At 32.6% G+C, this 72089-nt stretch overlaps 4 protein-coding genes across 6 annotated transcripts; all 4 read left to right on the top strand.

Moving 5' to 3' along the window:
* The first annotated feature begins 19846 nt into the window (after positions 1 to 19846).
* Positions 19847 to 22545, top strand: LOC7466058 (histidine-containing phosphotransfer protein 5). Its single transcript, XM_002323530.3, has 6 exons — positions 19847 to 20015; positions 20260 to 20390; positions 20545 to 20613; positions 20879 to 20950; positions 21806 to 21878; positions 22168 to 22545. The coding sequence occupies exons 1-6, from the start codon at positions 19953 to 19955 to the stop codon at positions 22216 to 22218; spliced, it is 459 nt and encodes a 152-aa protein (XP_002323566.1). The 5' UTR covers positions 19847 to 19952; the 3' UTR covers positions 22219 to 22545.
* Positions 22546 to 33622: 11077 nt separating this feature from the next.
* Positions 33623 to 35326, top strand: LOC7466057 (aquaporin PIP1-2). The gene is made up of 4 exons (XM_002323529.4): positions 33623 to 34176; positions 34288 to 34583; positions 34673 to 34813; positions 34905 to 35326. The coding sequence occupies exons 1-4, from the start codon at positions 33843 to 33845 to the stop codon at positions 34995 to 34997; spliced, it is 864 nt and encodes a 287-aa protein (XP_002323565.3). The 5' UTR covers positions 33623 to 33842; the 3' UTR covers positions 34998 to 35326.
* A 6842-nt stretch (positions 35327 to 42168) lies between these two features.
* LOC7466056 (CMP-sialic acid transporter 4) lies at positions 42169 to 48312 on the top strand. 3 transcript variants are annotated; one of them, XM_052447737.1, is made up of 16 exons: positions 42169 to 42370; positions 42430 to 42481; positions 42658 to 42721; positions 42808 to 42919; positions 43001 to 43080; positions 43353 to 43428; positions 43527 to 43627; positions 43799 to 43870; positions 44382 to 44430; positions 44529 to 44570; positions 44828 to 44949; positions 45123 to 45182; positions 45908 to 45956; positions 46493 to 46587; positions 46827 to 46914; positions 47995 to 48312. In XM_052447737.1, the coding sequence occupies exons 1-15, from the start codon at positions 42344 to 42346 to the stop codon at positions 46876 to 46878; spliced, it is 1053 nt and encodes a 350-aa protein (XP_052303697.1). In that variant the 5' UTR covers positions 42169 to 42343; the 3' UTR covers positions 46879 to 46914; positions 47995 to 48312. The 3 variants fall into 3 exon arrangements, with proteins under 3 accessions (XP_052303697.1, XP_052303696.1, XP_052303695.1); XM_052447736.1 differs by lacking the exon at positions 47995 to 48312 and adding an exon at positions 47226 to 47669; XM_052447735.1 differs by lacking the exon at positions 47995 to 48312 and having other exon boundaries at positions 46827 to 47178.
* A 4934-nt stretch (positions 48313 to 53246) lies between these two features.
* LOC112324466 (glycerol-3-phosphate 2-O-acyltransferase 6) lies at positions 53247 to 56423 on the top strand. The gene is made up of 2 exons (XM_024587225.2): positions 53247 to 54003; positions 55333 to 56423. The coding sequence occupies exons 1-2, from the start codon at positions 53380 to 53382 to the stop codon at positions 56209 to 56211; spliced, it is 1503 nt and encodes a 500-aa protein (XP_024442993.1). The 5' UTR covers positions 53247 to 53379; the 3' UTR covers positions 56212 to 56423.
* The last annotated feature ends 15666 nt before the right edge of the window (positions 56424 to 72089 follow it).

Raw genomic sequence — 72089 nt, 5'->3', positions numbered from 1 at the left:
ATGTGCTCATATTGACAAAGACTGAACAAGAGAAACTTGAGGAACAGCTGAATTTGTGTTTCGTAGGACCTCCCATGTTATTCACTGCCACTGCTAGTTTACTGCTTTGGCTTGTTCATGATTTTTCCATTGGCCTGGCTCGTGAAAAAACCAAAAAAAAAAAAAAACAAACGAAGTTTCAAGCCATGCATATGGTTTATTGAGAGCCCATCTGGTCAAATGCATTAATCATCTTGAAGAAGAATGAAACCATCATATTAAAAAAAAAAACTTATAATTTGGGCATTTTTAAGAGCTCCATGAATCACATAAAGCAATCTTATTATAATAAGATTGCTTGAAACATTAACAAAAATATATATATTTTATAACATATAAAACATTAACAAAAAATAATGAAGTGATTAAAGTACATGATTTTAGAAAGAGATACGAAGTTACAAGTTATGATTATTTTTTTATTTTATTGATTTTTGGAGTGATTTTTCTTTTAGTGATTTTGTGGTGTTTGGAGTTATTAGGTAATTTATATAGGGTTTTATGAGTTTTTGATGTATTTTTAGATAAAAATAACTAAATTTTTTTTTTAAGGCAAAAACCCCTCTTCTTGATTCTTTAGCTACTACAATAATAGCTGGATTTAGATAACAGCCCAATAAACAATAAGTTCTCAACATTATATAAAAACTAGCCGAGGCAAAAACAAATAGATAAATAAATCCTAAGCAGACTTGAGTTTTTTTATTAAGTTGAATCACATTGACATGATATTTTTTTAATTTAAATTTAAGAATTTTTAAGAAAAAATTAATTAGTTTATAATAAATGTATATTAAATTAATTAAAAAATATTTTAAATACTATTTAATTTTTATTTTGTTTACGAATAAAAGTATAACAATTTTTTTATAATATTAATAATATTTTTATAGCTCATCATTAATTTTTTTTTAATTTTATTTGTTGCTTTTCTAATAGCTTATATTTGTATTGTCATTTAATTAAAGAAAAATTATTTTAGTAAAAATAATGTTATTATGCCTAACTAGATTCGTGACTCGAGGTAAGAATTTAACAGATTTCATCAAGTTGACTCAAGTAATTAAAAATATAAACTCCATACTTTAAAAAAATAATTTCATATACAGTAAATTTCAAGTTTATAATTTTACTTTCAAATAAAAAATACAATAATAACTTTTTCACATATTTTTTACCTTAAAAAAAGTGTCCGAAAATCAAAGTTTCAACCTTTGTCCACGCTAAAAACTGCAAAAAGGAGCCCCTATTGTTCCATGTATTAACGAACTTGAACAATGATGGATCCATCGTATTAAATATAAATATAAATATAAATATAATATTGTAGCCATTTTCAAGAGCCCCGTGAAGCTCATAATCATTTCTCAACTGCCCTGCGACCTCTCAACCAATGTTACTAAAAATGACTTATGACAATGACTGGATTAAGCTACAAAAACAGAGTTGTTGGTTAAACCAATAAATTACTAACTGACCATAGTTTTGTCGAAAACTAGTGATCTAAATAATATAATCTGATATCAATTGAATTGTTTGTAAATCACTGATTATGTTATTATTAAAAAAAAGTTTAACATAGAAATGTAAAAATTAAATGAATATATTAATTGCATTTCTAGAATTTAGATGATAGAATGTTTATAATTCTAAACATGAATAAGCATGCTCGAATAAAATTGAATAAACAATATTTAAATTAAATTATTAAGAACGCTTACTTGTTAAAGTATATATAATTTGATTTAGATGAAGATATGTTATTATTAAAGATTAATCATTTATCTTTAAGGTTTTATAACTAATCCCATGACACGACATAAACAAAATGATTAGAATCAATCTTATAAGATTCCAACAACAAAGTCTTGATTAGTTGCACTATAATCAAGCTCCATAAACTCTAGGTAATATGATTCAAAATTTATCTATAATATAATAGAACCTAAACTTTAAAGTAGAAGAGAAAATAAAGGAAAAACTAAAGTATAAACTGGAGAAAATTAATATGAAAACTTTGATTACTAGAATTCATTTATGTCATTTGTCTATCTTAATTACTTGTCATAAAAAAAACTAGCCTCACAAGTTTTTGCTTTAATATAATGTTTTTTTTACTTAAATAAATGAAAAATCAATTTAAGAAAGAAGACTGTTTAAAATTGTTTATTTATGGACTAGAAAAAAAATATTTATGGACCTAAAAATTATTCATGTGTTGGTCAAAAAATAATCTTTATGAGTCTAAAATTATTTTAGAGAAAACTCATAATTCAAGGCTTAAGCCCAATCAAACTTGCTTAACCTCGAAGTCCATTTCACTTAAGGTTTCTTTCTTTTAAAAACTTGAAAGTTTATTTTTTATTATTTTTTTACTTTTTATTTAATAAGCTATAAGAAAATATTGTATTTCTTATGATAAATAAAGGGTTTTAGTTTAACAAATATACCATTCAAGGGTTATTTGAGATTAATTTATCATTTATCCATAATTTTTAATCATGTTAAAGAGCTTTTGTTGGAGAATTGATTTTAACAAAAGGACCTCATTTTTAATTTGACATCAATTTTTTTCATTAACCACATTTATAAATGATAAAACTATTTTTAACGGGCTTAAAAAACTCTTATGACCCTCTTTCCTTGGGCACGCTCAAGGGAATGAGCATGCCCTGAGTGGAGGCTTGACAATGTGCCAAGTCGTAAGCATGCTAGGCTCAGTAGTTTGCCAAGCCCTGGCACACCCAAGGGAATGACTATCCTTTTTTTTGTAGTGTGTCAAGCATCGGGCACATTGGGTCTAGTGCTAGACAGATCTAGACATGATTGGGTTTGGTAGTGTGTCAATCCCTGACATGCTATGTCTGGTGTCAGCAGTGTGTCAAGCCTCAGGCATGCTAAACTCAGTAATATGCCAAGCCCTTGGCACACCCAAGAGAATGATTATTCTTCTTTGGGCATGCCTTAAGGAATGATCATCCTCCCTTGACATGCCCAAGGGAATGAGGTAATGTGGATTTGGAATACATGTCAGACTCAAGACACTTGGACTTGACAGTCAACCATGCCCAAAACTACGTGGGTCTGACAAACATGTAAGATCCAAGGAACTTAAACTTGACAGTTAGCTAAGTCCAAGGTAACAACCATTATTTGTTGGGCATGGCCAAAGAAACGATCATCTTCCCTTGGCACGTCTAAGAGAATGAGGTAATGTGGATTTGGAAAACATGTCAGATCTAAGGCACTTAGAAAACGTTTGGGAATGCGGTTCCCAAAAAATTCAAATTTGTTTTTTTTTACTAAAAATTAATATTTTTTGTATGTTTTGGATTGTTTTAATGCGCTGATCTCAAAAATAATTTTTTAAAATAAAAAAACATCATTTTGATGCATTTCAGCACAAAAAACACTTTGAAAAAGACCTGCAACCACACTCTCAAACAGGCCCTTAGACCTGACAATAAGTCAAGTCCAAGATAACGACCATCTTTCCTTGGCACGTCCAAAGCAACGACCATCCCCTATTGGATCTAACCTCGGGGAAGAACTCAGCTTCCATGGACTTACTTACATTTGAGGTCTTGGACCTTAATCTCCCTACACATTTTAAGTATATAAAAGTCCTCCAAGAACCCACCATATTCTCATCAAATACTAATATAGATGTAAGAGATATTTATCCCTCATTAAATGCTATCAGTGTAAGATTACTCATTTTAGGTGTATAAAAGTTCTCCAATGACCCACCATATTCCCATCAAACATTAATATAGATGTAAGGGATATTTATCTCACATTAAACACTATCAGGGTAAGATTACACTTCAAACTCTTCTCTTCACAAAAAGACAAGACTCATGAACTATAAATACACCATGAGACAAATGAGACCTTCAGAATAAAAATTCACAATCTGTATTCCCTTCTACATATATATTTTCAAAGCATCTCTTTCTATAATATTCTTGTATTTTTTTTTCTCTTTAAAAGATACTTATTTAAGTATCGGAAAGTCTCCACCTCCACCTTAGTTTACCAAGCAGGTACTAGCCACAAGTGACCTTGGTTTACCAAGAACCAAGTATAAGTTATCAACTACCTTGGCTAGAGAGAATATATGAGATTGCTAAAATCAATTGATTAATTGATTATTCAACTCATGAGTCATATTCCTAGGCTAGTTGAATTTTTAACACTTCATCAATAAATAAATCAGTTAATGATATAAATAAATCAATATATATATATATATATATATATATATATATATATATATATATATATATTGGATTAAGCCTCCTAATTATTCTTAATTGTCTCAAGTGGACAATATTAATGCCATTGGGAGGATTATTATTATTAAACTCAATTCGAGCTAGTTGAAAATTTGATATTCGAGCTAGTTGAAAATTTGATATCTGACTATTTGACCTATCCTAATTGATGTTATGAATCGGATTTCCAAAGGATATTATTAGACTTGAGAAATGAGAACATTTGAACCAGTTTTTCATATATATATATATATATATATATATAGGGTAATGTACAAAGTAATTGTGGAGATTACAACATAAGAGTATATCTATAATATTTTTTATATGTGTACATTCTATAATATGCCCCCTCAAGTTGAGGGTAGAGAATCAACCCAAAGCTTGAAACGAAGCAGTAGGAAGTAGCCTAGTAAAGACATCGACAAGTTGATAATGAGAGGAAATAAATGAATCTAAATCTTCTTCTTTGCAACTCTATCTCAGACAAAATGATAATCAACCTCAACATGTTTTGTGCGAGCATAAAAAACAGGGTTTGCAGATAAATAAGTGGCACCAAGGTTATCACACCAAATGATAGGAGTAGAAACAGAAAGAATCTGAAGATCTGTTAATAAATACTAAAGCCAGATAACCTCAGCAGTGCCATCGGTTAAGGCTTTGTACTCAGCTTCAGTAGAGGAGCGAGCAATTGTATGTTGCTTACTTGATTTCCATGAAATTAGCGTTTGACCAAAGAATACAAGTAATATGTAGGCCACGTGTTAACATATCCTTAAGATAATGTAAAATGCATTTAATGGCAGCCCAATGAGAATTTGTAAGAGCATGCATAAACTTACAAACTCTATTAACAACAAAGGAAATATATGGCCTCGTAAAAGTGAGATATTGAAGAGCACCCACAATTTGATGAAAGTGTGTAGCATTAGAAAACAAATGATCGGGCAATATGATAGTTTTAAATGTAGAGATAGGAGTATCAACAAGTTTGCAAGATGTCATACCAGCCCAAGTGAGGATGTCAAATCAAGACAACGATAACCAAGATAGGATGAGCTATATCATAAGAACACACATGGAGAGGAACGAAAATCCAATTTGTGAGCATGGTATGGACACAAAAAAAGGAAAACAAAGACACCCAAAAGTACACAGAAAATTATAATCAGGAGTACGATGAAACAGACACTCAAATGAAGACGTATTTTGGAAAACAAGAGTAGGCATGCGATTAATAAGATATACCGATGATTCAAAAACATAGTTCCAAAATCGTAATGGTGCACTATATTGACCTAAAAGGATGAGGTCAGTTTCGACAATATGTCGATGACGACGCTCAACAGTGCTATTTTGTTCATGAGTATGAGGACAGATTAACCGATGATTAATACCAATGGTCTAAGAGATTTTATTTGACTTATGATATTCACCACCCCAATCAGTTTGAACAGATTTAATTTTAAGTGAAAATTGACGCTCAACAAGTGTTTGAAAACAATGAAAGATGGAAAACACATAAGATTTAGAAACAAGCGGATAATACCATATATGTTTGGTATGTGCATTGATAAATATAACAAAGTAATGGAAGCCATCAAAAGAAAACATAGGGGCAGGACCTCAAACATCACTAAATATTAAATCAAGTGGGGTGGTAGTTTTGTGACCCGTAGGTCGCAACGACAGACGCGACGACTTGCCTAATTGACAAGTTTGACACAAAGCAAGAGAACGTCTAGAAGTACATCCGATTTTATTGTCGAAAACTAAAAAATTTAAAATACAAGGGGTTAGATGACCCAAACGATGATGTCATAGATCGGCAGTCGCGGAGATGCAAGGAAACCAAAAAGCTTGAGGAATTGACGTGGAAAAAGACTCGGAGAAGACATAAAGACCATCATTACTCTGACCGGAAAGGAGAACTTCATTGGTGATGAGATCCTTGACATAAAACATAGAAGTGTGAAATTCAAAATAAACATGATTATCACGACATAATTTCTGAATAGATAACAACGGTTTGGTAATATGAAGCACATGAAGAACATTAGATAATGTAAAAATGTGTTTTGGGGAACGTAATGTAGTATGTCCAATATGTGATATGTCAAGACTCTTACCGTCACCAACATGCAAATGATCATTACCAAGATAGGTTACAAAATCGACCAGAGTTGCAAGATCATGTGTGATGTGTTGATTCGCGCCGTTGTCGGGGAACCAAGTCGCAGCAGAAACATTCCCAACAGCAAGGTGAGCAGAGGGTTGTTGGGTACTGCTGCGAAATTGGGAACAATAGGGAGTTGTGTGACTGAAATTGGAGCATAATTGGCAGCAGACATGCTGCTATCCAGACCACTGGCCAACCCCTATGTTGTGCTTGTTCTGCTGCCAATTGTTTGGCCTCCAGTCGGCTGTAGATTGGCTCCTGTTCTGGTTATTGTAGCGGTTGTTGTTGGGACACCATTTGCCATGAGAACACCCCTTGTTACGACTGAAATTTAAGCTGTGATGAGACATAACAAGATGAGCAGAGGGCTGTGGTGTTGGTAGTGGTGGTGGCTGCGGCAGCAGAGATGAAGACAACATAAAAAGAGTGACATCATGGAATGAAGGGAGTTCTTGTGCAAAAATTCATGGGTAAGAAAGTAGTTGTGAAGATCAGCATACGACAGCGGTTCTACCTTGGTTATAAAACTTGTTACCAAGTGTTTGAACTCACCACTAAGGCCACAAAACATATATAAATTGAAGTCTTCAAGGGACATGGGGTGACCAGCAATAACCAATTCGTCAAATAACAATTTGGCTTGCTGCATGCATACTAACCAATGAGTCACCTTGCCGAAGATTTTGAAAGGAACCATGGAGTTGCATGATGCGAGAATTAGACGGAGACGCAAGAGCTTTCTCAAGAGTGCGACAAACACAATATTGCGAGGTATGACAATCTACCACGAGATGCAACACATTTACGGAGAGAGAGGAGAGTAATACACTCAAAATAAGTTGATCATATTGCTTCCAACGAAAAAAAAAGAGGGTTGATTGTAGAGGAAGAACCAGCAGAACTGTCAAAAACATGAGATGAATGACACGACACTGAGTCGTCAATAAAGTGAAAAACACCTTGACCAAGGAGATAGGGCTTTATCTGCATTCACCAATAGAGATAATTTATGTTCATAAGTTTCAATGAAACAACTTGGTGGGTGTTTGATAGAGCAACGATAACTGGAGTTTGTGTTCTCATAATATGTAGAGGAACGACAAAAACTTGCAAGGAGTCGTCATTGACGTGTTCTGCAAGTGAAGGCTATTGTTGTGGAGGAAGGACACCACCGACAACAGCTTGTAGATGGCTGGCCGGCTGGGCTGCACCACCGGTGGTGAGGGAGAAGTCGGCGGCAGCAGCAGTAGAGTCCATTTAGGAGAGGAAAAGAGAAGGTCAGCTGCAAGGGGGAGAGGGAGAGAAGAGTTCTGATGGTAGAAGGCTCTGATACCAAGTTGAGAATAATTAGGAGGCTTAACTTATTTGTTAGATAACTTTATATGTGTGTGTGTGTGTGTGTGGAGGGCAATGTATAATAATAATGATGGAGATTACAACATAAGAGTATGCCTATAATATTTTCTATAAAGGTATATTCTATAATTCAGACCATATGTTTAATCTTTAATAAAATCAGATTTTGTAAGATAATAAATAAATAAATAAAATGAGATCTTGTTTCTCTCCATGGATCAGTATCCTTTTAGGGATTTAAACGAATCTTATCATCTTGCCATTCGCGACGTCAAACTTGAAGAAATGTGGATTCCTCATAATAAATAGTAAACATACATTCAATTAATCTGGACATTCTTAAGAGCTACATGGATCATGTGGAGGGTGAGCCTCCTGTGTCACGAACATTAAAGCAATGGCATATAATTATGTCAAAGATTGATTGGATTAATTCTCGGATTTTCTCATAATCTAAGATTAAACGAGGTACGTAAGGCTTAAACTCGATTTGGTTCAGATATTATATGATTCTGTTTTGACTGCTAGAGCTGAACCTGGTACAAAACAAGTCTCGATCCCTTACCAAAACTAGCGTTGTCTTTCCATTGGAATCTCCATAATCTGCACCCAGTTCATGGGATCCAATGAACTTATTATCTAATCATTATAATCAAGTCGACTTGTCTCCTCAGATTATATGAACCATCGAAATTGTGGTATCTTTTGACTTATGGATACCCTTTTGTTTTCTGATTACTTGTTTGTATTAATTTTGGGAGGGAAGGGGGGCTGGGCGATTTTTGCAGAAAGGAGCTTTAAGTCTAGACAGTGAAGATGCTTCACACGCTATAAAAGCTAGGGAAAAAAGATGGTCCAACAACAGTAGACAAAGTGTGCGCTTGCTTTGATTTTTAAACAATTGGGTAGCTAGCAAAGTCAGATTTTCTTGTATCTTAAGAAATTAACAAATCCAAAATTCATGATTGTTGTTGGAGCTTTTGGACAATATATACAGAGTTGAGAGTTGAAATATCTGGTAGCAAAAAGAGAGTGAAAAAAGAATATTGGAAAATACTTTCTTCTCCTTTACACGTGAGTCGCCCTTTTCCCTTTACCCTCTTTTTTTTTTTTTTTCATGCTGATCTATTAAAGTTGGATATATGTGACTTTATTGTAGCAAGCAATATGAGACTTTGCAAGTGCCTGGTTATAAAAGTGGAGCTTTTGTGCCTTGCATCCTTCAATCTTTTTCAGGTAAATTACTAAAACTTCCCTGAAGTTTGGTCTGATCTACATTCGCATCCTTGTGTTTTTTTTTTACTAAACCAAACAGTTTTAACTGAGTGCTCATTTCAATATATATATAAGAAAACGAAGGGGTGTAGTAAATGTTGAGTAGGCTAAACATTAGGGAGGAATTAGTAACTAAATAGGAAATTTATGTGTAGGTATTTCAGCCATTTTATTCTAAGTGAATGGCTCATAGAATTAGTGACTTGATGGTTAGGGATGAAAATGATTGATTTAGAAAAGATAGGGAAGTTAAGGTGTTAACCCATTAATTAATATTTGGAGCTGCATTTAAACCACAAGTTTACAAATTTTTAAAATTTTATTTTTGTTTAAAATTATTTTTTTTAGTATTTAGATCGTTTTAATGTGTTGATATAAAAAATAATTAAAAAAAAACATTAAAAAAAACAATCTTTACCGACACTGAACTAAACACCATCAAGCCTAACGGAGGTTTGGGCAATCAACCCATTTATTTCCAACAAAACATGGCATGTGAGTTTGAACGAGGAAGAAACAGGAAAGATTAAAGAAAAAACCAAAGCTGATGGCAAATCCTTTTCTAGTTTTTGAAGTCCATGGTTTGGGATTTTAAAGAATGATGAACACATAGTAGAATTCAGAAAATAGAGCTAGTGCATGCCAAAAGTATCATTGAAGTTTTTGCATCAATCCAATCCAAGTTTTTTTCATTTTCTTTCCACTAGCTTTTGCCTCCTTTTTCCCCTATGACACGAATGGATTGGATAGATTGTGGCAGACATCAAGAAGCCCACACGAAGTGGCATTCAAGATTTTCATAAGAAAAAAGGGAAGAAGAAGATGAGATTCCTAGCAAAGTCAACATAGAAGAATTCCTTAGTGGATTCTCCCACTGGAATTGCATTTCTTTTACAATTTTGGATTGCATTTAGGATCAAACGTTCAATTATATACTTTTGAATAAAAACTGAGAAGAATTAGATTAGCATTTGTAACTTCATAGGTAAGAGACACGCAATTCTGTAGATTCTTGCAATCCACCGATGAAAGTATATTTCTATCACAAACTTTTACCACAAAGTGATTAATGCTGACGCACCATTGTATTATATATATATATATATATATATATATATATATATATATATATATATATATATATATATATATATGTTTGGGAACGTGGTAACGGTTGTTTTTTAAAATACTTTTTGTTAAAAAATGCATTAAAATAATATTTTTTTATTTTTTAAAAATTTATTTTTGACATCAATAAATCACAATAATCTAGAAATATATATAAAAAATAAATTTTAGTAAACCTCTCAGCTTGAACTGGACTCCCGAGGGCTAAGGCTGTGTTTGGAAACGCGGTGCAAACCACGTTCCCTCAAATTTTGATTTATTTTTGCTTAAAATGAAATTTTTATATATTTTCATATCATTTTGATAGGATGATATCAAAAATAATTTTTAAAAAATAAAAAAAATTATTTTAATATATTTTTAAATAAAAAATATTTTAAACCATCACGTTTCACAATTCCAAATAAATCCTAAGTGACAACTGACCAGGGTTGCATACTATTTAATTTCTTATGCATTGCGATAGCAAGTTAAAAAGAAAAGAAGATGATGATTAAATCTGCGCAGCCCAGCCCAATCCAAGAATACTGTCTAGTCTACACTCTTGAAAATGTGATTAAATCTGCCAATCCAATTATTCATTTAAACTCTTGTTAAATTTGCAGTCGAAACTTGAGATAGAATGAACTTAGCCTGCAGTAGCACAGCCCAATCCAGAATTCTGTCTTGACCCAAGAAACCATGAATTACCAGATAATAGACCTAGGAGTTAGAAATAACAGTATAAGAGGCATTGAAAAAAAAGCTCGAGATCACTAGTTACAATGGACTGACGATATTGTTAGGTGTTGGAAAAGAAGAAGAAGTGAAACATCATGAAAGCAGAGAAAAAGGTTCACTTTGACACCAAAAAGTCATTAGAAATAAAAAAAGTGAAAAAAAAATAAAATATTTAGGGCTCCAATACTATTATAGGATACAAGAATGAATAAAAACAATATCTCATGTAAAAAAAAAATTGTGAATGTCTCGTATTTATAGCTATCAAACCTATGCTTATAAGATAAATAAATACAAATCTTAAATTTCATAAATCACCTACAATTAATGTAAGATTACAATAGCGAATATGAAAACTAATTATAATCCAATATTATTTAAGAAAGAAAATTATAAAATTACACAAAATTAGGACACAAATTTTTTGTTTGATATTTATAACATTTTATATTCAAGAAAAAAAAAGGATAGTCGAATTGAATCTAAATGGATAAAAAAAAAAGAGGGAAAGGAATTAAAATCACATAACAAGATATATTATAAAAAGTGACATTTAAATGTGAGTTATTAATGAAAAACAATATAATTCAAACTTTGTTCTTCATTATTAACTTAAAACAAAAATGATGATAACCAACAAACATCGTTAAATGATCCATTACAAGTGTTGATTTGGTCAATTATAAGGTTAATAAAAAAAATTAGAAAGAACTTAATGGGTTTATTCAAGATATTTAGGTCAAGTCAAGGTTCAAGATTACAACAATGAATGATCAGGCTTTAATTAATGTGATCCATGCAAAAAAAAAATAGATATTTTATTGGACTTAAACATGCGGCAAAGCTTGGAAGCAAAGGGGGTAAGCAAAAATCATTATTTCCATATGTTTTTGGAGATCCTACAAGGCAAGGATTTTTTTATTGGGAATGGAAATTAGAGGCAGCAAATACAAGTTTTCCTTGTGAGTTATTAATTCCCTATAAATTTAGTAACTTGGACTGCATTGGAGTCGACAACTTTAGTAATATTGGAATTCCTATTTTTGCAAGGAAACAAAGTTGGTAGCTTGGGAGTTTTGTTTCGCAAGGAATCTTTTATTTTAAAGGATACCAAGTTGGCAACATTATTTTCTTTCCAGTGTTAGCAACGTTATTTTCCTTCCAAAGTCAGCAACTAGTGCAATTATTTTACAAGGGTTTGACAACTATGTTCTTTGCAAGGGAATATATGGAAGCCATGTAATTAAGTTAGAATAGGTTTTTGTTATTTATTTTCTAAACTTTGAAGTATTTTTAATTAGGTTTTAATGTGAGCCTATTAGTCCATTAAGGTTTATTTTATTTTGTGAACTATAAATACCATTTTGAAAGGGAAAATAAGTCAAACTTGGTCATTCAGATTTAATATTGTGTATGTGTTAGATTTTGCTCATACTTTTGTTTCTTCATTGAACTCTCTAGGGCTTATCAAAGATTAATTGTCTTTGTGGTGTTCATCATTATACTTCTAGTTTCCTGTTCTTTATAATTAAATGGTTGGGGTCTTTCATCCAATAACTTTGGTTTCTTGATTCAGGTAATCATTGGGTTGGGTTTTTATCAATATGATTTTAGTGTTTTTCGGTTGTTTCTATTTTATTTATGGATTCTAGGTTTTTTACCCTTTAGTTTCATATCAATTGATATCAGAGCATAATTTTAAAATCAAGTTTTATCTATCAATATTTTAATTTTAATGTTATTTGTTTTGATTTTAATCCTTAAATTTACCTATATATAAAAACAATAGATGAAATTTTATGTTATAATATATTTACTATCGAACAAAATAAAAAAAGAAAAGTAGAAATCACATAAGTTTAATTTATGTTGTAAATATAGAGTTTACACAATTTGAATTTAGATTTTTGCAAAATTGCAATTTGCTTTAGTTTTTCTTTGGTCAGTGGCTATTGTTTGCTTGAAAATTGATTTTGGGTTGCTGAAATGATAAAAAATTGATTTAGGATATTAAAGAACATTACAAATCAGATTCTGTTGATTTAGTTTGTTATAACAGTAGGTGATTTCAAATTATTTATTGAGTCCACAATAGTTTCAGGGTTTAAAATGTCATTCTCGAGTTTTATTTTTATAGTCATTTTTGTTTTCATATTCGTTTCATTTTTGTTTTCGTATTCATTTTGTTTTGTTCTCGTTTTTGTATTCATTTTTGTTATTGTTTTCTTGATTGTCATGTGTCTTGAAGTCTTTGGTTAGGTATTATGAGCTAGATTTTTAATGTCAGAAGACTAAAAAGACGTGATACCATACATGTGGATAAGTTGGTTGACAAGAATGAAGATGAAGAATCTAAAAAATCTAACCATGTATCATTTAGCAAAAAAAAACAGATTTTAACAACAAAGAAATCATAGTGCTGAAAGGTTTTGGCAATTGAGAATTTCAGCCATTGAGGAGTAGGAAGAGATTGGGGTTTCATGATGGCTTCGATAAAATCTAGGGAGCATTAAGATAAAAATCACAGCCTTTCAAGAAGGAATGACCCCAATACATTTTCAGAATGGGAGAATAAGATGAAGTTAATCTTCGATTGTCATAACTACTTAGAAGAGAAAAAGGTAGAACTTGTTATGGTTGAATTTACTAATTATTCTATTATTTGGTGGCATCAACTTGTTATGAGTAAGAGGAGAAATCATGATAGACTTATTAATATATGGAATAAGATGAAAGCAATCATAAAGAGGAGATTTGTCCCAATTCATTATTATCAAGAATTATATAAAAAGTTGTAAAATCTAACTCAAGATTGTAAGAGTGTAAAACATCATCATAACAAGATGAAAGTAGTTATAATTTAGGTGAATGTAGTGGAGGATAAAGAAGCTATTATGGCTAGGTTTTTGAATAGTTTGAATCGTAAGATAGCGAATGTAATGGAATTGCAGCACTACGTGGAGTTAGCAGACATGGTGCACATGAATAGAAAAGTGAGAAGGCGACTTAAGAGGAAAGGTAGTACACGATAAGTCTAAAATTTAGGTTTTTTTTTTTTACTTGAAAGCTAATTTATAGGAGAGAGAATGCTGCTTAAACCAAGCCAATTAGGAATCTAAAACTATACTATGTAATGGCAAGAAAGAAGTCTACAATGATATTAGAGGTAAATCTGATTCTCAAAGCACTTTGTAATCATGATATTAAATATTTTTTATGTTTGGGAATATGTCCCATAACTTCTCAATGTCCAATAAAAAGCTATGATCTTACATGATCATGAGGAGGTTGAAACCAAAAGTGAAAGCAAAGATGAGGAGATGTCACCACTTGATGATGTTAGTGATAATGTTGTGGAATGTACGATTGAGGATGAATCATTTGTGATTATATGAGCATTGAATATTCAAGTAAATGAGAATTATTTGAAGTAATAAAAGGATAATATTTTTTATATGAGATGCCACATCAATAATGAGGTATGTAGTATGATTGTAGATGGTGGAAGTTGTGTTAATGTTGTCAGTACCACACTTGTTAAGAAGTTGAATTTCAATACTACAAAACATTATAAACCTTATAGCTTCAGTGATTGGATGAATGTGGAGAATCGAAGGTTAATAAGCCGGTTTTGGCTTCATTTTTTATTGGGAGACATAGTGATGAAGTTTTATGTGATGTCATTCTTATGCATGTTCGTTTTTTATTAGGAGACATAGTGATGAAGTTTTATGTGATGTCATTCTTATGCATGCATGTCATTTATTATTGGGGAGGTCATGATAGTTTGATAGGAAGGTTATATATGATGGGTTTAGAAATAGGTATTCTTTTATAAAAGATATAAAATTCATCACTCTTGTACTATTGTTACCAAATCAAGTTTACGAGGACGAATTAAAATTAAAAAGTGAGAAAGAGGCTAATGGAAGTGAAGATTTAGAATATACCATGAGCTATGAGAGAAAAGAAAATGTCATGAGCTTTGAGGAGAAAAGAAAGTAGGATTTGACTAAGAGAGAAAACAATACAGAGCTAGTGAAGTGGAAAGAAAAATGGAGTAAAGAAAAAAAAATAAAGAAGAGGAAGGAAAGTGGTGAAAAAATAATAAAGAAGTATGAGATATTTTATACAAGAAAATGGTGTTGTTAAAAATGTTCTTTATACTAACAATTATATGCAAAATAGTGTTGTTGTTTCTTTTTTACAAGATTATAAGGATGTAATGTCCATTATGGTGCTCCTAGTGATGATTGGGTTTGAGTGTTTATGAGAAAGGAAAGATTTCCAGATTATAAAAGATCTAATTTGCAGTCTAAAGGAGATGGTCCATTCCAAGGTATTGAATGAATCAACAACAATACATATAATGTGAAACTTAGAAATGAGTATGATGTTAATGCTACTTTTAATATTTACAATCTTTCTCTATTTGATGTAGGTGACGATTTAAAGTTAAATTCTTTTGAGAATAGAGGGACTGATAAGAACCAAGAAGCATCACCAAATGATCCATTAGAGATATCAATTGGGCTAATTACAAGGTCAAAGGTCAAGAAGATTAAAAAAGCACTTAATGGGCTAATTTAGGATATTTGGGTCAAGTTGAGGTTCAAGACTATAACAAGGGATAATCAGGCTTTAAATAATATGATCCATTTAAGGAATTACATCTTTTATTGGGCTTGAACATGCGGCAAAGCATGGCAGCAAAGGTGGAGAGGTGACAAGCATTGTTTCCTTATGTTTTTTGGTTTTCCTACAAGGCATGGATCCTTATTGGAAACGAAAATTAAAGTCAACAAACATAATTTTTTCCATATGAGTTAGCAATTTTAGTAGCATTGGAATTTTTATTTTTAAAAGGAAACAAATTCAAGAGTTTTGCTTTACAAGGAATCCTTAATTTTAAAGGATACCAAGTTGGCAACATTATTTTCTTTCCAAATTCAACAACAAGTGCAATTATTTTATAAAGGTTCGGTAACTATGTTCTTTGTAAATGAATATGTGGTGGCCATACAATTAAGTTAGAACTAGTTTTTTGTTATTTATTTTATAAACTTTGGAGTATTTTTAATTGGGTTTTAATGTTAGTCCATTAAGATTTATTTTATTTTATGAACTATAAATACCTTTTTGAAAGGAAAAACAAGGTAGACGTGGTTCTTCAGAAATTATATTGTGTGTGAGAGAGATTTTGCTTATACTTTTAGTTTTTCATTGAACTCTCTAGGATTTATCAAAGATTAATTGTCTTTGAGATGGTCATCTTTATACTTCCAATTCTTGATTCTTTATAATCAAATGGTTGAGGTCTTTCATCTAATAATTTTGGTTCCTTAGTTCAGGTAATCATTGAGTCTGATTTTTATAAATTTGATTTTAGTTTCCTTAGATTCTTTCTATCTTGCTTGTGGGTTTCAGGGTCTTTACCCTTCAAGTTTGCATCAAGAAATAAGTTAAAAATAATAATAAAAAAAGTTACTTGAATTGATTTACAAAAATCATAGTAAATAGTCCAAAATATTTGAAAAGAGTTTTATTTTAAAAGAGATCTTAAACCTCCTATTTCTCATTATTGGGATATATAATTAGTTTTTTTTAGTAAATTATAAACGAGTTTCTATAATTTTGTACAAAAGATTAAATAGGCCATCTAGTTTTAAAAATAATTAATCAGCCTTTATTTTTTAAAATTTATGTGTAACACGATCATGTTTCTCTAAGAAATAGAAAGGAAAAAGAAACATATGTTATGGAAAGACTAATGAGAAAATAATATATTTTTTGAAAAAAAATTAAACATGGTCAAGAGTGGTAAAAAAATTAATTAATTATTTTTAATACTAGAGGGACTTTTCAACTTATTTTGCAAAGCTAGAAGGATTAATATATAATTTACTCTATTTTTTATTAGACAGGTGGCCCGTGCTTCATTGCTAGCCGTGTTGATTTTTTTGTAACGTAAAAAAAGATGTTTGAGTGTTGCTAGTGTGTTCTAAATAAGGGGAAAAAAAACCTTATTACTTCAATTATACAATATAAAAGGCAACAACAATTAATGGATAGAATATTAATAGCAAAAGTGATAATGATAACCGAAAGAAAAGGAATGCTTGTCAAAAAGAAGAAATAACATAACTTAATTATGAGATAACCCGACGAGGAAGGACAAAATTGATAAAAAAAAAAATGAAAAATTACAAAAAAAAATGTCTCAAGTCAACCTGAGCTAACCTGCTAAATTCATAAACCAGGTAGTGAGGCTAGGCTAACCTTATAGAAAGAAAATTTAAAATAATAATAATAATAGTCGACCCTCAACAATCTAAATGTAGAAGGATGAAATAAAAAATAAAAAACATCAACATAAAAAGCCCAAAAAAATTAAACACTTGTAAACTCAGGTAAAGCCATCAAATCTTGCGAGTCGCATCATGTGAACGAGACTCTAGCTAAAATGTTTTTTTATTTTAAGTGTAATCCAGTCATTGAAATGTGCTTTTGAAATCGAAAAAAAAACAAGCAAACATAGGTGAATCCCTTAAACTTGAGTTTATCTTCCAAACCCACAACTCGTGAAATCATAGACATAAGTGTGGTAAAGAAGCTCAATTTCAACAAATTTAATGTTGAATGATGAAACTGGAAAAAAAACATCAATCTAAAAAATCAACCAAAGTAAAAAAAAAAAAGATAAAAAATGAATTAGGATTAGATTTAACAAGAAAAAAACTGAAGGATGATGAAATCATAAAAAAAATCAATTTAAAAATTATCTCAAGTTAAGAAAAAAATAGCAATTAAAAGAACAATGACCAAATCTAACAAATAAAAAAAATTAAAGGAGGATTAAATTGAAAAAAATTTAAATTTATAAATTATTTCAAAGAAAACAAAAACCGTTCAAAAGGACAGGGACTGAATCTGAAAGGAAAAAAACTTGAAGGGCTGCTTTGAAACTTTAAAGGGTTTGCACATAATTCAAGAAGGAGAAAGGAAAGAAGAAATTAAAAAAGAAATGATCACCGATGCCGAACAGAAGGTGATTCAGCCACACACGCCACCTCGACATGGAGGGGTGATATGAATCTCGTGATCATGTGGTCACGCAACCCACAATAAGATTGACAACGAGTCCTGGAAATCCAAAACAAGTCTGATAGGAGTATGACATAATGAGAACTTGTCCCAAGAAACCAACACTATTGAAATAAGAACCGTTACCCTACAAACACTAATTTATGAACAAGAAGTATAAGAAAAACATCACGGAGCCAGTTAATCTTCAATAAGTCAATGTAGTTCATTAGAGAATCAAAGAAAGTGAGAATCTCTCTCATACAAGCTAAATAAATTTGGTAGCAATCATATTATCAAGTCTAAATATTTTTTTTCTTTACAAATAGTATTTATACAATTGAAAATAAAAACCTTAATGGAACAATCCTTGTGGGCTAAATTGATCCACTTCCAATTTGACCCAAAATCTATACTAATAAATTTGAAAGTATAGACCCAAACAAGCCTTGGCTATAGCTAAAAACTAATTAATAATTAAACTCAAACAAGCTTTGGGCCTTAGTTAATTAATCAAACCCAAAAACATAAATAAAGAATGGAAAATCAAGTGTTAAAATTCCCTCTAAGATGCTAAAACTTTAAGAGAGACAAAACAAATAAAAAACAACTGAAACTAAAGTACTAATAGAGCCTCTAGTCGCCACATATATCTTAGGAAAGAAAGGACTCTAATTCATCAATGAATCCAAGCCATATTATGAACATTTGTATCCCAACACCATACACAAGTTTAGGGCCTAAATAGGCCTAATTTAATCTTCTTTTGTTGTCCAAAATTAACCCATTACAGGTCTAAATTGATTGGGTAGAAAATAGCCAAGAAAAAACATTTTGACAACGAATTTGCCGAAACAGTAACAACAAGTTCAACTAATTTCAATAAATGTTCCCGAACTCCAATTGACATGAAATTTTATCACAGTATAATTCATGTGTTTAGTATCTCTCTATAAAATTTTAGTTCAATATGATATACTTTTTAATAGATATGTTCGATCTCGCAAAACTTGTCAGTAAACATTTTAAAACAAAATTCGAACGTAACTTGGTTCGTATCAAGAGTTTGCCGAGACGATATGAACGTAATCTTGAAAGCCATCATTCGATGATCAAACACACCATACACGCTACCCAAGCATTTTTAATTGGGTTTAAAATGTCATTTGACTATTAAAATAAAAAATAAAAAACTCTCTGAAAAACATTTATTTTTTTGCTTTTAAAGATAACAAAGTCTTTATCTTATGTTAAAACTATGTGTATAAACTAATTTGATCGCAATTATTTCAGTAATGTCTAATAGATCTCTCGAAAAAAGATGATTTTACACTCAATTGCTCTCAAAAAGCAAAGACATCATTGTTTTATTACACAGTACAATAAATCTTATACCACATTGTTTCATTGATGCTTTTTATTTTTTGTTTTAATTCTTTTGAGGATGTATAGTGAGCGGGGTTTTGATTTCGGACTGGCTCGTGTCATTCATTTTAGTTTGTAGGCCTGGCCTGCTAATGTATCGGGCTTTGCTCGAACTTTTAATTTCAGCCATCGGGCCATGCTCTATTTATGATTTGATTGGAGTAGGTGATTTTGCAAAAAAAAATAAACAAATAGCCCAAAGCAGTAACGAAGCAGAAATTTTCTTATTAGTGCTCATTAGAATAGTAATTAGCCCAATTTTGAATAAGTCATTAGTTAGTTTCCACAAGTCTTCTTATTTCCAAAAATAATTCATTTTAATTAAGCCCAAATCTACGTTTACATTAATCTGTATATAATATATATTATGACTAGGACTAGTGCTAGTGCTAGGTCCTAGCGTCCAGCCATAAAGATATACTGAGTATAATTTTTTGTTTTTTCTGTGTTGAAATCCAACTCAATTCATGGATGTTGTGAGTCAGTTGCAGAGACAGCTTGCCGATTTCCTAGCTCCTCTCTACCGTGAGGTTAGTTTGTAATTATTATATGTAGTAAATATTCTGAAACTGAGAAAACTGTTTGATTTTGAATGATTAAGACAAATATACGATTTGTTTTCTGTTTGGGGAAACTAAGGAAAGATTTTGAGGTTGTCTTTATTTCTTTTTCTTGAATTAAGGGAAATCGTTTCCTGGTTAATATTTGGTTTCTTGATTTGGAATGGTTTTAGAGGTTTTTTTTGACGAAAGGGTTTTGTTGGTTTTGAGAAAGGGTTTTGTGGACGATCAGTTTACTCAGTTGCAAAAGCTACAAGATGAGAGCAGCCCTGATTTTGTGATGGAGGTTGTGTCTCTCTTCTTTGAAGATTGTGAAAAGCTTGTTAATAATATGGCCAAAGCCCTGTGAGTTTGTTTTTCATGCCTTCATTTTCTTGGATTTCATTTAGAGATGCATAAAGTTTTCTAGTTGATTGTGCAGCTCTTTGCTTCTCGCTTTCGTGGCAGGCAGAAAGTACTTCGCCTGGAAAATTGCCTTACTGGGTTTTTCTTTTTTCAGAGAACAGCAGGTTGTGGACTTCAAACAGGTGGATTCTCACGTTCATCAACTGAAAGGTAGTAGTTCCAGGTATTCACTCACATCCTTATTTCATCATAGGTTATTTGATTGTCTCATTTGTGATTTAGTCGCTTCCGAGGAGACATGTTTAATGACTGCATCAAAAATCAGTAATACCATGCCAGGGATATTTTGGAACTCGTAATCATAACATTGGAAATTTGATGATATTAATATTGAGTCATGTTGTGGGAATCACTTTACATATTTGTTAGTTTACTGGTTTTGTTTCATATATTTTTTTGGTTATATTATTGCTTTTTATGGCTAACAGCATAGGTGCAGCAAGAATTAAAAATGTCTGCATTGCCTTCAAAACTTTTTGTGAAGCCCAAAACCGTGAAGGGTGAGATTTCTTACACACACGCCTTTATTGCAATGTTTTATTTTTTCCTTTCAATCAATATTAAGTCATAATTTTTATCCAGTTGCTCTTGAAAGTTTATCTACCATAAGATTCTTGATTATTTATGTTTTGGTTTGTTAGAAGTGGCAAAAGAATTATATGTGTAGATTCAGGTTTTTCTTTGTTATAATTTTTTACTCTTACAGCTGAGTTCCTATGGTCTCCTGAATTGTATATAACTTATTTAAATGGTCGTGGATATAAAGTTTGACAATTTTGAATACTATACCAGTTAAGCAATTAGTTTAATAGGTCTTCATGAGATGGCCATGTTTCAGGATTGGTCTGTCTGCTTCCCTTGACTGATTATAGAATTAGGATGAAGTCCTAAAAACTTCTGCCATGACATTGAAGCTGAAAGATCATTGACTGTTGAAGAATTGGAGCCTTGATTTGCTAATGTAATTGATATTAAGTGCCTTCATGTTGATCTTGCTGGGTATTTATTGGCCAGTTTTTTTTTTTTTTTTTGGCTTTTTACCTTAAGTCTTATGTGATGCGAACCTCGTGATCGCGTGGTCACGCAACCCACACGCAAAGACATCAATTCCCGGAAAGCCAAGTAAATCAGGTTTGATAGGAGTGCGACACAAAGATTACTTGTACCTAGGCACCAGCACTATTGGAAACGGAAACTCCCACCCCACGAATATTAGCTTCTTTGTCCTAGCTCTTGTGATTGGCCCAATTGGCACCTCCAATGGGTCGTTGGCATGATTACGCTTGGTGTTGAGCTGATCCGTATCATTATGGCAGTTGCAGAGGATTTTGATTGACCCCATAATGTTTGTGCAGGTGTTTGAGATGTCTGCAACAAGTAAATCATGAGTACACGCAGTTGAAAGCCAATCTTCAAACTCTATTCACGGTGAGTAAAAAATGTGTAGTAAAAAGATTACTTCATCTGTTGAAACTCCATCATTGTTGTCCAACACATCATTTTAAAATCCCTAGTTTGATTTAGTTTCCGGTGTCTGCCCATGTGCCATGTAGGAATCATGGGGAGTTTTTTTTAGAAATTCCCTTCCTTTGGGTGATTAAAAATCACTCAAGCATCTTTCTTGTAAAAAATTAGAATTTGTTTTGACATTTCTGTATCAATTTCAATCCTAAGTTAACGGTTTTCATTCTTTTTTCTTCCTTTTTGGCTGCTGTAGCTGGAGCGACAGATTGTGGCAGCAGGGGGTTCAGTTCCAGCTATGCAATGAGTAATGTTGATGTAACTCTTCTATCAACACAAATAGAAAGGTGAAAGTTAGTGTTGCAGATACAGTTGTAAGTTCAACCTTATTGGAGTTCTTCAAAATTCACAAGATAGGAGAGTAAATGTGAATTGACTTTTATATATCTTCTGCCACAACCCCTACAATTTCAGCCGCTTCTCAGTGGGGTCCAAATTTGTTGTATCTAACTAGAATGCCAAAGTTATCTCTAGGCTCATCAAACGGTTTACAATAGCCTAATGTGAAACCCATTAAATGCATGAAGCAGATGAATTCCTGTAGATATATAGTAATTCATGGAAAAATTAAGCATTCCAGCATAGTACTGCACCATATTATCACTTCATGGTTGATTTGTGATGTTTGAAATGTTAATTATAATTGCATCATCGTTCGGATCAAATCATCAGATTGGAAATATTGTCATTACTGTGCATAGGTCATGATTTGTGAATATAATCAGTGCATGTGTTCATGTGATGTATGTTGTTTACATGACGATGTTAATGTTTAAATGCTTGATCAATGGCATTTACCACTTACCACTTACCACTACCCTTCAAATAGATTTCCTTTTAGTTCATAGGAATGCGCTCCTGAACAAAAGAAAAAATCCTCTCACCTGTCAGCAATCAATCCATCTCTTAGATCCTGAATGGATACTTGTGAAACTAACCAGAAAATTTCCCATTGGTTTCCATGCCCTGTTGGTGTAGAATGTAATTTTCCCATCTCCTGGTTTGAGGCCGCGCTCTCATTATTTTCCCAAGCTCTAATGCCAATTCTCACAAGCATAGCATATCTGCTTAATAACAAGCAATGCAAATTAAGACGTTGGGAAAGCATAAAACCTTTACCACAAGTGCATTAAGTATAAAGGCAAGCAGGAAATACTTCCTATGTATGCAAAACACATCGCTCTATGCTCAACTATAGGTTATGGGAGTACTCAAGTAGAGGAATGCTGTTAAGCATGAGAACTAATGAAGGTGTGAAAAAACTTCACACAAAAATCAAGTCTCCCATGGTCGTATCTTGAGCTAGTGGAGTGATGGGTTTGAACGCTTATGGTTTGGGTTCCTCAAAAAACAGTCTGATGTTGGAAATGGGGACCCTCTGAGAAAATAATGTATAAAATGTAATTGAAGTTTAAGGGATGTGTATTTGTTGTGTGTAGATTGTGTTTCTAAACTTAAAATTTGTATGCTTGTTCGACCTGGCCGTGGTGAATAGCCCTAGCTTTCAATAGGGAGTAAGTTCAGGCTATGGTTAAGTTGACTTTGTATGGTTGCCTTGTATGTTGGACTTGTATTGCTAGGATCAAAATTACTCTCATTGGCCTGGTAATTGAGTGTATTTATATACTCTTTCCGTAGTGGAAGAGAAGATTGAATCTTGTGCCATGTTTGTCTTGGTTGATGTGCCATGCTCTTTTGGGTTGCTGTACTATGCACTTTGGTTGGAGACGGTGGCTAACCGTTGTGGGCATGGAGAGTAGGAGAGCGTTTGTTACAAATGTGTACCAACTCATATTTTCAAAAAATTGTTTTTTTATATTTGTTTTTTTTGTTAAAAAATAATTTTTTTTATATTTTGAATTGTTTTGATGTGATGATTTTAAAAAATAAAAAATATATTATTTTAATATATTTCCACATAAAAATTACTTTAAAAAATATATATTATAGGTAGTAAATGGTGTAAAAATGTGGTGCCGCATAGAAAAGTTCGTGGGAAAGCAAAATAATAATAATAATAATAATAATAATAATACAGGGGCATGCCAGGTCGGTGCAGGGTGTCGGGTGTTCTCGGGCTGAAATTCTAGCCCGTTAAGGCTGGATTCGGGCGGGTCTAAATGGCTGGAAATTTTATTATTTGTATTTAGAAAAAAGGGTGTTATCAAGAACTAAATGTGAAATGTTACTCGTTTCTGTTTTTCTGGCCAGGGGAAAATTAAGCTTGTATTGGTGTGAGTGAGAGAACCAGTCACGTGAGCAAAATTAACCACCGAACTCCTATGCTTGATTTTGCTGGTGATAGAAAACGGTGATCAAAGTGTGTTTTACATTGCTGTTAAACCTTACTTTCGAAGACTTTTATTTTTTTTTTAGTTTTAAATTATTGTGTGTTGGATTGTTTTAATTTGCTGACATTAAAAATAAATTTAAAAAAATAAAAATATATATATTATTTTGATGCATTTTCAAAAAAAATATATTTTTAAAAAATCTATCACACTCTCAAATAGTCATCTGAACTTAGTCTCGAACATTTTGAATTTAGTCTCGAACATTTTGAATTGTGATTATCTTTAGATAAATTGGGCAATTAGCATGCAAAAAGAAAAAAATGGAGAATTAGCATAAAAGCAAAAGGTTTTGGCAAAAGAGTACACTTTTAGATGTTTTGGTTTAAAATTGTGACTTTAATTAATATTGCAGTTTAGAAACGATATTTAACAAAATATTGTGGTTTTGAACCGTAACATTTGATTAAATTCATAGCAAGCCGGTCAACTATTTCATAATAGTCAGTTAAAACAGTTGATCGTTAGACACTAAAAATCAAAGTTAAGCTACTGTGTGAACAATAAATTCTTGAGATTTTAATTGTAGTCTATTTTTTAGTCTATAAATTGAACAAATATGTATATTTTAACTTAGAACATAAAATCATAGTTTTTGAGTGAACCAATTGATAGATTTATACAACTAGATCAACTGACTAACCAATTGAGCCAGGGAATTGGTAGCAGGGCTACTGCGCCATTTAAATCTAACAAATGAAAGTCTTTTTTATAAGATTTATTATTTACTTTGTTAATCTGACATTTAATTTAATTCAAGATTTTAGATAGTTAAAGATTTTATAATTTTAATAAAATTTGGGTAGTTTCCCTTACATAGGAAATATACCTAAAATTTTATCCCGCTTAAAAAACCTGTAAAAAAACCACAATAACCAAACTCAACAAATTCTCATATTTTATAATCACAAGTAGCCTCAAGAATGCAGATCATAAAAATATATATATATATATATATACACACACACACACACACACACACATGTAAAATGAGTCTAAAACACTTAAATAATACAACATTTAAGTGATTAAAATCCTAAAATTTATAAACATAATTAATCTATCTATGTCTACGTTGTCTACTAGATAATTTGGGCTCATCAATAGCACGACTGAATTCAGCTCTTACACCTACCTGTGTGGCCTCGTCCTCTGCCATAACATCATCAAAAGTTAACCTCTCTTTAAAAGTTTCAAGTCCAGTATGGCAAACATTGAACCACCAAGACACGTGTAACTTTTGTTTTCTTCGTCAATATTACAAAGCACTAATATGGACTTTCAACCCTCTCGTAGCGTGAAGCTAACCTAATATTAACAAAACATTAATGTTAAATTAAAAGATCAATACACAAAATCCATTGTTTAATATATATTAATTATAAAAAATTAGATTACTTATGATATTTTAAATCCACTAGGCATGTTGCTTGTACCACATATATCCAGGTGAAGGAACCCGCTCAGGATTCAGAGTAATGACCCAACGTGTTATACTCATGTATCAAATCAAATACTTCTCATCTGTAATAACAGGATGCATCTATGTAAATATCTCTTTCATTTATGCATTCTACTGTGATACATAAGCTTCATGACGGCTTAATTAGTTGTAATCATTATGTTTACCCTAACAAGTTATGGCATGCAAAACATCACTCGTATCGATATTGACTCGAATGTGTTGTCTATAGCTGAATTGGCATATTACCCGATCTGGGCAATGTAGCTCGACCATCTCAAAAAATATCAACGTGACCAAGAATGGCAATATATCCATCCTAATAGTCCAAATAGCTAGAGCAACGACAAATTTTTCATTCATGTAAGGCATACATCTGACCTTTAAAATAAAACTTTATTAAATACTAAAAAGATACAATTCGACGAAGTCAAGTTTTTTATTTTACAAATTGCTCAAGAAATACCTAGATAGCATGTTGCCCCATCTAGCTCGCTTCGATAAAATGTCAATATATGTGTTGGTTTATTTTCAAATGCTCTACCAGCACAACACCTAGCTTTACAAATATGTTAGTTTAATTGCATTTTTAAAAGTTACAATTAGACAATATAAATTTTCATTAAAATTGCAAAATAACCTTACAATGCCTGTATCATAGTGGTTGGTATCATAGACGCCAATCTGGGTATCTAGGGCTGGCCAACATGAAGATGCTCCTAGGATCTTAATTATTTTAAATAAAAACGAGTTAATTATTTATTGTTAACAACAAATATTTTAAATGTAAATAGTTATAATCTAATTTTTCGATCCATACCTGGAGAAGTAGCAAACATCCACCCAACTTGTTTGACCATCTTCATGCATGCAGGACATAGATGTCTGTACAAGCATTTTGAGGTAGCAAATCCCCAACTATATGTGGGGGTAGCGTTAAAATCATTCAGGAGCATAGATAAATTAATGGCATTTATCTCCTTATGAGGTCTGTAAGTAATACACTGCTAAACAGATGCAATATATATACTCTAGCATATCTACATAACAGATTAAAATTATCATAATAACTCACCCAAACTTAACAAATAATGAACACATTAAAATGTCATTCAAATTATAATTTAATTTGTACCCCCATAAGACCTTGTCGTTAATATCATCTCATGGTGTCGTAAATGTCTCATCAATCCATTTAAGACGTATGCTACCCCATTTAAATTTAGAAGGAGTGAGTATTAATCCAAATGATCACTCGCATAACATAATTCGATTATAAACATCAGTAGATGTGACTAACCGTCCATCAATAGGCAGTCCAAATAAAACCATCATGTCATGTAGTGTCGGTATCATCTCCTCATGCCTTAGATGGAATGTGTGTCTCACATCTTCATAGCTCAATCAGTGCATGGATCAAGTCATGGTCAAGCTTGATATGGTCTAGACAACTAACATACAAAAAACCTGTCTGAAACACATATGGCTGAACCCGCTCATGCAGTATCATTCTTCTATGTGTATGATAATAATAGTGGACTCATCCTGCATAATAATTTAACTTATAAGTACATACATATATAATACCTTTAATGATAAGTAAATTAAAAATATATTAAAACAAAATATACTTATAGTACTGGCAAATACATCATCCGATCGATGTTGATCTTGTAACCGTAAGACAGAAGTGTCGGCGGGTTCAGTAGGCATGTATCATGAAAGATGCTCTTCATGATTATAGTCATACTCTCCCTGCTTATAATCATGTTATCCAAAAATATCATCATCCAAATATAGACGCTCAACATGAGTAAACGATATGCCACCTTGAGTGCATGACATTTTATATAATAGTATTTGTGATTGATGTGAAATTAGATAAGTTTAATATGCTTAACTAAAATATAATAATATATCATACATAGTTTGCATACAATTGTATTGTCATACTTACATTGTCGATTATGACATGTTTTTCAATTATGACTTATGTCATTGCATATGTCACACCTATAATGTGTATGATCTTCTCTTCCATCCATCTCATTGTGCAAACGAGTAGACATTCTTTGACCACACCTAAATTTTCATCTACATAAGTTTGCTTCAACTCGAGATCCAGTGTAATTACTTCATTCTAACTCGTCTGGTAATGTGCAGAATGACATGCCATATGCTGATTTGTAGCTCTAAATCGTGTAATAATCATCAATAAACTATGTGAAGTCTAAGTGATTCTTGGCACAACATGCAAAAACATGTGAGCATGGACGTTGGAATGTCTATCATTTACCATATATGCATGTTTTATCATTCAATCTGATTGCCCGTCTAACTTCTTTTACAACACCTAGTTTAATAGGGGTGTTGACCTAAACATATGTTGCTTAGAGTCAAACAACATTACAGTATGATCTCTTGATCTATCCCAACTCATTGTTAATTCAATCTGAATTGTTAGGGGCTAAATTTCTCACATTGAATAAAATCATTAGTTTTATATCTCTACTTGACCCAATAAATATTACACCTGTAAAATGATAATTACACCAAAGCTGAAATAGACATTGCATGAGAACCTTTCAGAACATGATTAAATGATTATGAAAGATTAATTGTCATATTACCATACTGGTGACCGTCATCATAACATAAAGCCCATTTTTCTTTTGATTATCGTTCAAGCCATTCTATACATGTTGAGTTCAGCTTACATATTCTTTCATACCACAATCAAATTTATGCTTTGAAGGTTCGTAAGGCATCTTCATCAAATCTTTTTTCGTAGTTGGGTCTTTGAATTTATGATTGAAGTTACTAATAAAATATCTGGCACAATACTAATGGTATTATTTAGGTTCACGCCAAACTTTTGCTACTCCATTCTTGATGTCTACATATTTATTTGATATTATACATATACATGTCCTATCACTAATAACGTATCTTTGTAAGCAAAGCAAAAGCCATCTCCATTTAGAATTATTTTCTTCATCAACAATTGCAAAAGCCAAAGGGAATAACTCATTATTTGCATCAAAAGCAATTGCAATCAATAACTTCTCATCATATCGCTTATACAAATATGTGGCATCAGCATTAATGGGTGATTTATAATACTTGAAACCTTTAATATAAGGATCAAATGACAAAAAAAAACTCTCTAAAAAACCACTATACTATCATCGAGATTTCATTTTGCGATAAAACAACTATTTTAGGGTTTAATTCTTTTATTGCCAACAACATAGACAGTTTTTCAAAAGACTCCTCATATGAACCAAAAAGATGCTTAATCATCTTTTATTTTACAACTCATGCTTTTTCATATGAAATTTTATACTTGTAATGCAATTTTATTTTATTTTGTATGCTTGCAACCATCATTAAAAGCTTATTCATAACAAATGTTGATATAACATTAACAATAAAATTTGCATCAAACTGATAGTGGTTTTTTTTGGAAAAGGTCAAAACACATATGTGTAGTCCTTTTAACTTTGTTATCTTAAATAAATCCAACCTCTTATGATATTCATCATGCAAATACTAGTTGCATTCAGGTGCTTGCACACATTGCAATTAAACAAATACATAATTTGATCGTTGGACTCGGTATTCAACCGAATGTGCAATATGCTACCGTTTAACTATATTAACTAATCCATTTTTACTACTGAATGTCTGTTCAACCTCCAAATCAGACCCTCATGAAATACATTTATGACTAAGTGTTCAATCATTAGAAATAACAAAACTAGACCCAGAAGCATCTCCAAATTCAGGAACATAAGGTATGATTTCATCGTCAATATCATCATCAACATTATTATCAATATCATCATCAATATTTACCATCATATTTGGGCTAACGTATCATCATCTTTATTGTCACCAGGCTCAGAATAGTCAAATTTATGTTGATTAGGAAATGGATTATCAAACATAGTATCATATATCCTTTGCAACAAATCATCCGACAATAAATTATTTTTACCTCTACTAACTAATTTTGAAGGACCAACAAAAGTTGGAAAAAACTCAGATCTTGATCGATTACTCATATACAATACCATCATGTTCAAACCACTTTGAATGAAAGAATCAATCATTGTCTTAAAACTACCATCACACATAATCGATACAAGATAATATTGATGTTCACTAATTTGACACCTCCAAGTTATTTCAACATCAATATTATTATAATTCCACCCAAATTTATGATAAATAGTTGCTTTCATTTCTGCATATTACATGTCTAAATTAACATTTAACAACAAACTACTCCTACTATTATATGTGATACTACTATTCATATCAGGAACAATAGTGTCACCGTAATGACATAACATAAATATGTTTGAAGATATTTTATGAAAAAAAAGCCAAATCAGATCCTGATCCATTGGATTTAAATTTAACTAAATTGCATTACCCCAACCTTAATTAGCAAAATTCATAGCAAATTCAATTAAATTCTCAAAATTTAATGTAAAAAAAAAACTTGACCAAAAATAAACGTAATTCATGATACCAAATTTAATTGATATTTTCATACTCAATTGCATTAAATTAAACCCAAATTCATAGCAAATTAAAATAATTCAAAGGAAATACCATATTCATCAACTTATGAACAATTCAATGCAATATGTAATTCATCATAATTATACTGCATCCATGCTTTATTACATGAAATCATAAAGAGTAGTTAATTACATTATTAGTTGATTCCAATAATACACAAAAATCTCTAATTCAGCAACTTATCCAAAATTAAACGCTACATATAATTAATTCATAATTAATTTAACTTATTTTCACGTTCAACTATATCAAATCAACTTTAATTAATGGTATTCATAACTAATTTATTATTAATTTGACAAACCCTACATTCACCCTAAACTCTAAATTCAACCTAAACAATTATTTCATTTCAACTAAACCAAACACAAATTCATAGTAATGTAGTATGTTTACCTTACTTATAGAACTAGAAAAATGGTTGGGCGGCAGCGACAACAAAGGCAATGATGGATTTTGAATACAAAAACATCAAAAGATGCTTAGAAAATATGATGCGTTCAATTTTTGGTTGTTTTAAGGGGAAAAATGTGTTTAATGGGTATTTTAGAGAGATAAGTGGTGAAAGCGCATGTTGATCCGGAGAGAAAGAGGTAGATTTGTATCTATTCTGTGTGTTTTTTGACTCGGGAAAAAATTAAATTTTAATTGATGCCGCACTTCTGAAACGCGACAAGCCGACAACTATCTTGATGTATTTAGAAAGCACGATATTTATTAAATGTCTCTAATCGAAAGCATGATAAAATAAAAATATGTTATTTTATCAAAAAAAAAAAAATTAAAATATTATTTTACCAAAACTTTAAATTTACTATGCTAATTTTTTTTTAAAAAATCCATTTTATTCAAGGAAACAAGTTCCATGTCACATACCACTGTTGAAGTAATTAATCTATGTTAAATGTGGGCGGCAGAAGTCGGTTGTCCATACTCTGTGAGCTTTAGGCAAGCATTTGCGGCTTATGATCACCTGGCCTTGTTTGAACCACATGCAGTTCCACTCAGGGCCTCCATCCTCCATTCTAGTGCTATTTTTTTTTTGCAAGTCAACGACATTTGAACAAATTAACTTGAGTTCCTGCCTTGAAAGACTCGTGATAATTATAATTGATTTTTTTTTCACTTGGTGCCGACACTCTCAGCCCACCCCCATTGTGCAATTATTATGTTTATTTGGAAAAATACTAAGGAATGCCAAGTAGATTACAATTCATTTCAGCCAACTTTGGCAATTTATGATTGTGTTTGTAACTGCGTTTCATTAAATTTTGAATTTTATTTTTGCTAAAATTAAGTGTGGTTTATACTTTTTAGATCGTTTTGATGTGCTGATATCAAAAATGATTTTTAAAAAATAAAAAAACATCATTGACATGTATTTCGGCATGAAAAACTATTTAAAAAGCACCCGCAACCACACTGTCAAACACGCTCTAAGCCACCTACCATCGATTATTCCAATTATTATATGCTTTAGGGTTCACTCGTGTAATGGACTCCATATTGCACCATCAAACCTTCAAATTGAACAATACATTAATTATCAGATGTGAAGTAAGATTATTAATAATTGATTTGGGAAAAGAAAATGCTGCACACACCATATGTTATATGAGTAAAGACCATACAAATTTAATCGGGTTCTTACTTCCATGACTTCAATTAAGATTTAATTTATTTTTTATAACTCAATTAAGCAAACATAAACACTTTCCTTAAGAAAAAATTGAAGTAACCAGTGATTTTGAAATCAATGTAGCCATCACCTTTTCCTTCGGATGCAAAACTACCCAGCTAAATTAGGCCAGCCCTCAATTTGTAATGGAAAAATACATGACAACAGCTACTTTCTCATTCTTGAGTATGTGATTCTGGATTTAAGTATACGGCACAAGAAAGGGTTGAGTAAAGAAATTTAGATTTTAAAGTAATTTTGTTTATTTTTTAGTTTTACAACAATAATTATAATTTTGGATCGAGCTAAAAATTTACCCAGAATTTTCTAAAATATTGTTCTATGTTTAGGTGAAATTTTAGGTCAGTCAGAATTCAGTAAGGCCTTGAGATATAGATTGGAAAATGCTATATAAATTTTGTTATTTATTTCATTTTGACTTATTGATTTTCTATTTGGTACAAGAATTATTTTTCTAAAAGGATATGACAACTTATTTTGAGAGTTTTTTAATCATACAAGGAAGATTTAATAAACAAAACAAGAATTTTTATATTTGGGAAGGATTCTTTAAAGTTACAATTAGTTATCCTATACAAACATGAAAACTAAACGGGAGGCAACTTCAACAATCAACTTCCTAACTTATTTTGAATATCTAAAGGTGGCAACAAAGACCTTAGTGTTTCTAGGATGAGAATTTTGTTTATGACATTATTTAAATTGAGAAAATTATCTATCTTAGGTTATTTTGTTTAATTAAATACAACAATTTTAATTTATATATCAGATTTGTTATTTTTATTATTTTCTTCATGTTTGAGCTTAATTAATATACTTTTGATATATTGTAGTAAATAAATATTAGCCCACAAGTTTTGGGTCCACTAGGGTTACTAGTTAAACCATTATATAAGATTTTGTGAGCTAAACTTTTTAACAGCGATTAATTTATCTGTGTAATGCAACATATTTTCTTTGTTGGGAAAAAAAATGAATTAACTTATCAAGATATAACTGGTTTTGTGGTGTCTTACTTATATTTTTTATTTGTGAATTGGTATGAGTTTTTTATTCTAATAATAATAGCATTTTGGGACATGTTTTTATCCTATTATATTTTTATCAAATCTGATTTTTTAGTTTTTTAAAAATTATATCATTTTTATTGGATATTGTTTGATCACATATCAATAGCTTCGTATAGAAGAATTAATTGATGTAGAAACACAATGAGAAATGTTTCAATTATGAGTATGTACAAAAGAAACGCAATTTCGGTATGTGCATTGATTTCTACCTTCTACCAAGAACTACCGCTATCGTTCCAAATCCATCAGTGGCTATTTCAATCATATTGCTGTAGTCACTATCTTGAAAAAAAATGGTCCAAACTTTCATTAAAAGGTAAGAATGAGCTCATCAAGTTGTACGAGTAAAGTGAAAGTTACACATGGGAAAGAAATGACATCAAAATCTTCTCATGATCTTCCAGGCACAGCAAATTGTGGAGCTCCTTTTTCAAGGGTCGGTCACATGTGGAGAAATTGCAATGTACAGTTCATTTCCATCTCAATCAATGAGAAGACAACGACAAGAAATTTACCTACACCAGGCCAAACATCTGTCCCAGGCTCAAGCTACAAATACCCTACCTGCTCGCTACTCGTAGCTTGTGAGTCTCTCAACTGATCCAAAACACTTGACTGAGAAAGGCCAGAGGAAATAGTAATAAAAGACGGGTGAGACCAAATTCTTTTTTCATAACTGCGAAAGATATAGTGAAGATGGAGGGGAGAGAAGAAGATGTGCGGGTCGGAGCAAATAAGTATGGAGAGAGGCAACCTATAGGAACGGCTGCTCAAGCCCAAGATGTCAAGGACTACACAGATCCACCTCCAGCGCCACTTTTTGAGCCTGGAGAGTTGTCATCATGGTCTTTTTACAGGGCAGGCATTGCTGAATTTGTTGCCACTTTCTTGTTCCTTTACATCACAGTCCTCACTGTCATGGGCGTGGCGAAATCCCCCACCAAGTGTTCCACGGTTGGCATTCAGGGCATTGCTTGGGCTTTTGGTGGGATGATTTTTGCTCTTGTCTATTGCACTGCTGGCATTTCAGGTATTGGCCTTGTAACCAAAGTTGTCATCATATAAGTTATAGATAACATGATGAAGTTAAAATCATTAATGTGGTTGGGACTAATGGCTTCTCGTTGGTGTGGTGGTGCAGGAGGTCACATCAACCCAGCTGTGACTTTTGGACTGCTGTTGGCAAGGAAGTTGTCGTTGACAAGGGCGGTGTTTTACATGCTAATGCAGTGTCTAGGAGCAATATGCGGAGCCGCTGTTGTAAAAGCTTTTCAAAAGAGCCAGTACGAGATGCTTGGTGGTGGTGCTAACACTGTCAGCACAGGTTACGCCAAGGGCAGTGGACTTGGAGCTGAGATTGTTGGCACCTTTGTACTTGTTTACACTGTCTTCTCCGCCACCGATGCCAAGCGCAATGCCAGAGACTCCCATGTTCCTGTAAGCAAAAAAAAACAGCGTTATTTCTTTTCACGATGTTTTTTTAATAATTGAAATTGATTTCCAAAGGACTGAATTTGGATGGTCAGATCCTGGCACCACTGCCTATTGGATTTGCAGTGTTCTTGGTGCACCTGGCAACCATTCCTATTACAGGCACAGGCATTAACCCAGCCAGAAGTCTTGGTGCAGCCCTCATCTACAACAAAGACCAAGCTTGGGATGACCACGTAAGCCTTGCACATCTTTTCTTAGTTCCTACACTTCATCTTCGTAAGGTCTCGGAAAACATTAGCAATGTCTAATTCTGTTTTGTTGCAGTGGATCTTCTGGGTAGGACCATTCATTGGAGCAGCACTTGCATCCTTGTACCACCAGATCGTGATCAGGGCCATCCCTTTCAAATCCAAATGATTCATAACAGAAACAAGGCTCTTTATCGTTCCCAATCAATGGATGTTTGAAATAATCCTGTTTATCTGCTACCATGGGATCTAGCTATTTCCTTTCTGTCTCTTATTTTAGCATGTACTTTGTGAAGAAAAGAAAATGTTATAGCTTAAGGTATTTGGTTATTCCCTCTCAGTGAATTCTTCACTCACCAGATTACCAGAACTATACATGTCGGAAATCATGAAATTTGGCTCTCAATTGCGTCTGGGAGCCTGCTCTGTTGAAGTGTCATATTTACACTATAAATTATTTCTTGTAATGGATCTATACATATGTGACAAGATTTCGTAGTGGCTGTCGGGAAACTTCAGCTGGTGTGAGGTGATGACAGAAAAGTGAATGTTACAGTCATGCAAGCAATAAACATGCACTTTAAACGAAAATATTTAGAAAGAAATATTTAAGTACAATAGCTACAGGGCATGCCAAAGAACGAGAGATGAATTTCAACAAGGAGAATTTCAAAGACGACAAAAAGGAAAAGAAATATTTACTCGGTCATAATAACTAACTTCTAACTTCTGTAATGGGGTAACAGTTGTTTTTTATTTAAAAATATATTAAAATAATTTTTATTTTATTTTTAAAAAATTATTTTTAATTTTAACTTATCAAAATATCAAAATAAAATAAATGGGGTTTAGAAGCCTGTCATTTGCAGCTGCGCATTTCAGTATGGCTTTCATCTCCCGGGGGGCAAAGGTGCAAAATATCATACCTCTGCCTCTCCAAATTCAATTGGAATATAAAAATAAATCTCAGTGTCTAAAGGGCTCCTGGGAGTGTTTAGAAATATTATTTGATCTGCTTTTTAAGCTTGTACTGTTTTTTTTTCATGAAAAAAAACATCAAATTAATACTTAAAAATAAAAAAATATAATTTTATTTTTAATATATTTTTAATTAAAAACACTTTAAATCTAAGACATGCTTGGTTTTTTAATTATAATATTTACTTGCGTTTTTTTCTCCTCAACGTGTAGATTCCAAGCTGTCATAAACTGTGCTCATAATTGAAACTTCACTTTCTTTCATACTGAATTTGGCTTCATTATCTCCTTGTAGCATATCGCGGATAAAGTAATTAGTACGTACACTAGATTTGTTGTCGTGTTTTGACGTCAAAAAAGTTACAGGGTAAAAGAAATTCGATTACGATCTATTGGTTCAATTAATAATTTAAATAATATTAAAAAAACACAATAAAAACAAATAAATTGATAAAAAAAACAACTAAAAAAGATTACAAAAAAATAAATCTGAGTTTATCCGGATTATCAAACAATCTAATACTACAGGGTGAATTTGTAAGACAAATAATTAAAAAAAAAACAAAAAATGACCTTATTAAATTGGGTGAAATCGAAAACCTCGTAATCATGAGTATATAATTAAGATAATCTTATGGAAAGAAAAGTAGAGAAAAAAATTTAAAAGATGAAATTAAAATAAATCAATTTATAAAAAGAAAAGAAAAGGTGAGTCTGCGTTAACTTTTAAAACCGGTGGTCTTAGTAAGGAACCCAGAGTTAACTTAATAGAAGGCAAACCGCAAAAGATAACAATGCAAAACTCCAATAAAAAAGGATAAAAAAAAACATCAGCTTAATCAAAGAGAAAAAAAATCAAGCAAACTTGAGCGAACCTCTTAAACCTTTTTAATCTTTAAAACTTGCAACTCATGAAATCCTGGACACGGAATCAATCAAGAAGCTTAATTTTCAACCAATTTAATATTGATGGATGAAATCGTGGAAAAAATATTAATAAAAAAAACTTGTAAAAGTAAAAAAAAAAAACAGTAACAAAAAGAATAGGGATAAAATTTAATAGAAAAAAATTCGATGATGAAATTTGAAAAAAAAATTAAAAATAATCTCAAACAAAATAAATATTAATTAAAATAATAAGCATCAAATTTGAAAGATTAAAAAATCATAGGGGATGAAATTGAAAAACATTTTTAATTTGATAAATTATTTACATATTTAAAAACCGGTAAAGGGTGAGAATTGAAAAACAATATAGGAGCCTAACCCAATAAAAAGACAAACTACAAAAAATAACAAAACAAAACCCCAAAAGAATGATAAAAAAAAATAAGAAAATATTAGCTCAAAAAAGAAAAAAAAAAACTAGAAAACCCGGACGAACCTTCTAAACTTGATCTAATCTCTAAAACTCACAACTCCTGAAATTTTGGACTCGGGTTCAATCAAAAAGCTTAATTCTAGACCAATTTAATTTTAAAGGATGAAATTGGTGAAAACAAATTGATAAAAAAAACTTGCAAAAAAAAAAAAAAAAAGAATGAGGATAAAACTTGATAAAAAAAAACTCAAAGATGATGAAATTAGAAAAAATATATATATATTAAAAATGATCCCAAACAAAATAAATAGCAATTACAAGAATGATGACTAAATTAAAAGATTAAAAAAATCATAGGGGTGAAATTGAAAAACATTTGTAATTTGATATATATATATAAATGATAGGGGTTGAAATTGAAAAAAAATTGTAATTTGATAAATTATTTATAGATAAAAAAAAATGATAGGTGTGAAATTTATTTGTAATTTTATAGCTTATTCTAAAAACAAATCAAAAGGATAGGGTTGAATGTGAAGGAAAAAAATTGAAGGGGTTTGTTTGAAATTTTGCAGGGCTGGCATAAAATTTGAAGAGGATAAAGATAAGAAGAAGGAAAAAAAAAATAGTTGTTGACACCAAACCAGAGACTTTTCTAGTACACATGTTGGATCATCGTGTAAAAGGCACCAAGATCTTCCAAACACCGCCCCAGAACCACACGCACCACTTGAATGGCACGTGGGTCGTCCCCATACTGCCGTGCACTGCATGGGACAACATTTAAAAAAAATTAATATTGAATATATATCAATTATAATAATACCCTTGAACAACCTTTGTATTTACAATAAAACCAACATAAAATGACAAAAAAAACTCTTATAAGAGAGTTATATTATTTTTTGTCGCATCAAAATAATTTTACTATTTTTAAAAAAAATTAAAAGGACTAAACAAGCGTTATATTTTTTTTATTCTAAAGCTAAAGTAGTGATTTTACTCTATAAAAAAGAAAAAGAAAGAACATATTTTATTTTTAATAAATACATTTTTTTTTATTTTTAATATTCATTTATGTTTAATTAAAATAATAAAGATAATATTCTTGGAACAAAAATGTTTTGCAAAACAAATTATGAAATGATTATAGTTATAAGATTTGTTTTTTGCATCAAAGCATTATTTTTAAATACTCTTGATCAATGCTATATTAAGACAAGATATAAATTAGAACTATTAAAACCAATACATATTATATTCTTTTCTTTGTTAAAGAAATCAGATGTTCTCATAAGCCGGGGTATAAGAAATACATATAACTAATATGTAGGTTCTTGTCAAATGATATATATACTAATCTGACCCACATAAAAATTTCATATGAAAATATCACTTATATTTATGAAAAAAACTCATATGACAATAGTGTAAATGATCATTAGACTTAAGATTATTAACTTCTTTTTTTTTTTTTTTTTGTAAGAAATGATATGTTTAGTCTACATCAGGGTGAGTATGATCATACAAATCATTTAATCAAATCAACAACTCAAATTAGTTTAATCAAATCAACAACTCACACAGTTCCATAATTTTACTCATGAAAAGTGAGTCTTGTCACAAATTAACTACCATTCTTTTAAATAAAAAAACATATGGCATCTCAAGATGCATGAAAAAAAGACCAATAATAGATACATACATTTTTTACATCACATCATGCATCATTACAATCATAAGAACTATACTATTAAAGAAAACAAAAGAGCAGTAGGACAAAATCATATATCTAAGTTACGAGAAAGATAGGGTTGAATTAAACTAAAATGAAAGCTAGACTCTTAAGGCTCTTAAAACCCTAATTTCTTAGACTTGAAAACTAAAACCCTTAAAATTCTCTTGTCGAGAATCCCTAAAAGCCCATAAAAAACTAATATTTTTCAATTTTAATTTCTTAATCTACCTATATTTTCCTCTAGATATTCCTATTTATCATTGTTACTCCTTTTCTCTCTCGAACCTTAGACTTATTTCTAAGGGAAGAGGACCGACCTAGCTTCTAGGACCAACAAAACACAAACCCTAGGAGTTTTAAGCACAAAATTTGCATGATTAAGGGGCTAAGATAAAAATAAAGACTATATGAGAGCACAGAAAATGCTCTCTTGTAAGAGTTAACGAGATGGTCGCTGAGAAAAACAATAAAAAATAAAAAATAAAAAATAAAATAAAAAGGACAACAAGATTAAACTTCTTGTTATTTTGCAAAAAAACACCAATGTCGAACGACACCAAGATTGTGAGAGATTGATAACAAAATCAACTCAGAACGACGCCCAAATTAGACAAATTGATGATGGTGAGGTGTGAGGGTCGAGAGAAATCAAAAAGGTTCGCGGCTAGGGTTTTTGGTTTTTTGGCCTTTGAAGAAGAAGATAAAAAGGATGCTTAGTATCTATACCAATAAATTGAAAGGGCAACATTTTATGTAGGTCAATTTCGAGTTGGTCCTTGAATATCAATGCCTTTATAATTTTAATCTTTTTAAAGTTTTGATTATGCAATCTGAGATTCAATCGAAACCAAATCAAAAGGTTTTTTTTTTTTTCTTAAATGGTCAATGGACAAAATTAAACAAGCTTTTCAAATTCTACTTTATCAAAATAGTCCTTGGATTTTCAAGTCCTTTTCAATTAAAGCTAAAATTAATTATAAAATCAGATATTCATTCAATTCAAGCCTTGATTGAATTAATAAGACCTTTTAAATTATATCAATTCATCCTTAGTCATTTAATTTTTTCAATTACAACCAATTTTTCTTCAATTGAATCTTTAATGTGTCTTTTAAACAATTAAAAATTTATCCTGTCCCATTAAATCTTGAATTTTTTTGATCAACTGGTTTGGAAATATATTTGTTTTATTTTTTTTGTTTTTGAATATATATTTGGTTATTTTTAAGAAAAAATATTGATTATAAAATCAATAGGTGGAATGAGATTTGAACCCTTCATTTCTAACTTTTTCAGCCTAGTTCTTGCACTAATCACAAATAGAATTCGAAAAAAGCAATCACTCGAGACTTGAGTGCCAGAACACTTTAGCTAACCTCTGCATTGTTTTGCTGCTTCAAAATTCAATTAAAGAATTAAATTAAATATCGTCCATAGAATTCCCTTCAATTAAGCTCTAACTGAATTTTTTTGTATGCAATAATCTAGAACACCTGACTTCAAATGATTTTTAATTTTTAATCTAGAATACCTGCCCATTAATAAAGATAATTCCCTCTAATGATTTTCTCAGTTTGATCAGGGACAAATTTATCTGCAACTTTTTCATTAAACAGTGTCTCTGTAAGCTCTATCCTTTCCTTGCAACATCCGCTGATTAGGGGATTATTACAGTAGGTTTTAAGCCTAGCTTCTTCATCGTTTCATATAGCTCAAGACATTTTTGTGAACTTCCTGCTTTTAAATATCCTGAGATCAAAGAGTTGTAAGTGATCACATCAGATTTCTGACCACTGCTAGTAATTTAGAGAAGCACCTCCTTAGCTTCTTTTAACTTTTTTTTTTAATTAATATGGGTGTCCAGGTCAGCTTGCGTGTATCTTGACTAATCTCATGGTTCTTGAAGTTAACGACCATGTAAACTTCCAGTGGTCATCATATTAGCAACCACATGACTCGAATCTTAGACCACAGGGGGAGCAAACCTCTTAATCCCAAACTTTTACTACTGGACCACCTACCAGATCATTAACTTTTTATTTTTGTGAACTTCCTGCTTTTAAATATCATGAGATCAAAGAGTTGTAAGTGATCACATCAGATTTGTGACCACTGCTAGTAATTTAGAGAAGCACCTCCTTAGCTTCTTTTAACTTTTTTTTTTATTATTAACATGGGTGTTCGGGTCAGTTTGTATGTACCTCGACTAATTCCACGGGCCCTGAAGTTAATGACCATGTAAGCCTCTAGTAATCATCATATTAGCAACCACAGGACTCGAACATAAAATCATAAAAAAACTAAATCTTTTAGTCCCAAATTTTTACTGACTACATAATTAACTTTTCATTTTTGAATAACCCATCGATGAACATCTTATCAAAGAATTCCAAAACCATCAATAAACATATTATATATATCTTTGTTGCATTAGGCAAAACCCCTTTGACCACCGTATCCCCAGGGACTATTTTGGCCTGACGAATCTTTCCATTTTGCATAAAACAATTTATGAGAGAACCATAGCTTATGGCATTTGACTTTACCCCATTTCCTCCATTTCTTCAAGAATCTGGAAACACCTATGAAAAGCACACAACCTTCCATGGCCATCAATAAGGGTATTATATGCCTCCACGCTTGGCAAAAACACTTTAGAAAATAGTAAAAATAATTAATTTATAACTCATAATTGTAGTGAACTTGGATCATACGTAAAGAAAAAACAAATAAATGAAACACGAAAGAATATATTTTGATTTCTATGAGAATTTTTTAATCTCTAGAGAGGAGAGAAGAGATGATTAGATTTTAAAATCAATTTAAAAGGTAGAAAATTTTGGATGAGCTAATTTGAGTTTAAGCTATTTGTGTTATATTATATATGGAAATTATTTTTTTTTTGTCTAAATTTAAAAATTATTGATGTACTATGTAATTTTTAAAAGAATATAATTTTTTTAAAATCTCGGTAGTATTTACTCAGCTAGTTTAAATTAAATTTAGTTGGATTAACCAAATCATTAAAAACCTAAATATCACGAATTTCTTAGTTAATTTATTAAATCAAGACAGGCTTATTTTATCAAGTAAAAAATAAATAAATTCCATAACCGTTAAATAATTAAATAAAAAAAGAAATTCCCAGCCTCCATATGTTCTCAGCCAGCTGGTGAGATTCCAAATTTTGTTTCAGATCTGAGCCCATTTATGGCCCAAAAGAACACTCATATTCGGAGCCCTTCTGAGTAGTAAAAGATATTGGTAACCAATTTGTTTCAGCCCATTTTGGAAAGCAAAAAAAAAAAAAAAAATTCCTTTTCTCAAACAAGTGAGAAGTGAAGCAGGCGTTGAGAATCTGTTAAATTTTCTCTACTGTTCAGAGATCTGTTTCGTACGAACAACCCTCTCCTCTTCTCTCCATCAATGCAACCCTAATCCAACCAAAGCATCAAACACACATCATTTCGCAAGCGATATGGAATACAGGAAAATCAAAGACGAGGTAAAATCTCTACTTTTTTTTTTCCACCTGCATTTTCCAAACTCATATACGACTTGCAGGAAGATCAAATTGGGGATGGTGTTGTTGGAGACGCAGTAACTTCAAGAGGAGGTAAATTAATCTCTTCTCTATTATTAGATTGATTGTGTTTGCTTGCTATTGCGGTTGCAGAGTGCTTTTATTTTTAGTGGTTTTTTGATGGTTGTGACATGAAATGCACTGCTTATTTGTACTGATTTCTATATGGATTTACTTTATTGCTGGCTGCCGTTGATTGATTTATGCAGTTTCTCCATCCAAGGTTACTAGTTTTCCGACTGGCTCAGTTGACCGGTTGCGCTGGAAGCGCAAGTAAGGCCTGCTGTTTTTATTTTTATGGATAGTTATAATTCATAAATTTTGGATTTTTTTAATTATCTTTTGTTTGATTGGATTAGGATGGTTGTTACGCTTGCATTAACGATTCTTACAAGTTCACAAGCAATACTCATTGTTTGGTCTAAGCGAGCTGGCAAGTATGAGTATAGTGTTACTACAGCGAATTTCATGGTGAGGACATGGTGGCATTTGTCTAGGTTTTCTACTTGGTTATTATTTGTGTTGAAATTTTGTTTCTCTTTCTATAAATAGGTAGAAACTTTGAAATGTGCATTATCACTCGCCGCGTTGGCAAGAACATGGAAGAAGGAAGGCGTTACAGAAGATAACAGGTTATTTTTCTAGGGTCTACTATTTTTTAATGATTTGCTTCTCTTTCTCCTTTTTAAAGATTAGGAATTTATAACTGTGTCAATAGGAGTTTTTTTGCTTGTGTTTCATGCTACATTAGGATTATTGACTTTTCCTCCCATTTTTTGATTGTCTTTATCTCCTCATACTGACACTTATTTTTGTTATGTAATGTTTGGTAATTGCACTGCAAATTAGAATAACTAATTGTTGTTGAATGTCTTATGCTGTCTGAATCCTTCTACCGAACTAGGTTGAGCACAACATTCGATGAAGTTAAAGTTTACCCCATTCCCGCGGCACTTTACCTTGTCAAGAATTTGCTTCAGGTGAGCTTTCCTAGTTGTTTGTTAGTTATAAGTACAAGCAGAGAGGACAAGTTGCTTTCTGAGATCTTATTGTATGTATTTTGTGTTTTGTGTGGCAGTATTACATTTTCGCTTATGTCAATGCCCCGGGCTATCAGATATTGAAGAATCTCAATATTATTAGCACTGGTGTCTTATATCGAATAATACTTAAGAGAAAGTAAGGTTTTTTTTTTACTCCGTTTATGCCAGATTTAATTGGCATATAAATTTAAGCACTAAAACTCAGTGAATGGATGGAACTAGTGATGGATATTTTAATCAACAAAGACTTTGCAAAACTAGGCATTCTTTCCTGAGAAGTATATTTGTGTTTTTCTAATCTTTTCAGGTTAAGTGAGGTTCAGTGGGCTGGTTTCATACTTTTATGTGCTGGCTGTACCACAGCGCAACTAAACCCTACGTAAGTTGATAACCATCCCATTTCCTAGTGCTTCTTATGATAAAAATGTTCCAGAGACATCTCTTAGCATCACTGTTTCTCATCTTTTGGCATCCTGAACTCAAAATCTTCTCTGTGATTGTCATATATAGAGTTTCAGCTTGATTGACATCCATATTGCATCTTTGTGTTGTGATAAAAAAAAAAAAAAAAACTGGCCTGTGGTCAAGTAATCAATCCTGGCTTGTGGTAGGTGGCATATTTTTTTGAACATTGCGTGTGTTAAGGTAATGTTCAATGCCGTGTATCTATAGCAAAAGCTAATATGTTTTTAGTTTTTAGAAACTGTCCTGTACTTGGAAATATTGGTAAACATTTCGAACCATCAATCAATTTTGATATAGCCATGCATGAAAAGAAAGGGTTTAATGTCCTTTGTTCCTCACGTCACAGTAAGTGTAATCCTATTGTGAAATTCAAAGGTGTTTTAGTCTATTGAATTGCCATGCTAAAAATGATAATTTGTTTGCAGTTCAGACCATGTTCTTGAAACACCTTTACAAGGTTGGATGATGGCCATTGTGAGTTGTTTACATCTTTTATGCTCACAGTACAATGGAAGGCCTTCATTTATTGTTTCTTTTTGTTTGCGTAATAATAGTTGGTGATTCTTTTGTAGGTAATGGCACTTTTAAGTGGTTTTGCAGGAGTGTACACTGAGGTGAGTTTTCAAAGCACAGAGTTTACACCACTATCGTTTGGAGATGCAGCTCGTGTTTTAAAAACAAACTTGTATTTAGAGAGTTTCCAAAGCCAGCATTCCTTGAACGATAGTCAGACTGAATTCATGAGTTGATTATTTTCAGACTATGATAATTATCTGGATTGAGGATGCACAGAGATGAGTGCTGATTGAAATCCTCAATTGTATGGCCAAAAAGTTCTTATTACTGATCAGTTTTGCTTCTGTTCTGGCAGGCTATAATTAAAAAACGTCCTTCGAGGAACATAAATGTGCAGAACTTCTGGCTGTATGTCTTTGGGATGATCTTTAATGCTTTGGCTATAGTAACTCAAGATTTTGATGCAGTTGTGAACAAGTAAATTTGAGCTTTTCTTTGTTTTCTGTTTTTATCGTATGATTCTATGCCCTGTCCCTGTCTTTTTTAGTGAAGCAATCTCATGCACTTTAGCAATGTTTTGTGTCTGAAATTATAATTATGCACAATTACCTGAATTGCTTGTTGTTTACAATTATATATTTGTTGTCCAGGGGGTTCTTCTATGGATACTCATTGATCACAACTCTCATGATACTCAATCACGCACTCAGGTTTGCTATATTTTTCCTGGCTTAATCATGTTCATCGGGAGTTGTTTGCTGGTGTTATCTTCTTTATTGCCACAGACTCCTGTTTCTGATGACACTATGGAGGGATATCTGAGGACATTTCAGAATGTACTGGGATATATATACTGTGTAGCAAACTATTATCTATTGGTGTTAGAATTTTTTTGTTATGCATAATTGGGTCCTTCCTGCAAGTTAAGTAGAAACAGACTTGCCAACAAAAGTGATATATTAATAGCAGTCCCTCAACTCTTCCAGTGCCCTTATCCTTAGTGTTTCTTTGATGGCTCCATGCCTTGTGCTTAGGATCTCATCTGTTCTTTAAACCAATTGCAAGAGTTAGTTTTGGTAGATAAATATCACAAAAAATATCTACACTTGAAATGGACATTTAATTGATATTTTTTTGCATTTCTTTGAAAGTCACTATTGTGCTTATAAAATATGTAATGTGCTAGAGATGCTAATTACTTTACTAACATTATCAATCAAGATATTGGACTGGAACATTAGTTCTTTTTCTTGAATCTATTTCAATGGGATGATAAATCTATTTTTTCGCCTCTTTGCCAATAAATCAGAATTTGTTTGAGATGAAGAACATCAAGTCATTAAGTAATGCGTCTGCTTTCATGTAAATTAAAAAAATTCCTTATTCATTGAGTGTGTATGTAAAATTTACATGTAACATTTTGTTTCATGTGCAGTGGTATTGCTGTATCCATGGTAATGAAGTTTGCAGACAACATTGTAAAGGTAAGATGCAAATTGTGATTTAACAGTAGCAGGAATTTACCAATTTCCATTTACTTGCATATGACTGTGATAATCTTTTTCTTTGATATCTTCCAATGAGCACCAGTTTAATTCTACTACATTAATTGCTGTTAGCAACTACTGGAAAGATCTAGGGTTCTGGCCCTTGGTACTATTCACCAAGTTTCGAGAGTTTGCAATCATTTTGGAATTTTTACCTACAAACTTCATTACCCCATTTAGCCTCAGCATTAGATTCTCTAGTCTGGTTGGAGGAAAGATAGGGGTTGAGACTCTAGTTGGTGGCTTAATCAATGTGAAAACTTGTTTTCATTTTTTCTCTTGCCTTAGTTTAATGCTGATATTTTGTGTTGAATGTTTGAAAAGAACAGAAAGTGCACATTCCAATTTTATTGCATGTCAAAAAAAAAAAAAAAAAAAAAAAAAGAAGGGGGGGGGGGGGGGAGCATGAACAACACATTTTCTTATAATTTATTTTAAATTCCATCTTCATTTAGCTTTTCAATGTGTTGCAGGTGTATTCTACCTCAGTGGCAATGCTTCTTACTGCAGTTGTCTCTGTGTTTCTATTTGACTTTCACCTGTCCCTTGCATTTTTCCTTGGCTCAACGTAAGTTACCTTTGGCCTGCTGTATCTTCCACAGTTGTGTAGTCTATTTATCAACCACTTAATTCTCTTGCTCTGTGAATGGAATATGTGTGGTACTAGGACTTGCCAGACTGTAATATAAACATTTAAAATGATCCTAACTATAAAAATAACAAGTTTTTGGCATTATTTTGCTTTAAATACAGGCTGGATAAAATGCACTCAAGTTTTGTTTGCTGACTTTTTTCTGGTTCTTGCAGAGTTGTTTCTGTTTCGGTGTATTTACATTCTGTTGGGAAGATGCAAAGATAGGAACATCGTCCTCTTACCATTCCTCACAGTCATAATGTAAAGGCTTCTCTCAAGGCTTTCTACGTTTACTTATTTTTTTTATTCGAAAGATAATCATGAAATTACCAATTTAGAACATTAGATTAGTAGAAAATTAGTGTGCTCTCAGATCAATATCATGGGATTGTAATTGTAGCCTCTATTCCATTCGATTTTGTTTATCTTTTTTGATAAAACTTGCATTGATTTTATTTATGGCTTTTTGATGAATGGTCACTTGTAAATTTAAACGCTGCGGTCTATATTTTTCTGGTTTACTCATGAGAATTGTGCTCTTTTAATGGTTTCTACTCCCTTCTCTCATGTAGACATGAGACTCATGGGACTCAGAAGCGAAACTGGGGTGCATGTGAGAGCCATGGCATCTTTGAAGTTCAAAACACCCGTAAATTTTAATGGTTGTTTCCTGAGTCTTGAGATGTATATGTAAAGCTTTGAGTTTAGGGTTTCTTGACGAAATGTGCTTGGGAAAGCATGTCAAACAACTTGTGCGTATTTTTTCACCATCTCTTTTTTTCACCATCCTCTCAGTACAACGACCATGTTTCTAAAGTGAAGACTGGTCTTGTTTTTTGGTCCAAGTTCTAAATCATTGTCTTATATCATGTTAGTGATTTACCTTTAATAACACATGCATATATCAATTTAAGCAAACACTTAGCATGGCACAAGTACATTTATCATTAAAAACATACGTGAAGCAATTTATCTTAGATAATATATGTATATAAATAGATGACATTTTTTTTTTACTCTTTTTATATATATTTCGCCGAGATATCTTGTACTATATCTCTATTGGATTTAATTGTGATTATGTCTTTTTTGTGTTGATTATGATTCTTCATAACGATATTTACTATGAAAGATTTAACCTTGCTGTATTTTGATTTTGATTTTCCATGGGTATTGATAGGTAAGTTTAAACAAACTCTATCACCATGTGATACAGGTGTAGTGGTCGAATCCGCCATAGTAGGGATGGCTTTTTTGAGGTTTTTTTTTTAAAAAATCTTTATGCTCCGATTAAATTACCTTTGATTTGTTGAAGATTTTGCTAGTTCCGATCATGTTCAGTGAGTCGTATTGAAAGAGCTTTTGCTAATTTAGCCTGGTCTCTGTGGTTCACTGATTGTATACTCACATTCTTCCTAAAGGTAATTCATATCATTTCCTCGTTCTTATGGGTTCTAAGAATGTTAATTAGGGATTGAAGCCATTCAGATTTGTTGATTGTTGGTGGTCACTTGTTGCTTGCAAGAACTTTGGAGGACATGGAAAGAAATTTGCCACTAAGTGGCTTAACAATACAAAATCATTAAGAAGCTATGTCTATTGAGGGTAAAGTTGAAGAAATAGAATTTGATTGTGTTTTAGGATTTGGACCAACAATATGGAGACCCGAAAAAAAAGCTAGAAAAAAATATATATTAAAAAACAGTTTAAATATATTTCATTAAGATAGATAGTGTCATTAATATAGAAAGATTTTTCAAAACTTGAATAATCCACGTTTAACACATATATGTATAAAAAGTCATCACATTAAATGCAATTATTGCAAATAAGTTACAAGAAGATTTAAAGATTACCTTGTCTCTTTATAATAATTGAAGATTTTAAAAATATATGTGATTAGATTAGTAGCTGATTAAGTATTGCGGTAACAGTTTTTTTTCATAATATATTTTATTTGAAAATATATTAAAATAATATATTTTTTAATTTGTTTTTTATATCAGCATATCAAGCATTTAAAATAATCTAATTTTTAAAAAAAAATTAATTTCAAATAAAAAAATAAATTTAAATTTTAACAAAAAAGAAGAAGAAAAGGGCAAGAAAATTAACAAAAAATTACTGTACCAACTGAGATACGGTGATTTATTATCCATAACAATGGCGATAAGACTGATACCCGTTCATGTGCTAGTACTGATGGAACTTTCATCTTTTTCACAATTTGATACATTTAATTGCGTTTCATCTTCTTCTGTGAAATGACTTACGTAGCTGAAGGGCAAGTATCCATACTCTAGGATTCTAGGGCCATTTACGTAGTGTTTAGTGGGTTTTTTTTTTAATTTCATAAACTCAATTAATGTGTTGAATAGTAGGAGAAGCAAACCGTCTAATTAGGTGAGAATTTTGAGAGCAATGCATGTGCCCTTGATTAATTTTAGGCATGCCTTGGAACCATGAACGAGGGCTCATTCATGCTTAGAAGGTGACCTTCGTACCTAACCAAAATTTGGCTTAACAGCTATGCCCAAATATAAATTACAGGACCACATTTATATTAGTATAATCGGTGCTCCTGTAGCTTGACCTAAAATCCAACCTAGAGCGTGATTCATGCCGTGGAGCAGTGCTTCCTAGGCTTTTTTATTTTGGTATAGTTAATATTTAATTCTGAGAGGTGTAGTTCAACTGATTAGATTTTAAATTTGCTTTTTAAAAATTACCAGTTCGAGTCCCACAAATCTCAGAGCGACTGAAGATTTATATGATCGTTAACTTCAAGACCTGTAGAATTGGTTGAGATACGCGCAAACTGACCTGAATATGTATATTAATAATAATAATAAAAAGATTTAACTAGCTTGCGTCTCTTTTTCTTCAAGCAATTCCTAAATTCTTTCCAGTCTGGTGGTTCAACTTAAATGGATCTGTCCTTGTATTAATTAAATCCTTCTTCTTCAAGCTCGATCCATGCCATGGAGTGATCATTCGTGTCTTGGAAATGTTTCATTAATCTCATCATTTCCGGTCTGATGAGATTTGACTTTGTTTTCGTCTTAGTCGTAAAATTCTAAGACATTTAATTAAAACATACCTTGAAATTCAGGATTATATCAAACAACAAACATCTCCCCGGACAAAAAATACCTATGAGCATGCATGATCGTTTTATTTTCTTCTCAATGTCCTCAACTATATTTAATTGAGACACCCCATTTGTAAAATCTATTTCTTCCCATGCATATAATTTTAAGTTCGTTGTAGGAGTGGCATATAATGCACACCTAATTATCAATTATTTCATAAAGAAGTAATTGATATGTGAATCTAATATATATCTCTAAGTAAAAACTTTTTAAACATGAAATTTGTATAGTTTTATATATTATTTTGTGTTTAATTTTTATCAATTAGAATAGAATGGTAAAATTTAAATCCATAACCACTTGATCAATTGAATCATTTCAATTTAAAAATTTAAATTATTAGATTAGATCTCAAAATATAATTTATATAATTTTCTAATGTTAACTACTATTTATACTCCAACACATTAATTGTCATATACATTAAGGGTGAGCAAAAAAACCGAAAAACCGATTAAACCGAGAAAAAAAATAATCGAAAAAACATAACCGTGAAAAAAAACATATTAAACCGATTGGAATTTTAAAAAAACCAATCGGTTCGATTTCAGTATTGTAAGCCTGAAACCAAAAAAATCGAACCGAACCCAAAACGGAAAAAACCGAGTCAAACTGGTTTGAACTATTTTTTTTTAAATTAACCAAACCGAACCGAAATCGATCGGTTTGAATCGGTTCCAGTTCGATTCCAGAAAAAAACCGATTTAATTATTTTTTTAATAAAAACCAAATCAAACAAAAAATAATCACCTCTAACATACCTAATGCTTTTACAAAAGCGTGTGGCATGCCCCTTTATCGGAAAGCATATGATAGGATGGCAGGCCACGTTATAGCCTCCTCCGACTACTCCCATTTGGTACAAGTAGTTTAAATTAGGTCACTTAAGAATAGAAATAATATCGTTGAGAAAGACACAAATACAAAGAGAAGTAATCCCGAGGGAGAAATTCATAACCTTAAAACCCTTTTTTTTTAAATCAAAGAAATCAAAGCTTAGAGATACGTTAAATGTAACAAAATGCCTGAATTTTATAAAGAGTAAACAATGATGTTCTATGTGCTCCCGTGAGTAGTTTCCAGCAGCTTAACTGGTAGGGGAAGAATTCTTCCTAACCTCAACTACAAAATCCACAGTTATTGCAATTAATTAACACTTATTATTTTTCCTATATATCTTGTGGTTTCGATTGCTTTCAAGTAAACTGTTTCTTACCAAGCAAGAGAGAATTTCGGTTGGTGTCAATATCTACCAGTTAGAAAGTCTTGCCTGAAGAAGAAGGCTGTTCCTAAAGTTGTTGATAGAAACTTCAACAACGATCGATAAAATCAAAACGGATCGAGAAGGATATTTTCTCCGAGTAATTAATAAAAAATACAAACCAAATTTATATTAAAGCAAGCCCCCAGTTCGGTTACTTTGTTTGAACTGTTCAAGTGAACAATAATCATGGTTGTCTTGTTCGAAAAAATAAAATAAAAAAAATCTTAGAACACTAGTTAACTCTAACATCATGGGTCAATCTGGTGGATCAACCACATATTATATTAAAAATAATTTCACATGCTAAATCAAAACGTACATGTTTCAATCTCAGCATAATTTATAATATTAATTTCAATGTATTCTTTAATTAATCCAAAAATAAATGATAATTTAAAATATATAAATAAATATTTTGAATCAAGTGTCATGGAATTATTCAACCGATTACTTCATCAAATTCTTTCAAAATATCATCGTACGTGCATACTTCTTCATAACCTCATCGATCATCACCAGATCTGTAATGAAAACAACATTAATGAATAAATATTATACCGTTAAACAATAATTTATCTTAGAAAAACTCATAACTAATTAAAAGACCAATTATCCATTGACTCATTATGGGTTTCTTCCTAGCCTCCTTTTACGCTCAACTACTAAAGCTACATAGCTTTATGACTCTCTTTTTTTTCTTTTTCTTTATTTCTACATATCTCTTTGGTGATTTTAGAATGCCATAGCGCATTTAATTGCAGTAATTCTCTCTTATTTTTTCTCTTTTTGGTAGTACGTACTGCTAGATCTCTTATTATTTGTGACTGAATATTCCTATGCTTCTTCGTGGGATTGGCAATTATAATAACGATGAAAATCTTAAGGAATTATCTTAATTTAAAAGCTCAAGTTGTTATGTAAGATTTTATTTATATTATTTTTTAATATATTCCCTCAAGTGAAACCTATTTAGGCTTGAAACTTGTACAGATCCATATTACTTGTACTTAATTTTTATCAAATAAATAAAGATGATGAGATTGAACTCGTGACCGCTTGGTCATCAAGGCTCTGATACCATATTAAAAAATCAATTCAACCCAAAAACTTAAACTTGTTAGGTGAAGTTCCAATATATGATTTATATTATTTTCTAACAGAAAATATATTTTTGATTAAATACCATCCATTAATAAAAATTCCAAACAATATCAATTTTATATGTCATCAAGTTTGACAGATTAATTAAATAGAAATCACTTCGGCATTGAATAGGTCAAATTTAGTGTTGCAATTAATTATTTAAGTTTTAGGATACCTAAATAATATCACCTCAGACTTAAACATATAAGACTTGTTATTAATATCGGATCGTATTGCTCGATCAAAATGGAAAATCCCACTCACGTAATTTATAAAGGATTCATCATAAAATTAATGATTTTGGAATGCACTATATACGTAAATATGAGTTCCAAATTCATGCAATAAATTTTCCACAATAAATTTTATTTTATGTGTGATTTGTTTTTCACTTTTTAATTTTTTCTAATTTTAACTCATTTTGAGATTTATTTTAATAGATTTTTATCCTGGAATGCAGACTATGAAATCCTACGTTCCACATCTGGAAATTAAAATAAGTATAACCTATGCTATGTTTTTTTTTTTTTTCCCACCCTAATCTCCTTTTATCGTTCACTCTGGAAAAGATCTAGGCTACAAGGGGTCGATCCGTTTGTGCCACTCATCTCTTGAATTTATTTATTGAATCTCTATATTAGGTAAGAAATTATGTTAGCTAGCTAAGTGCACTGCTGCAAGCCATTGAAATTTGCTGCGACTAGTTGTGTAAAAAAGGATTAAGCTTAGCCAAATCAAAGAGAAAGGAAGCTGAGCTTTAATAAGGAGGCATATGGCCGGCGTCCAAAAACTAAAAAGTAGGCTAATTGAATGTCCTGTGGGTGGTGTTATCGACTGCCAACTACTCAGAGACCCCTCCTCACAACTGCCCTAATTTATACGTCAAAAAATTGACTTACAACCCTTAATCCCTACCTAAAATAATTTTTTTATTTTTTGAGGGGAAAAAAACGAAATGTCAAGTGTAGTCTCTCGAGTCTCAACCACATATTATCTTCATGCTCCTTGCTCAAACATTTAACTTCCTGTCCATGCAATCTTTTTCTTCTCTTCTTTTATAAACCCTTCTCCTCTCTCTTCTTAACACAACATAACTCACACTTCCTAAGAACTCTCAAAATAAACACTATCTATCCCTCTCCCTCTCCCTCTCTATCCCCCTCTGTGATGGTCATGGGGGCTCATCGCCATTTTGAACCAATAGCAAAATGTAGCACAGAGGGGCGATCGAATCAGACCGTGGCTGCAGACCTAGATGGAACACTTCTTGTATCAAGAAGTGCTTTTCCTTACTTCTTGCTTGTTGCTATTGAAGCTGGGAGTCTCCTGAGAGGACTAATTCTTTTATCATCAGTCCCATTTGTGTACTTTACGTACTTAATTATATCAGAGGAAATGGCAATCAAGACCTTCATCTTCATTGCCTTCGCTGGACTTAAAATAAGAGACATTGAGCTTGTTTCAAGGTCTGTCTTGCCAAAGTTTTATGCTGATGATGTCCATCCAGAAACTTGGAGGGTGTTCAATTCTTTTGGAAAGAGATACATTGTTACAGCAAATCCTAGGATTATGGTGGAGCCATTTGCCAAGAACTTTTTAGGTGCTGACAAGGTTCTTGGCACTGAAATACAGGCTACAAAATCTGGAAGGGCAACTGGGTTTGTGAAGAAACCTGGAGTTCTTGTTGGAGATCATAAGAGGAATGCTCTCTTAAAGGAGTTTGGTACAAGTTTGCCTGATTTAGGCCTGGGAGACCGCGAAACTGACCATGACTTCATGTCCATCTGCAAGGTAAGATCTCAGAATTAATTAAACTGTAAAATTATTTAACTACTCTTTACTTAGCCCCTCTTTCTTTTTCAGTAAATTACTCTATATTGTCTTCGTTAAAATATGTCAAATTGCATTCTCAAAGATTCAATATCTAAATGTTCAATTTAGACCAGCTGTTAAATGCATGTAATATATTCGGTCTAAATTGAATCGGTTGCGTTAAGCATAGATTTGAACACAACTTGATGCACAAATGCCCTCAATGCATACACCTTTTAGCATGATGCTATTCAATTTTGACAACAATTTTGAGCGCTGTGTGAGCTGTTTCTAGCTCTATATGTACAGTATAGTCCAACTGTCAATATATCTTTAATATTTATTGTTGGTTTGGTAAGAAAGTTTATGGAAGCATTATTTTGTTCATGAATCTCTTTCTATGTTTCTCTGTCCATCAGATTTTAGGAGAGCTTTTATTCTAATAATTTACTACTGGTACAGGACCATCAGTGTGTAGAGAACACTTTGCTAACGGCTTCTATTCTTAGCCCGTAATCTTATTGCTTTTCCTCCTTTTTTTTTTCCTGCCCTTATCTGATAAATTTCAAATACCTAATTATGAAGCACGAAAAACATTTATAGCATATACTATCACAACAAATATCCACGCCATTCATTCTTCATGTCCAAAACCACTCTTCTAATCAAGTCAAATTGTAATCCATGCACATCATGTAAGAACTATGATGACCAAAGTATAGCTCTAGCAATATTTTCTCATCTTTGAATTCTGTTAGCACTTCGTTCGTGATTATATGGAGCATTTCCACTCTACAAAATTGGTTATGTACACGGATCTAGCTAGTTGATACTGGCCACAAAGTACTGTTGTTGCAGTAGATCCTGATAATATAATTGATCTGGTACTAGATTCATGTAATAATTTATTGCTCCGTTTGTGGAGCCATTTCCTAACAAACAATACAGGAATTGAAAGCTAATTATGTCGTAATAGTATGAACTGGTCGGGTGGTCCAGTGGGTGATGTAGTCCCCTTGTATGTCGAAATATTTTTTTAATCTAGTCCCCTGTCGTTTTCAGAGATAGATAAAGTTCAGTTATTTCAACAACACAAGTGGATCCCCATTCCTTTAATTGATCTTGATTAATTACCTTCGCTTTCATTAGTTTGATCAATTAATTAGCAAACAGATTTGATGCAAACATGCATGTGAAACATTGCTGAAAATAGTTCAATAGGCTGAATAATTAATTTTCTACAACTGAAGCAGAAGGACAAATTACGATCAATTTCTGACATGATTTTTTTGTTAAATTATACTGCAGGAAGGATATATTGTGCCAAGATCCAAGTGCGAGCCACTACCAAGAAACAAGCTTCTAAGCCCTGTCATATTCCATGAGGGCCGGCTGGTTCAAAGACCTACTCCCTTGGTTGCCCTTCTGACGTTCTTATGGATGCCAATTGGTATTATTCTCTCCGTCCTTAGGGTCTACCTTAACATCCCTTTGCCTGAGAGAATTGCCTGGTACAATTATAAGCTGCTAGGAATTAGAGTAGTTGTTAAGGGTAATCCTCCACCCCCTCCAAGAAAAGGCCAAAGTGGAGTCCTCTTTGTTTGCAATCACCGTACTGTCTTAGACCCTGTTGTCACTGCTGTCGCCCTAAGAAGAAAAATTAGCTGTGTCACATACAGCATAAGCAAGTTCACTGAGATTATTTCACCTATCAAGGCTGTTGCTTTATCAAGGGAGAGAGACAGAGATGCTGCAAATATAAAGCGTCTACTTGAAGAAGGTGACTTGGTAATTTGCCCGGAAGGAACCACTTGTAGAGAGCCATTTCTCTTGAGATTTAGTGCTCTTTTTGCAGAACTTACAGATAGGATTGTGCCAGTCGCTATCAATACAAAACAATCTGTCTTCAATGGCACGACGGTTCGAGGGCACAAACTGTTGGACCCTTATTTTGTGTTCATGAATCCAATGCCAACATATGAGATCACCTTCTTGAATCAGCTGCCCACAGAGCTTACTTGCAAAGGAGGCAAATCATCCATTGAAGTTGCAAATTACATACAAAGGGTGCTGGCTGGGACACTTGGATTTGAGTGCACTAATTTGACTAGGAAGGACAAGTACGCTATCCTTGCAGGAACAGACGGCCGTGTTGCAACTAAGAAGGAAAAGGCTTCAGAAAATTAATCTCTCCAAAAGGCGGCATAAAAGAAAATCCATGATTTAATTTCTCTATTGTTTTTTTTTATATATAAAATATTGCTATAACAATAAAATTTGACAATCGCTATTGTGATTAATTACTATAAAATAACTTTAGAGTATATTTGCTTTTTTTATTTTTTAAGTATGTATACCGACATCAAATTACTCTAATGCAATGTTTATTTAATCTTCAACTTTTTATTATTATTTTCACCCTCAAAAAATATTTTCTTTAAATTTGCCAACAAGTGGGTTTTTTTCTTTTATTTTGTTATTTATTCATTTGTAATTTCATCAACTTGATATTAATTTTTTTTAAACATTCACAAGAATTTAAATGAATAATGAGAAAAATAAAAATTTAGCCAAAATATATTAATTCCAAAATACATCTTTAGAGGATCAAATGGCTAACTTGACAAAACTCGTTGAAGGGCTTTTGACTTCATTCAAGGCAAAAGACTATGAGATAACAAAGTTGATGAACAAACTTGAGAGCATAAACGAAGGAGGCCAAAGCTCGGCTACCAAGGCTTTTCAAGTAGATCAATTAGATGTCATTAAGGATTCTACAATTGGAGCTGTAAGGAATATATGCATTATTACGGATGTCTCCTTCACCACGAATCAACTGAAAAAACTCATTAAGAAAGTCATCACGGACCAAATAGAAAGCTCAATTCAACTTTTGTATTCTTATGCGAAGCCATGCACCCAAAGAATCGACCTATTAAAGATGTCTCTAAGTTATCAACCACCAAAGTTTCAACAATTCGATGGCAAAGGAAATTCTAGGCAACATATAGCTCACTTTGTGGAGACTTGCAACAATGTCGGAACTAATAGTGATCTCATGGTCAAACAGCTCGTTCGTTCATTCCTTGAAAGGTAATGCATTTGACCGGTACACTAACTTAGAGTCTGGCTCAATTGATAGTTGGGAGCAATTGGAACGCGAGTTTTTTAACTGCTTCTACAACACTCGTTGTATGGTTAGCATGATTGAACTCACCAATGCACGTTAGTAGAAGGAAGAGCCTGTCATCGACTACATTCATCGATGGAGAAACTTTAGCCTCAACTATAGAGATTAACTCACCAAAACTTCTGCGCTAGCCATGTGTATTCAAGGGATGCATTGAGGACTTTGCTATATTTTACAAGGCATCAAACCAAAGTCTTTTGAAGAATTGGCTACTCGAGCACACGACATAGAATTTAGCATTGCGGCAGCTGAAAGCTCATTATTGCATATACAAGGGCCCAAGAGAAATAAGCCTGAAGGTCATAGATTCAGAAAGAGTGCTCTAAAGGTCAAGGGAAAACAATCTTTAGTAGTTAACTCTGCTGCCATAAAGGTACCAATTAGAGTTAAAAGGAATGATCTTGCAACACCGGCTACTTTTGAAAGGGTGAAAGAAAAAAGCCATCCTTAAAAGAGCGACAAGAAAAAGTGTATCCATTCCTTGAATTAGACATATCTAGGATGATCTGCTCGAGGCAAATCTCATTGAATTTCCAGAGGTGAAGCATCCCAAAGAAGCAAAGCAAATGGACAATTTGAACTATTGCAAATACCATCACTTGATTAACCATCCCGTAGAGAAGTGTTTTGTGTTGAAAGACAAGATCATGAGGCTACATGAGATTAGGGATATCGTTTTCAATGATGAAATAACAACCTTTAATATCACAACCATGATCAATTTGTGTCCACACTATTCGTCCCCTACAATAAGTTTTGGCTTCTTTGAACCTATAAAATTTGGCATCATTTTGCCTACGACCTTCACCATATCATCAAGTCAAACTTTATACATAATCCTTGCACCTTAAGTTAACAACTTGAAGCTTGATTCATCTAAAAATAACGATGACAAAGGATGGACTTTAATCATGTGTGGAAAAGGATGAAATAAGCATATGCAGATGACAAAGCCATCTATAATGAGAATCTCGATGGTGAGGAAGCTAATTAATGAGCTGATACGCTGAAATATTCGATGAAAATCCATACCAGTTAGAGAGGAGGTTTTTCCAGCTCAAACCTTAAGAAAGCCCGTTACACTGAATGAGTACATGCTAAGTGAGATGAGAAGGATGGAAAATGTATTTGTTGCTTGCTATCATGTTGATGAAGAGAAAACTCCTACTAAAAAGGTCATGACGGAAAGTCATGATGACTTTTCAAACTTGCCTCACAATGTATGCACCACAAAGATATCCTTCAATGATGAAGACCTGTTGCTTGGATCAAAACTCCATAGTAGACCTCTTTTTATTAAAGGATATGTCGATGAAAAGATGGTGAATTGTATCTTGGTGGATGATGGTTCGACTGTCAATATATTACCTATTAAGACCATGAAAGAGCTCGAGATTCCTATAGATGAACTCTTCCCAAGTCATCTGATGATTCAAGGCTTTAATCAATGAGGGTAAAACACAATGGGAAAGATAAAACTTGTGATATATATGGAAGAATGGAATCCAATGTATTTTTCCATGTCATTACAACATGCTACTTAGACGACCATGAATACATGAAAATGGCATCGTCTCCTTAACGCTCCACCAATGTATTAGGTAGTGTTAAGATGGACAAGTGGGAAAGATAATGACAAACACATTCTCTTTACTATAGCTGAAACCCAATTTACCGATGCAAAGTTTTATTTTAAGTCAACTGTGATGAAAGAACTATGATCCCCACCTAACCATCCAAGAAAGGAAAAAGTTGACTCAAAAAGCTCAAAAGGGCATAAGTCATTTGCAAATGAATGAGTGAGTTATCCAATAAAGAATAAAGGAAAAGAAAAGGTAGTAGAAAACTTTGTAAATGATAAGGTATCACGTAAAATCATGGTACTATAATATATCCTAGTATCAGCAAGAAAAGTGGGTCAATTTTATTTTACTAAAGATGAAGAGAAGATCAACAAGGGGCTTGAAAACTTTACCTTACCATCTACTAATCTCGCATTGAATAATGTTTTAAAACCTTTATTAAAAGGGTTTGTTCATCAGACTAAGTTGGTGGTTCCAAATCTTGAAAGACTCCTTAATAAACAGGCGAACAACTTTGATCCCAATGCTTGTAAGCTTTTAGCCAGGGCTGGTTATAGTCATGAGGACATCAATAAGTTAGCAAAAGATAGCAATATGACTCAACTCGAAGGTAAACAAGTTTTTGTAAAGACTAGGAAGGTTTAGAGGGAGAAGAAAACTTCTAGCAAAACTTTAAGGGTTAGTCTTGGATACGAGTCTTCCACATCGCTTCATTTTCAGATTAGTAAAGAAGCCTTGTGATATATAAGTTTGGAAGAAGTGAAGGACAAACAACAAAGTCAGCCTACACCTCTTGAAGATTTAGTTTAACATCATCTTGGTGTGACTACAACTCATGCTTCTGTTTTTGTTAGGATTAAAACCTAAAAGAATGGAAGAGCACTAAAATGTACATCAGTCTTCACAAGACTTGGATAATCCAAGTTAAAAGATGACAAACATATACTCGATTATCAACCAAATTTGATGGAGGGTTCAAAGGATTCTTGTAGCCAAATACCTTTACGTATGAAGAGACAATGCAAATGGGTGGTGAGTGCTGAGGCGATATGGAAAGGGAAAAAATATACAATAATGATCACAAACCCCTCTAATAAAGAGAAAGAAGATGAAATAATATATCTCACTTTAAATCACATCACTATTGAAGAAGATGATAATGATGAGCTTATCATTAAAAAAGATGTTGAGGAGGCTCTGCCCACCTTTAAATCAGAAAATAAGCCAACAATGGATGAGCTTAAAGAGATTAACTTAGGCACTGTTGAAAACCTGCGCCCAACTTTTATCAATGCAAACATATCACCTGAAGAGGAAATGAATTACATGGAACTTTTGATAGAGTGTCGAGATATCTTCGCTTATCCTATGATGAAATGCCAGGTTTAGACCCAAAAGTTGTTGTCCATCAATTAGTAGTAAAAAATAGGACAAAACTTGTAAAACAATCCCAACGCCACTTTTATCCTGTACTCATCTCACAAATTGAGGCTAAGTCAGCAAATTTATCCAAGCAGGTTTCATTCGTGAGGTTAAATATCCTACATGGATTTCAAATATCGTGCCGGTAAAAAGAAGAATGGAAAAATCCGTGTTTGAGTGGATTTTCGAGACCTTAACAATGTTTGTCCTAAATATGACTTTTCATTTCCAATTACCAAGATCATGATCGACGGTACCATAAGCCATGAGAGATTAACCTTCATAGATGGTTTATCTGGCTATAATCAAATTTGAATGGTTCCCACATATGAGGAGAAGATAGCATTTCAAACTCTTAAAGGGATATATTGCCATGAAGTCATACCTTTTGGCTTAAAGAACACATGTGCCACTTATCAAAGGGCGATGCAGAAGATTTTTGATGATATGCTTCACTAACAGGTTGAATGCTACATTGATGACCTCGTGGTGAAATCAAAAGAAAAGGAAAATCATTTGCAAAAACTTTGTTTGGTATTTGAACGGTTATGTTGATTCTAACTAAAAATAAACCCACTAAAATATGCATTTGGTGTGTCCTCGGGCAAATTCCTAGGATTTATAGTTCGATATCAAGGAATTGAGATTGAGAGAATGTTGGAGCCAAAAAACATCCACGAGTTGAAAAGTCTCCAAGGAGTCTATATACGGAGATTCATTTCTAACTTAGCGGGTTGATGTCAACCATTCACCCACTTGATGAAGAAGGATACAACATTTTATTAAGACGAAACTTGTACTAATTCGTTCAACAAGATTAAAAAGTAGTTGAATCCACCTGTTTTACAAGCATCGATACCAAGACGCCTATTTATCCTCTATATTGCGGCTCATATATGTTCCTTGGAAGTGTTATTATCATAACAAAATGATGAAGGTAAGGAAAGTGCTCTCTAATATCTTAGTCAAACGTTAAATGGGGTTGAACTGAATTATTCTCCGATAGAGAAGACATGTCTAGCAATAATGTTTGCGATAAAAAAAAGTTAAGGCATTACCTTCAAACACATTCAGTATGACTAATCTCTCGAGCTGACCCTTTCAAGTATATCATCTCAAGGCTAGTACTATCAGGAAAATTGGCAAAATGAATTTTATTGCTTCAAGAATTTGAAATTATCTACGTCTCACAAAAGGCGATCAAGAGGCAAGCACTAGTTGATTTTCTCGTTAATCATCCAATTCTCGATGAATGAAAGTTCTCTGAAGACTTGCCTGATGAGAATATTTTGTTTATTGAAATGTTAGAACCATGAAAAGTATTCTTTGATGGTGCAGCATGACAAAATAAAGCCAAAGCTAGGGTAATATTCATCACACCAGAAGGAGAGGTCTTGTTTTTCTCCTTTTCACTTACCTTGTTCCAATAAGATGGCTGAATATCATACTTTAATTCTTGGGTTGGAAATGGTGGTGAATATAAAGATGTCTCACCTTAAAGTTTTTAGGGATTCTCAATTAGTTATTAGATAACTCCTCTCACTTTATGAAGTCAAGAAGCCAGAATATCCCATATCACAAGTATGCATTAAAACTAATGACATTACTTGATTGTGTCACTTTAGAACATGTACCATGAAAAGAGAATAAGAAAACCGATGCCTTAACAAATCTGACGTCAACATTAGCATCATGTAATGAGGAAATAAAAGTCCTTTTATGTCAAAGATGGGTCATTCCACCGATGACTCATGACATAGAAAAGAAAAAACAAGTGAGTGCAATTTCTATCTATAAGATAGAAAAAGAAGACTGGTGCTAGCTGTTTTTCCACTATTTAAGACATGGTAAACTATCGAAAAACCTATGCTATATGACAGAGATAAGGCAAAGAGCTTCTCACTTCATATACTTTCAAGGCACTCTTTAGCGACACTCTTTTGATAGAGTCCTTTTATGTTGTCTCAAAGAAGAAAAAGTTACAAAAGCACTAGAAGAAACACACTCAGGTATTTATGAAGCATACTAATCAGGTCCTAAACTGCACTTTCAAATTAAAAAAAAAAGGTATTACTGGCCTACAATGGTGAAAGAATGCATAAACTATGCTAGAAAATGCTAAAGTTGTCAATTGCATGCTAGTTTGATCTACCAGCCACCTGAGCCTTTACACCCGACAATTGCTTCTTGACCCTTTGATGCTTAGGACTTGATGTGGTAAAGCCATCGCTAAAAAGATTTGGGGGGCATCTTTACATATTGGTTGCAACAAATTACTTCTCAAAGTGGGCAGAAGTTGCAACATTAAAAGAGGTCAAGAAAGAGATAATTGTAAACTTCATTCAAACAAATATCATCTATCATTATAGGGTAACGAGATATATCATAACTGATAATGGAAAAGAGTTCTACAATACAACAATGAACAAGTTGTGTGCATAGTTTGGTTTCAAACAACATAACTCTTTTATGTACAATGCTTTGATTAATGGCTTGACATAAGCTTTTAACAAGACCTTATGCAATATTCTAAAAAAAGGTGGTGAATCGCTCAAAAAAGGACTAGCATGATATAATTGGAGAAGTGTTATGGGCTTGTCGTACTACATTCTGAACGCCAACTCAAACTACTCCATATTCCTTAGTATAAAGGGTTGAAGTTGTTCTTCCACTATAATGTCAAATTTCATCTCTAAGAATTGTGATCCAAGAAGGACTCTCAAATTTCATTTCTAAGATAATGTTCGTCTATGCCTAAAAGAACTTGAAACTTTAGATTAAAAGCATCTTGAAGCAGAACAACGATTAAAATATTATCAAGCTCGAATTTGCAGAGCTTTCAACAAGAAGGTGTAACCGTGCTTATTCCAAGTAGGAGATGTTGTCATGGTATTACGATGCCTAAAAATCATGTCAAAACACATAGGCAACAAGTTCTTCTCCAAATGGGATGGTCCTTATGTGGTTCAAGAAGTCTACACAAATGAAGCTTACAAAATCATCAATAAGAATAGATTGAGGATTGGGCCTATCAATAGCAATTCTTAAAAAGATATTATACTTGAAATCTGATATAATTTCTGGTCCACATGAGGTAAAACTGCGAACTGCATAAGAAAAACAAAGAAAAAAATTGAACAACATTATAACTTGATCTTTTATTCATAAAGGTACGTAGGCAACTTGAAACTCGTTTTGAGTAAAGTCACGCAAGAAAATATAATTGAAAAAAAAAATCTTTTGAACGACGTTATGATCTAATCCTTTATCCACAAAAACACATAGGCAACTTAAGAATTATTCTAAATACAGTTGTGCCATCCTTTAAAACTATTCAAACCCATATGATTGTTCGCACAAAAAAAAAGGGTAAAAAAACCTGACAACACAATCATAACATAGTAACTCAAGTAACAAGATGCAAGCATGGGAAAAATATAGATTTTATTAATAGAAAGAAGAATTTTATTACATAAAGTGTGTATTCTCAATATAAAGTCATAAGTTAGTTTTACCAAAACTAAAAAGCATTCCAAAGCATGAGAAACTATCGATATACTATGGTTTCCAACTATGTCCTTTTAACCCTTTTTATTTGGTCTCCAATAATCCTCCTAATTTTTGAAGAATAACTGCGTTAATTGCACTTATCAAAGGGGAAGTGGATATTGTGGTGATCTCTGCTTAAATACTAAACGCGATTACTTTTATCTTAGAAAGCTCTTCATCATGCGCTTTGAGAGATGACTCTAACTCGATCTTTTTGCTCTGCAGCTCCATCATTATTTCCTTTTTTTTTTTTATCTCAGCATGAGTGATGGAAATAGATCTAGATGCCTTCTCCTCAAAAGCTTCAGAATTTTTTAGCGGCATTTCAAGCTTTTCACTGTTTAAGGCTTGTTGCACTGATGTCATCATAGTAGATAGTGAAGACTCTAAGTGGATAAGTTTATTAGCATCTCCAATCACCTTAGTCACTATTCTTCTGATAGAAGAACAATCAACCTTTATATCTTATATGGAGTGGAGGATCTTCTCAACTTCACCAGCTAAGTTAGGAATATAATGGACCGGTGTGCAAACAATCTTATTTCTGATGCTCTCCCAACACTTAACAGCAAATTCAGATCTTGTATCACCTATTATGTCATTAACATAATTCCTAGTAACTCTCGAAGGCTCAAAGGCAATAGTAAGTCCAAGAGCACGCAAGTTAGTCCTTATATTATTAAGGACTGGTGGAGGTGGTGCTGTAGATTGATGATTAAACTACTCATGTGGTAAACTAGATAAAAGATAAGAGTTTTCAATCCCAACAGCTAAAATATTGAAGGGATTAAGGGTAGAAACAGAAGCAACACTCATTTCTAGCCCAATATACATATCAAAGTCATTCCCCAAGTCCCATTAACCAAGCTAAAACAAAGAACAACAAAAAAGGGAAGGTTAATATATGATAAGTAACATGAATTTAAGAACAATGAAAGTGTCAAACCAATTCATCAACATTATTTGGCATGATTGATGCACTAGGGACTCCATGAAAAAAAACTCAGTTCGCAAGGATTGAACACCTTCTTGGTATGTTTTAAATGTTTCCAATGATGATTACTGTCTTCATGTTCACTATCCTCACCATTTAAAATTGCTTTAACATCGTCTTATTTCTCCTCCTACAGACATATTATTGTGAGCATCTTAATAAAAAAATAACGAGGCACATAAAAAAGGCAAGTATTTATTTACCAATTATGGAGAAAAGGATTATGCACTCCTTTCCTTTACCCCTGAGGAGTTAATGGATTTCTTCTTGAGATGTTCTTTTGCAGCATTCACTCCCTTTGTACTATGAATCATAATTTGTGTCTTTTTTATGTGGGCACATGTTTGGGTACCTTTTTCCTTGCCTAAATCAACATCAACTGCCTTATTGTCTATTTTATGAGTAGGAGAAATTCTTTTCTTTTTTATTAAGCTAGGGTCATTCTTTTTTTTCTTTTGCCCCCGGGAATACTGTAGCAACATCAGTAGGACTTTTGAAAATGACTTTCATCTCAGGAGGACAAACTTTGGACCACTCTAAAATCCATCAGTCCATGTAGAGTTTAGTCATCAAAGGAAGTCTAGTACTTGGAGGCAACAAAAGCTTGTACGGAGAATGAGTGTTCAATTTAGTAAAGTTATGCCAAAGTTGAAACACATCTTTTAAGGTTGGAATCCCAGTTCTCCTTCCAAAGTCATAAGGAATATGTTGGCAAAATCCAAACTGTCTACTAAATCTATCAAGACAATAGGGCTTAATAATAGAAGTATCATCATAACAGAGAGTCAAATAGCCGAATCAAATACATATAAAGTAGTCACTCTTGAGGACCGATAAGTTGTCATCATCATGCAAGACAACCACTTTAACCAGGGGAAGTAATGCACGATATATGATTCTCTTAGGATTTCTGAAAAGAGCATTAGCTTGAGATTCATTAAAATGTTTTGCTAACCCCTCGCCAGTATTTTTTCATCCCAACTGACTTAACAGGGCTAGTGGCTGTTTGATGAGTGCCAAATTTTTCTGTAAGCCAACTGCTGAGAAAATAAATAAGAAAAGGGATGTCTCATGCAATCACACCTAATACATATTGGATCTTCTTTAGACCTTTGGAAATACTTGCTAGAACTGGTATCGCGAGAGATTGCCTTTCAGTAGTCATCATAAATGCTACTTTGAAAGTATTAGGATGAATGAAACCAACATCTTTGCTAGGAAATATAAATTTACATAGCCAACATGAAAGAAAAGCCACTGAAGAAACTTCATCATGAATATGAGAAGGGACTTTAAGCTTTTTGAGAAGATGTATGAAATTGCTAAAGCGAATACTAGATTTGTTGATTGAGCCAGATGGATAAGTAATCTTATTAGATTCACTAGACTTACTCATAGAGAAAGACACCTTGTATCTAAAGTCATCTCGAAACCAAAAATCTACCCAATCTTGAAGAGTCATTACATAGTCACATTCTTTATGAAAGGCAATGAATAGATACTTGCAGCTTTTTGGAAGAAAATAACATCTTTTATTATTAGCTTAATTAAGTTCATCAACACAAAGGATGACTTCATCATAAAAAGTGCAAAAAATAAAAGGATTTCAATGGTTGTAGAAAGAATAGATAACATTCATCTGCTAGTTATATGTAAGAAAAGATGCAAAAATGGTTTCTCGATTATGTGCCCTCTTAAGGATTGGCTCGTAGTGTTTCAAAATATCTTTTGTTCATTCCTAATGCTTAAGAGTATACTTAAGTGCATCAAAAATTGAGAAGTAATCCTTGTAAGTAGCGTCTCCAGCACGTTTGTGGTAGTCTAGTAGTGGCAGATCAACTGGAAAAGTTGTCGAATATGGAAAAGAGGACTGAAGTTGTAAAACTTCTTGAGGAAACAACTATGACTATAAAGTTCATAAGAAGTCTCCAATGACCATAAAGTTAAATGCTTGATTCTTTTGGAAGACCACTTCTTAGCGAATGGATTAATAACCGGTTTGTATACGCGAAGGCTTGTCTAACAATACTTCTCCTCAATTACTAAGAACTTTTTAGAGGAAGAAGAAGAATTCCTGAAAGTCACCATCTAAAAAAATTGTGTATTAAGTGCATATTTAAAAGAAGGGATAAGGAACAAGATTACAAGTCCAACGATGCTTATAAGTCCAAATATATATATAGCCGGTGCTACTGGTAAAGAAGAAAGATGGCAGTTGATGATTTTGGATAGACTACTGTTCACTTAACGTCGCCACTATCAAAGATCATTTTTCCATTCCAAACAGTTGACGATATGTTGGAAGAATTATATAGTGTCACTTACTTTACCAAGTTAGATATTAGAGCCGGCTATCATCAAGTAAGAGTAAATCCTTTCAATGTTATTAAACTACTTTCTGTACTCATAACAGCCATTACAAATATCTCGTAATGCCTTTTGGCCTTTGTAACGCACCCTTAACATTCGAGGCCATCATGAACTCAATATTTCAGCCTTACCTTTGAAAGTTCGTTTTGTTTTTTTTTTAATGATATTTTGGTCTATAGTCCTACTTGGAATGAGCATTTGTTGCATGTTAGACAAATGTTGGAAACTTTACGACAACACCAATTGTTTGCCAAGACAAGCAAGTGCGTGTTTGGCCAAGAGGAACTGGAGTACTTGGGGCACATTGTCACACATTAGGGAGTGAAGGTTTATAATAGTAAAATTGCAACCATGGTCGCATGGCCACCCCCTACTATTATTTCTGAGTTTCGTGGTTTGTTAGGCCTAACAGGGTATTACAAGAAATTCATTTAAAACTACGGCATCATAGCACAACCCCTAAACAATCTGCTCAAGAAGGGAAAATTTGGCTGGAATGAAGAAGCCGACACAGCCTTTCTGGTTCTCAAACAAGCAATGACAACTACGTCTACGTTAGTTATGCCTAATTTCAATGACTTTTTCACCATTAAAACCGATGCATTTGGGGACAGAATTGGCACAGTTTTGTCACAGCAAGGCAAACTGATAGTGTTCATGAGTCGAGCATTGGGGGTTACAAAAAAATCCTGGTTTACTTACACCAAGGAGATGCTGGCCATTGTAGAGGCCTTACACTTATGGCGTCCTTATCTCCTGGGAAAAACATTCTTCATTCTCTCACCGACCAGTGTAGCTTGAAATATTTCTTAGAGCAATGTGTGGGTACGCTTGAACAGCAGAAGTTGGTAGTCAAGCTTTTGGGCTACGATTACGAGATTCTTTATCACTCAGGTTGTGAGAATTCAGCAGCGGACGCCCTTTCACGCAGGTCTGGTAGTCTAGTTCTTCACCATCTGCATATGCCGACAGTGACCGTATGGGATGAAATTCAAAAGGCTTATGTGAGAAACTCTTACGTCCAATCTCTAACTCGCCTAGCCAAGGATCAACAACCTGCACCGTATGCATGGCATAATGGGTTGTTGTTCTTTAAAGGAAGAGTGGTCATACCTTCTCAGGCAGCATTACAAGCGCAATTACTCCATGAAATGCATGATACGATAATTGGAGGACACTCTGGGGTCTTCCAAACGTTCAAGAAACTAGCCCAACAATTCTACTGGCCTAAAATGTACTAGGCGGTGCAAGAGTATATCAAAAAATATGGTTGTTGACCATTTGAGTAAGTCTTCTCATTTTCTATCCTTAACTCATCCTTTTACTATTAAAGTCGTGGCTGAACGGTTTGCAAAAGGAGTCATTAAATTGCATGGCTTACCCAAGTCCATCATCAGCAATCGGGACCCTATTTTTATTAGCAAATTCTAGCAGGAGTTCTTTCACATGTCAAGAACCAAACTACAACTCAGTTCCGCCTATCATCTGCAAATGGACGGACAAACTGAAGTTGTTAATCTCTGTGTTGAGCAATACCTCTGGAGTATGGTTCATTAGTGGCTGTGCAAGTGGAGCAACTACCTTTCATGGGCTGAGCTATGGTACAATACAACTTATTATGCGTCCACGAGAATGACCCCTTTTCAGGCACTATATGTACGTTTACCTCCTGCAATTCCCATTTACCATAATGGGTGTTCTTCTGTGCAGGAAGTAGACCAAAGTTTAGAGGCTTGAGACGAGCTATTTCGACAACTCAAACGCAATATGGAAACTTCCATTAATTGCGTGAAGCAAATTATGGATAAAAAACGTTGGGATTTTCCTTTGAAATTGGGGATCCAATGTTTCTTCAGTTGCACCCCTACAGGCAACATACCACCTTCAATCGAGCCCACTAGAAGCTAGTTAGTTGCTTATACGGACCATATCTAGTGATACAAAAAATTAGAGTTGTCGTGTACAAACTTCAACTGCCGGAAGGTGCCCGCATTCATTCTGTCTTCCATGTATCACTCTTAAAAAAGTGCGTCAGTGAGTTTGCAACGCCTTCAAAGGAGCTGTCGCCCGTTACTTATGACGGGGCAGTTATACTCGAACCTCAACATATCCAGGACACTTGTTGGGTCAAACGAGGAAATAAATTTGAAGAAGAAACTTTGGTCTAGTGGAAGCATCTACCAGTCGAGGATGTCACATAGGAGACCTATCAATCTTTACTTGAACGATTTCCTTCTCTGGACCTTGGGGACGAACGTCCACTTAATGGGGAGGGTATTGTTAAGCCATGTCGATCTGAGAGGGGTCTTAAGCCAAATCCCAAATATTTGGGATGAGCGAGGGACGTGCGGGGCCATTACATGAGCATGCATGCATGCAACATGGAAAAGGGATGGATTGGGTCATGAAGGTTAACATGCAGAAGTGCAGTAGGAAATGGTCTTCCATTGTTACGAGTTTAACGCATCCGAAGTTACGAGTTTTACATCATTTTATTTTCGTTGTGATTGTTCTATTTTACACTTTGTTAATTCTTTGTTTTACGAGGGTGGAGTCCATTTTGATTACTGTTAGTTTTCTTTGTAATTCGGTTTATTTTTTTGTTGTACGGGGCTTGCTTATTTAAGCAGCCAATGCTTTTGTTAAGGAATTTAATTATTTGCATTCAACTTGTGGTACATTTCTCACCCGAAGAGAAAACAAACTTTATTAGCACTTTACACTTTGCGTTGTTACATCAGATATTGCAATATTTGATTTTATAACTCACCTATGAATAGCTCTTCTTTGATACAGGAAGAAATCTAACGGGAAACAAGAGATGGCATTGAAAACGAGAAGGCAAGAGAGTGTCTCGAGATGGTGCTTCGATGGAATTACCGGTTTTACAATAGGAGCTCTTGGTCTAGTATCACGTGGTTATCGGACTAGAAATTGAATCACTAACCACTGCTTGAGTCGTTGGTGTGAGATAGACTACTATAGAATTAGAATAAGCTGTCGGCACAAATAAGCTATTACAGAAGAATAGCTCCTGGTGCATAGGACGTTAATCAATAGTGAAAGAAAGTAGTCTTACCGGCCAGTCAAAGTTATTGGTTATTATTCATGTATAAAGATAAATTTTATTTAGTCTCTAAATATGCAATTGTTTCAAATGAGGTACTGAACTTTGATTTTATTATTTGATTTGATAAATGTCAATCAAAATTGGTCCATAAATTTTTAATTTTGACTATTATATTTTTTTTCACAACAAGATATATCCATTTATTGTGAAAAATTAATCAATCAAAAATATATTTAAAGTATAAACCCTCTCAACCATATTTTCAAGACATGCCCACTTATTTTTAAAAATAAATAAACTTGTCTCGATGGGGCATTTGTAGAAACCAAAATTTTCTACCAATCAAATTTCACCATGTGCTATTTTTATTTTATTTTTATATTAAATGATAAAATAAAATTGAAATAAATAACTTTAAAAATAAATGAGCCTTCGTATATCTCTTGGTCAATGAGAGGTTGATACATGGAATGAGAAATTCAAGATATCTTGTTATAAATGCAAGATCTCATCAATAAATATCAACCAATAAAATCATGTCACTTGGCATTGAAAAAGAACCTGAAAACCCCTACAAACCTATATAAATAGAGAGTCTCAACCTAATAAAGGAAAAAAAAAAAAGAAATTCTTGGAGATACAAATTCTCTTCAAGACAAGCTCTTTAAGCAAAAAAACTCTCTTGAAGCAAGAAAGTTCTCTCAAAAGTTCTCAAGCCTCCTTCATCTACGCTTGAAAACTACAAAAAATGAAATTCTATTGGTTTAAGCCTAAACGCCTCATAAGAATTCTTCAACAACATTTTGAAGACAAATCAAATGTACTCTGCAAAGCATTAAATCATCAAATCTCGCTTTGCAATACACAACAAAATTCGAGTTCTTGCAAAGCACAAATATTGACTTCATTTCACAAATAAATCAAGTCACAATATATCAAATCCAGTGGAAGAATCAGATGATTGTCTTATTCTTTTGAAAGAATATTTTAGATAGAGATTGTACCCAATCATATATTTAATAAAATCATATGTTTATACATGTATGCTTATTTAATTTCAAGTGTTCAAAATTATGTCTATAAAAACTTTAGAAAGATAATTTATTTTGTAAAAAAAGGAACAATTACCCATATTCCATTGTATCTTTTGATGTTTTTACACTCTAGCTCCATTCTTTAAAAAATACAATTTACATCTTGGGTTAAAATAATTTTTAAATTTAGACAAAAAAAAAAATCAATCCTCATGTATAATATAACATAACAATCAAATTTTGTCTTAAAAAAAACCCAAATTAATTTCAAAATCTAATGGATTTCTTCTCTCTTCTCCAAGAATACAAAATCTTAATAAAACAAAAACATCAACTTTGATATTTATTCTATTTATTTTCATTAAAACTTAATCACCTAACAACCAAAAAAACCATTATAATTCAAATCTCATTATTTAAAATTATCATCAATTTGTTTTCAACAAAGTGTAATTGCCATTAGAAAAATGAGGATTTGGTGTGATGGTATTGTGAGTTTTGATAGCTTGGTTTGATTCTCTCATATTCTCTCTATATATAGAATTAACATAACTCTTTCACAATATATTTGTTTTTCATTTTACATTGAATTTATTATATATTCAGAGCTTACTCATGAGAATTTTTATAATTCATATATATTAAATATTATAAAAGAAATATTGACGAGTATGGATGACCCAGTGCCATTAGGTCGGTGCATGCAAAGTCATCCAGCCTTCAAACATTGCTTTCTAGGGTGGCATATAAAAGGTATCGATGCCCTTACACAATGGCATGGCGAGTAGACCATATACGCCTTTAGTTTGACACCAACCACCATTTTTTTTTCTTATTCTTCTCCTCCTCATAT

This window comes from Populus trichocarpa, chromosome 16 (assembly GCF_000002775.5).
Source record: "Populus trichocarpa isolate Nisqually-1 chromosome 16, P.trichocarpa_v4.1, whole genome shotgun sequence".
NCBI classification, from domain to species: Eukaryota; Viridiplantae; Streptophyta; class Magnoliopsida; order Malpighiales; family Salicaceae; genus Populus; species Populus trichocarpa.
This window is presented reverse-complemented; position numbering and strand designations above follow the sequence as displayed.

What these genes read in the sequence shown, in the direction of transcription:
- LOC7466057 (XM_002323529.4), top strand. Translation starts at nt 33,843, where the DNA reads ATGGAGGGGAGAGAAGAAGATGTGCGGGTCGGAGCAAATAAGTATGGA. An exon ending in TTGCACTGCTGGCATTTCAG is followed by an intron (nt 34,177 to 34,287) that starts GTATTGGCCTTG and finishes GTGGTGGTGCAG; the next exon opens with GAGGTCACATCAACCCAGCT. An exon ending in ACCAAGCTTGGGATGACCAC is followed by an intron (nt 34,814 to 34,904) that starts GTAAGCCTTGCA and finishes GTTTTGTTGCAG; the next exon opens with TGGATCTTCTGGGTAGGACC.
- LOC112324466 (XM_024587225.2), top strand. Translation starts at nt 53,380, where the DNA reads ATGGTCATGGGGGCTCATCGCCATTTTGAACCAATAGCAAAATGTAGC. An exon ending in ACTTCATGTCCATCTGCAAG is followed by an intron (nt 54,004 to 55,332) that starts GTAAGATCTCAG and finishes ATTATACTGCAG; the next exon opens with GAAGGATATATTGTGCCAAG.
- LOC7466056 (XM_052447737.1), top strand. Translation starts at nt 42,344, where the DNA reads ATGGAATACAGGAAAATCAAAGACGAG. An exon ending in CGGTTGCGCTGGAAGCGCAA is followed by an intron (nt 42,722 to 42,807) that starts GTAAGGCCTGCT and finishes TGATTGGATTAG; the next exon opens with GATGGTTGTTACGCTTGCAT. An exon ending in AAGGTTGGATGATGGCCATT is followed by an intron (nt 44,431 to 44,528) that starts GTGAGTTGTTTA and finishes ATTCTTTTGTAG; the next exon opens with GTAATGGCACTTTTAAGTGG.
- LOC7466058 (XM_002323530.3), top strand. Translation starts at nt 19,953, where the DNA reads ATGGATGTTGTGAGTCAGTTGCAGAGACAGCTTGCCGATTTCCTAGCT. An exon ending in AATAATATGGCCAAAGCCCT is followed by an intron (nt 20,391 to 20,544) that starts GTGAGTTTGTTT and finishes TTCTTTTTTCAG; the next exon opens with AGAACAGCAGGTTGTGGACT. An exon ending in CTGAAAGGTAGTAGTTCCAG is followed by an intron (nt 20,614 to 20,878) that starts GTATTCACTCAC and finishes TATGGCTAACAG; the next exon opens with CATAGGTGCAGCAAGAATTA.